We start from the raw sequence: 69,546 nt of genomic DNA, 5'->3' as shown, positions 1-69,546 counted from the left end.
ATCGTGAAGTTTGGCCAGAATTTTCTTGTTATTCATTACTTTGAAATATTTTAGTTCCAATGGACAGCTATCGGGGTAATCAAGGGATACACTCATCGCACTTTTTATGGCTTGAATCATATCCGAGAATAATAAAGGTGTAGGGTGAGATGGTTTTTCGTTCGAGCGAACATAAACGTAACCATATTTCTGGTCCATCTTCAGAGCGTAGAATGATGAAAATTGAGATGTTCTAGCGTTTATATAATCACATTTACAAAATTTTAATTGGTGTATTAAAGCAAGCTCACGCAGTACTGTATGACATCATTTTGGGGGATACGGGAAAACTGTAGCATTTGTTTAGCAGCAAAAGAACACATTAACTTCTCGTTCTTTTCTTTATTGTTCGTCAATTCATTCAGTCTCTTGCCTCGCACGATATGTGTAAGGAAATACAAACAGAAAATGCCACATGATTTTGAGAACGGTGATTGGTACACAGTTTCATTATATTCAGTAACTTTTGAATTTCTACGAATAAATCGTAAGATATACACGTTTCTGCATTTCATTCCGTAACTATCAAAGTAATAACATTTTTCTTTATCAAAAAAAATAGCGATCCAATGAGAACCGGGCTTATTTTTGGGGTCTATATTTACAATATACGCTTTATGCTTCCTTTTCCTTTTTAGCGGAAGTTGATCGCAAGCAAAAACCCCTGCAAACACTGGTGATAGTAAACTATCACCGTGAGCGATTTGAAATAGATCGTTAGAATTCATATTTAGAAATCGGTGTAAATGCTTCTAGATTTATCGATTTGTATCGTTTTTGGGACTTGAGAATAAACAATCAATGTCATCGTCTCTGTTAAAGCTTCTGAAAATTTAATTTCGATAGATAGATTGGAGGTTTCAGGAGTGGAAATCCAATCACCTTCGCTTGAAAAGTCTGGAGTTAAATCCCATGCTATCAAGTAAAAACCGTTAGGATAATCTTCGTAGCTTATTGGGATATCAGTAGAACTGGAAAATTTGTTCAGGTCTGTGAATAATGACATATAATTTCTAACGTAGGATGTTGCAGAAGGAGTGTATGGGTTTGATGGATACGTCATGCCATCTTTTCTTAGACATATATAATTTATGTTCGAATGCCTGAAATTGAATGGATTTTTTCTTTCATCACCACTGAAATTTTTGTTTGGTACTAGACCGAGAATCAGTCTACTGGGAATTTCACTCAAGAAAGCATTTGATATAACATGGCTTTGCAAACCTGCAGAAAGGGTAAAGCTTCGAATCTCACTGTGTTTAATCTGAAGCTGTATATTCCCTAATTCCAATGCTTTAGCATGTCCTAGAAGAACAGATGGAGCTATTTGTACTTTTCGAACGTACAAACTAGCCTCTGTGATTAGCAGCTGTGTGTCTGTTACATCACTCATTAGAACAAACGAATTTTTAGCGCGTTCTAGCTTTATGGTAAGGTCAACTCCATTCAATAAAAGTTTTGATTGGTTGGCTAAATCAAAATGTAATGGACCTATTAAATCCATCTCTCGTGAGGCTTTGCAACGTTCATGACGTTGTTTTAGACCGGAGTTTAAAGAGTTCAGAGGGGCATGGTCATCCATTTTGCCAGCAGTGTCAATGTAAAACAGCGAACTAGTCAAATGAGTTTTTTGTGCTGCACTCGAGGTGAACAAAAGTGATTCAATATATGCCTTGTATGCATAATTAGCGTAGTTGCTTATTGGTTTATCATTCAAAAATACTTGCAACGAAGAAAAACACGTATTCAAAATATAATTTATTGGTGTAGATTTAGAAGTTTCGGGTAAATCTGTCCCATCTTGTTTCACGATTTTAGCTTTCAAATGCAAATAAATATTCGAAGGGTCTATGTATTTCTCAGTGTTACTCCCACTAACTAAAAACTCGATTGGACCTTTTTGTGAGATACTTGCGATTGGTTTTACTTCTACAAAAGTAGAATCATCCACAGCCACTTGAATGAAGGGTTTTTCAAAAATATCTAATTCTGATTTCAAACACGGACATCCTTTTTGTTCCATATTGGAAATAAATGTGATGATATTTTGTTTTAATCATCTATTTTTATAACTTAAGAAAATAAATCTTTTCGCTTTTTCTTGGTTAATTTTTTTTTTGTGATTCTGCGTCGTTTTCGACCTGAACCTTTTTGGATCTTATCAATAACATCACTGGTTATTGAATCACGCATTTGCGTCAATCTGGATTTAGCAGCTGTTTTAAAATCCTGACCACTTATTACATCATTTGCAACGTTAGCAGATGTTTTCAAAATCTGTCGACCCAAATATCGACCACCTTTGGCTAGAAATGGAGTAACATATCTAAATATATTAGAAAAAAAACCATTTCCTCGTTGAATTAACCTGCCTTGAAAATATGGTAAGCCTCCTCCTGTTTGCTGATTGATATAGTAATTGCAACAAGCTCGCGCGCACAACATAGTCACAATACTAGATGCTTGTCACTATAATAAGAATCTGAAGAAAAAGGTAGTCTCTTTTATATCTCCATGAAAGATAAGACTAAAAAAACTTTTCCTGAGTGGAAACGAATTTTCGAACCAGATGAATCACGCAAAACAACCTCAATCGATTCGATAAAATTCCTCGATACGGAGCAATATAATGGACTTGGAAAGCTTAGTATAACCTGTTCATTATCTTTTTCTTTTAAGACAGGTATAATTTTAAGTAGTGGGGCCATGGTATTACCAATTAACTGACTGGAAATGATGTCTGTATAGATAAATATTTCTGAAACCCCAGCAAACAACTCGATTTCATGTTTTGAATGATATATACCATGTGGATAGTTTAGTTTTTCATACCCCAGAATATCTGCTAGTTCCTTAGAAAGATTTAACTCATGGTTCTGTGGTACAATTATTCTCGACATACCTTTTTTTAGCATTTGAAAATTAATTTTTTCAAAATGAGGTGTTAGTTGTTCACCTTTCGCATACAAACCAGGAGGCAGAGAAAAATTTTCGGTTTTTTGAACATCTATTTTACGTTTGAATGCCACTTCAGCTATTTCAAAAAAATCTGAATCATTGACATTTACAGAGTTTTTATCATAAACACTTGCTGTGACACCGTGAGAAAATTTTGTAACTTCTCTTTTCAGATTCATCATAGCTGAAAAAGATGCAGCATCCTTTTTATTGATAATCAATTCAAAACCTTCAGAGACTCTAATTTGAACGTATTTCTCAGTTTTATCGAGTGAAAATTCAACTGCATTTCTACCTGTAATCAACTTGATATTCTCATTTAAACCCGAAAAAAATGATAAATGAGAAAACTCATCTTTGACTGGTTTAACTGGAATCATATAGTTCGGGATATCAAAACTTCGTTTATCTACTAGTGTAAAGTATTGTTTACTTAAGTCCCTTTTACTAGGTGACCATGAAAACGTATTGTGTGTTGTCGAAGTTAGAACTTTATCCTCCTGAGGTAAACCCAAAATAGCCATCAACTCAGATGCGTTTCTATCAAATTTAATTTCGTATTCAGTAGGAATAATAATTGTTACTTCTTTTTTTTTCTTTTTCACATTAAATGATATCATATTAGTATTAGCGGTGTGTAATATATTTTTATTAATATTCTCACTAAGTGTAGCAGTGTCATCTCCGGATAAAAATATTTTATATTCTCTAATGCCTGTATCATCAATCTGTTCAAAAAATGTTACTTGATATTTGGAGTTATCATCAGTAATGTTATACCATGTTTTAGGAATTATAATGTCTGTTAATGCGCATTTCCAATTTCCCTCAAGAAGCAACGGATTGAATAATTTTGTGATGAAATGACTCTGCGTATTTTCTGGAAACAAATCATTATTAGCGTTACTCGCGAGCGTTACGAAAAACTGATTCTTCATGTTTTTAAATCCGGTTCCCGTATCCATTCATTAAATTTCGAGCTGTACCCTAAAAATTTCACGTAGAATTCTTTGTTTTTACCAACTTTACGGGTTTTCAATATCTTTTCAATCTTCCAATATGCACTATCAAGCGGTTTTATAACCTTTTGTAATTCGAATTCGTTAAAGCGTCCAATAAGCGGTTCTTTTTTCAAATCAATCAAATCATAAGTTGGTGGTTGAGTTTTATACCGTGCTTTGATGAGAAAAATTTCTTGTGTCCAATTAGGTAGATAAGATTTATGGAAGACTTTCCTGGTTTTTGAAATTCTTACTTGGTCGTTTATTTTGAACTTGAATCTGACATTGTGGCTAGAGCCGTATAGTCTTTCGAAAATTTCTGAATGGTGAATTTTCTTAATTTTTGATGGGGCAAAACCAGTACTACGGTTAACCGAATCGTTGATTGATCTAACTAGCGCAGGTAAAAAGTGAATGTATTTATATTTCGAGGTGTGAGTGAATAGCCTATATATCTTGTCTTTAATTTGACGGATTTTTCGTTCAGCTAGCGCAGCTTTAAAAACTGATTGTGTTGAGTAATGTTCGATATTATTATCCCGAAAGAAAGTCTGTAGTTTTCTGTTGAAAAACTCGGAACCGCGATCGGTATGGAGTTTTTTACACTTTTCTTGTTTGAAAAGCGCTTTGAAAGCATGCAAAACTTGGTCCTGTGATTTGTTTTTGAGGGGGTGAACGAAAAGTTTCCTTCGAAACACATCAACAACAACTAACAAATATTTTATCCCTTTATTGTATCGTGAATATTTCTTCATGTCCATCAAATCGGCTTGCCACAACTCATTAGGCCCTAAAGCTATTGTGGGTCGAGTTGGAAATTTGTATCTGACAGGTTTATGAAGCGTATAAGTGTCCTGACGCATTAGCCAATCTTTCGCTAACCGCTCAGAAATATTCGCTTTTTTTGCTAACTTCTTCACACCACCAAAAGAAGCAGGATTTTCCAAATCGTAGTAAATATCCCCTAATAATTCAGCCATTGAGCACCAGGTTCGTGCGTTCTACTTCGTTTACGTGCACTTCTCTTAGGTTCTTTTTTTTTAAATGGTACTCGCACTGGAGTGAAGTAGCCTTCAGGTAAATTCACCGAACTTATATTGCGTTCATCCGGAGAACTTTTCTTCTTTGGTGTTAGCAGACTTTCCTGGGCCAGTGAAGGAGAGTCTTGTGCAAAAGTTCTTTTAACCATATCATTTTGTATCCATTCGAATGGTATTCCAGTTTTAATCAATTTCATAAAAAACAATGGAAAAGCACTGGGGATTTCAGTAGATTTTCTATTTCTGAGTATAAAACTGAATATATCGATGATATGTGTTCCTGGCAAAGATTTCCCGTCTATTAATAATTGTCCTTGTTCATTCCAGGATAGGTTAGCTTGCATCATTTTATCTATAAGTGGAAGAACATACTTCCTTGTTGTTTGTGGAATTGAAAGATATATCTGCTTAATTATCGGATCTTCGTCCACTTTTTTAGGTGATTCGATAACTGTTTCAGTTACATCAATCGATTCCTCAGGTTTTTGGATTGAAACTCTGACAGGGTCGTACGGAGTATGAACCAGTTTTTTGTATTTAGAAACGAGATTATTAAGTATTTTCACTTTGACGTCATCAGACATGTTGTTGGTATTCAAAAGATTTCCGATCTCATTTTCGGTTTGTGACTCCTCAGATATTCTCATTCGCCGAGGTAACAAATATTCTTCTGGAACTAAGGCCATTTTTTTAGCCATTTTTAACGCTGGAAAAGACTGCCTATTGCGCTGATCACAGAAGGAATAAGATATGGTAGAAACGCTCCACCTGTTTGATTAGATAATATCCGTTTCTTGACGTGGTTTGAGACCTTCTTGTCTGCAAGCTTTCTAATCACTGTCTTATATTTCTTAAGTTTAGAAACATTACAGTTCAGGTCCTTGTTATGTAGGGCATTATAGCATACTTCACATATAGAATGCAATTGGGATGGACTAACATTTTTCAGAACAGCACGACGTTGAAGTGGGGTTGCTTTTTGTAAGAAAGCAAGCATATGGTAATTTTTACGTATTGACTTCATTTTGTTGGAACAAAAACACAGTAGACACCTTCTGCGTCCGAGAAACACGAATCTCTCAAACGAAGCGCTTTGTTGCTTAACGGATGACAATCAACCAGCAAATAAGCATACGGTTTCTCAGTGCTTTTTTTATAAGCATCGATGAAGTATTTCGACTGACCCGGGAACATCTGACGAGCCAAACACTGAATTTGACTGCAATCCCTGTTGTTCCCAAATAAAATAAGATAATGAGTATTAAGGGAAATATTTCGAAAAATTTTATTTTTAGGAAACAGATTTTGAGTTAAAAGTATAACACTTTTATTGCCGTGATGAGATGTTACTGTAAATAAACGTGATACTTCATCATTTAAAGATTCTAATAAATCATCAAGAACCACGACATCATAAAAATCATCAAATGCTTCAGGTATGCCTTGGTAAAAATCTATTTTTGATTCTTCTATAAACCATGGCTGGAACATTGAATAACACCATAAGATATTGTTAATATCTCTCCCATAAAGATTACACTTTAATAACTTTCTGACTAAAGTTGTTTTGCCACTTAATGTGGGTCCAACAACTAGTGTAGTGGATGGGAAACGAAAATGATAAAGATCATTCATCACTACATCTTGACTGGCAAAGTTTTGAGAATTCATCTCTATTCAACTGCACACCGACAAAATATGGAGCTAGCTTCCCTTGATTGTTTTTAAAGAAATGTCTGATATCAAAAACACTTTTATTATCCTTTAAGCAAACATGAAAAAAGTAACTTCTTCCAAGATAAACCGATTCAAAACAAGATGAATTAGTGAGATTGGGCGTTAAAGCTTCTTTATCATGATTAGTGGTAAACAATATCAAGAGGAAAAAAAATAGCAGGCAAATAATGCTTATTACATAAAAAGAAATAAATCTTGTATGCCGGTTTTGAAAAGAGAGCATCGTTTTAAATAGCAACCTTGAATGCCGCGTGACAAGCTTACAATTGCGTTATCTTAAAGAAAAGTTTTCTTTTTATTCAGGTTAACAACAAAGCAGGTATATTATAATGAGATACGGAAAAACAACCTTGAGAGGGAGAGATTTTAAGTAATCGGACTTGCGATTTTTGGGTGTGGGGGTTTTCGTGTTTTATTTGAAGCCAGAACGGGACAATTTTTGTGAGGGTGCAGCCAGAACGGGACAATTTTTGTGAGGGTGCAGCCAGAACGGGACAATTTTTGGTGCGGTGCAGCCAGAACGACCCAAAACACCACTACTACACGGATAGAGAAGAGCTTAAAACATGAAATTAAAATTTCTATACATGGTTAATCCCCGTTCGGATAATCGAGGTTCTACTGTATGTATAAAAGTACGCCATCTATATACGTCTTTTAAGAATTTCATCTTGTAAAACTTGAAAAACTTGACTAAGAAAAACTTGTAATCATCTCTGTATACGGTTACCAACCGTCCTCCTTTTTGATGTCGTTTCAAACGTCTCCTCCGTTTCGGAAAAATCGCACTTTTCTCATCCTTTTCAGGTTTTCGGAATTATTTTTATTTTGAAACATATATTTTTTCATTGGTAGAGTGTTTTTTGTGGGGTTTTTTTTCCCACTAATAGCCATTGAAATGCCCAGAATTTTTTTCTGTTTTTGCTTTTTCTTAGTGGTTCTGTTTTGGAATTGGGAAAAATTATTGTTATGGCCGGTTTTATCGGTCGGAATAGTGGTGGCACCTATTGTGAAAATTGGGAAAAGTGCTGTTACTAAGGATGCACGAGGCGTCCTCCTTTCTCAGTTTTCAAATCTGGTAACCCTATACTCAAAAAATCGTCAACGAATACGCAAATACCAGGAAATACTAAAAAATTCGTAATGCATTTCGACATGGGTGTCGTCTTCAGAAGATAAGAGTATCACGCTGACCGAGTTTCCCACTTGGATTGAGTACCAAATCTTCAATAACGGTTGCTCAGCGGAACGATTGAAGAAGGTCAACGTCAGTAACGATGGTATAAGTGGTCCTCAACCAGACTTGGTAAAATTAATTTCAATAAAACTTAATTATAACTGAATGAAAAATTATTCAACCTTTGTGATTGATCCATACGAGCTCAAATGAAAATTATGCCTTCATACTTGGGCTCAATATACATCATCGGGCCACGAATTGCGATCCAATTGGATGTGATAAATACGGGGCGTCACTAAATTTAGTCAAGATGCAATTTTTACAAATTTCTGAATGGGGCCAATGAAAGACTGTTACAAATCACAGTAAAAAAATGTATTTTGCGGGGAAAAATATTCAAATTATCAAGTGAGCATATTTAATTAAGAAAAATATGTAAAACTCGGATCTCAAATAGAGTAAAATGTGGGATATCTCCAATTTTCTTCAAAAATGCTGCCAGAAATGGGCACAAGTTGTTATCAAAATTGCTAAAAAATTTTCTGTTGAAAGTCGAACTTGAAAAATATATCAGATGAATATTTATTGTCATGATTATCATAATATAAATTATATAAATATTAAGAAAACGCTATATATTCATGACCTTAGTAGGCCTAAATATTACAAATTCAATATTTATTGTATAAAAAAATCTTAACAACCATAAATAAAGAAATGTCCTGCAATACGGGACACAAGTGGTCGGTCAATTTATTTCAACCATACTAACACAAAACATTTTTTTTGGATTTCATGATCATTTCAGTGCTGCCATCTATTGGGTTGGAACCAAAACAAAATCAAAATCAAATCTTATCGACCTTCACACATGCGCTTTTAAATCAGATCTTACCAGACGGCTACGGTGGTTATTAAAAGTCGTGCCGCGGGACCGGCAAATCAAGCACTATTCAGCTCAGCTCAGGCTGCGGTGGGTTCATTGCGAAAATAACAGCGGGGACCCTTAGCCCCGATTTTTTTATTCTGTGAGAGGGGATCGAAAATATTCAGAAAATGAAAATCATGAAAATTCATAATAAATACAAGAAATAATTCCATAATTGATGAAAATTTATAATAAATACAAGAAATATTTTCAGAATTGATGAAAATTCAGAATCCCAGAATTGATGAAAGTTGAGAATCTCAGAATTGATGAAAGTTCGGAATTACCAAAATTAATGGAAGTTCAGAATTCGAGAATTGATGAAAATTTAGGAATTTATTAAAAAAGCATGGTAGAAATTTAGAATTTATGAAAAAATAATAATTTCAGAATTATTTCTTTTTAGGCGAAAATGCAGATTTGCAGAATTATTTCTTTCTTGATGAAAATGAAAATTTACAGAATTGAGGAAAATTCAGATTTACAGAATTGATGAAAATGCAGAATTTATGAAGGAAATTATTACCATAAATGCGGGGCCCGGTGTGTGACAGGTGCGGTCGTACATCCCTAAGGGCGGCTCTGTTCACTAAATCTGTTATTCATTATAACCGATATACCATAGATACTCGTTGTTTAATGAGAGAAATCGACTTAAAGCAGCGTTTCTCACCCAATTGTTTGCGATGATGGAACAGGTGGTCCTCAGAACAGAATTGAAAATTTAATTATAATTAAAATAAAAGTTATTCACGTATGTCACAAATATTAACAATATCCATGTAGGTTTGACACCATATACGAATAGACCTACTGCAAGTCAGAAAGTTCCCAAAGTGTGCGTCATGGTGACTAGGGGCGTCACCAACCCATGTAAGAGCCGAGCGAGCGATATTGTTGGGTGCTTGTTCAGTGTTTTGAAGTGGTTCTTTATTAGACTATTTCGGGCAGCCACGAGTAAACGTTGGCTTAGGCAGGGAAGCTGGCAGTGATGAAAGTTTAAGAATCACGACTGTAAGTGGTTGAATTTGTACAGACATTTAATGGTAGTAGAGTTCGCAAAGACTGAGAAAAGCCGAGAGATAAAAGAAATTACGGGCATGCCAATCCCTTCCAGCGGTTCTGGGCATGGTCCCCACATCCTGTAGCGGGGCCCCTAGGCTAGAATCTTTTAACGGGCCCCTTCTGTAGTTAATTTATAGCATGAAAAAGCAAAAAAAATGATGATAATCGTCCCGGGCCCCAGGGCTAGAGCCGTGTCAGCCCCCCCCCCCATGTGGGGGCCATGGTTCTGGGTATCTACAGCTAGAGGTTATATCCATAGCTACAGATAGAGATGACAAGACGTACTATAACCTTTCTCGGAATGATATAATCATATAGTAGTACATAATTCAGATTCGGACTTTCTTCCTGAAACTGAACTCCTAATTTTCTGGAACTTGATCCAAAGAAAAAAAAAACACTTTCTTGCCAAAAATATTTCGTTATATCCAATATCCATAAATATGACAATTCATTATAAGCGATATTTTTAACATTATTTTGGTGTTGCAAGTTGACTGGGACGAAAAGAAAATCGTTATAACTGGCACTTCGCAGTATCCGATTTCTTTATAAGCGGGCTCAAATGTATATGTAATTTTCTAACATTTCGGAGAGGAGGGCTCCCTGGTCCATTGGCGAATACAGAAGAAGGGCCATGGACGATCGTCCCCGTTCAATGAAAAAATTGAATTAGTAGCATAAGCGGGGGGAGGGGGCGGAGATGGAACATCCCTTCCTTTTACTGTACACACCCTCCGTGAACCCCCCACCCCGTCGCTATGGTCTTGTACCGTTCATTAACTTTTTAGGGCTGCCGGGTGTTTTCGGCGAATTAAAAATTACAAAAGCTATGCTACTTCTCTGCTACAAAGAAATGATGCAGGAGCATTTATAGACTTTAGTAAGGAATTTGACTGTATATGCGGTACCTCGTACGAAAAATGAGAGAAAAGGGCTGTTGGTCAAATATAATTATACTATATATTTCAGTATCCATATCCATCTTTTAGAACTTTTCGAATCAAGAAAACAGGTTTCGTTTCAAGAAAAAAAACACATAACCACAGTAATAAATCTAGAACTCCAATTTGTGGCCGATAATACACTATAAACATGCATGATACAAAGTTGTATAACAACGAACCCAGTCCGTTCGAGGATTGCCCCATGTATTTCACGCCATGCCTCTACCAATCGCGCTAGCGTAGCAGTCTATAGACAATTACGTTATATATAGTAGTCTATATACTACTACTACTACGTATATATAGATACTGTCTATAACGATAAACCAGCCTATAAAGATAATTTCTTTGCTCCTAGCGGAATTCCTAATCAATAGGAAGTAGCGTAGATGCTCGAACTGTCTACAACGATAACCTGTCTCTAACAATATTTTTTGAAGGTCCCTACAGTTTCACTGTAGATAAAACTTGAAAATTAAATTTTATCTCATGGTGGATTTTTGTGCTAAAAACATTCTGCCTCATATGCTTGCTAGGATAAATGATATCCCCTCTTCTTATTAGCGTAATCATTCGAGATCTCAAATTATGAATAATTTTTTCAATTTTTAAAAAAAAGAGTAAATATATTGACTTTCTACAATTTTTGTTTCTTATATAGTGAAATATATGGGCATCTTTTTTCCTCAGCCACCTCATTGGTTATTTTGCCTGTTGTGGCTTTGTATTTGTATTTGTATTGACAATTGAATGCTCAGTGTTTTATCCAGCTAATAATTTTTTTCATAGTTGATGACACGTATAGAAAGCCAGAAAAAATTATCTGTAACCGTACTGCTTATACAGGGCCATAGAGTTGCCGTATAGAGCTTCAAAAATTGCCCATAAAATAGATGTATTGAAGTAATATATAACATTCCCAATATATAAATACCTTCTTCATGACTCAACCTGTAATAAGAAAAGAAATCGGGTTACTAACTTCACAAGGTAAAAAAAAAAAATTTAAACAAAACATTTTAACAAGTTATCGAAATCACAGCCGCAAATGTTCCGCAACAAAGAGTTGTTGTCATTAATTGGGGCATCTACCAGCCAATTCAAATTATAAATGGAAAGAAAATTACCTCAGCTTATGTGCAAAGTTGATTCTGAATTTTATCTTCAAACTGTGTGTGTGTGTGGCTCCAGTAATGGACGTCTATAAAACCCTTTGCATACATGCAAAGCTACGCATTTAAGGGTTAAAAAGGATTGATGAATGAAACTATGTATTACGCGCAGCAGTTGGGCGCAGCAGTTTTGATCGATAAGATATGCCCCTAATCCACCAATTTTCATGATTACGAAATCAGCTCATTCCTGGTCAGGATCCAGGCCCGTCATTCGGGGAAGGGGGGTCAGGGGGAGCCGTTGCCCCTCCCCGGCTTTTGAAAATACGCTAAAAATTGTATATATCTATATATAAAATATATACAATATATATAAAATTATAAATACATTGAGTACATGTTCTATGCCCCTACCGGAAAAAGTTGAAATGACGGCCCTGTGTCAGGATCCTTCGGATTGCGATCGACTGCTATGGGCCTACTGTACCGTATAGCGTAGGGGTCTCCAACCTTTCAGACATCGCGGGAAAAATTAGAACTTTCCATGATGCCCGTGGGCCACCAGGTCATGCCGTGGAATTCCTCGTTTTTTTCAACAGGGTTCTCCAAATTATTAAACACTCCTATATTTACTTTGAAATGACTCAGGAATTCTCTCTGCGATAATTTTCTTTCAGTAATTCAGTAACTATTTTTCCATTAATTTTAAATTTTGATCAATTATGAAATTACTGTTTCCAATAATTATGTGATTACTTTTTTTAATAATTATGAAATTGTTTTTTCTAATAATTCTAAAATTACTGTATTTTTTTCATTAAGGTGTTTTTCAGCATTTCTGTAAGTTCTTTAATTATGTATGTGTGTGCCTTTTGTATGCCCAATTTTGCCTTTCGAAATACTCTATATGCAATCAGAGGTATTAAAAAGTATTTTGCCCACCGCAGTTCATTACGGCCCTTTTAATGTATCAAATGCACAGCATTAGAATTGCATCTAGAAAATATCTCACTGTTCTAAATACAGCAGTACATATTTCAGTGGCTAGCGCTCTTTTCAACGAATTTATTTTACTTCTTTTTTTTCGTCCCCTATGTGAAGTAGCTATTTTCTCAAAATTGTCGGCGGGCCACTGCAAAAAGCTCCGAGGGTCACATTTGACCTGTGGAACTGGGTTGAAGACGCGTGGCATAGGGTGACAACAGTCTGATCATTCACTCGAGTCTTCAAATTGTTAAGTCTTCAAGAGTTTAGTGAAATCCATCAGAAAACACCTCTGAATGTGACACCTCGCTGATTTAAAACAGCTTTTCTCAACCTTTCTAAACGCAAGGACCAACCTTTCTGAACGTAGAAAATATCTGAAATGATTCGACGGACCCCTATAACTTACAGCATGAGTTGTGACCATATGTTCCGTATTTTACGGGACATTTCTGTATTTCCCGTATTTTCCCCAATAAAAATGGTCCCCAGTCATGATAAATGCTTTTTCATGAAATACATTTCAATTTCTGCGATTTGCTGCATTCCTTTATTTTCCCACTCTTCAGCAAATTTGTCGTAAACTCCATTTTTTTAGCTGTAATGTACTCCATATTTAGTATTGCAATTTACAGTATTTTCCTCGATTAGATATGGTTACCGTAAGTATGAAAGTCAAATTTTTATTTGAACCCATAAGAATACTACTAATGTACATAAAAACATTTTTCATTCAATTAGAATTAAAATTATGAAATGTGCATGCAGTACCATCGTCGCGGATCATTTTTGGTTCGTGGACCATTGGCTGAGAAAAAAACGCTGGTTTAAAATAATAACTTAATTCAATTCTCTCAAGCAACGCTCGACTCATTGAAATAGGAGATAAGCAACTGAAATAACAATGACGTCGTTACAAAGAGATACAAGAACAGAGAAGAGACACCCATGGCAGTCAACGTGACGCCCGCCAAAGACAGTAGCTTTTAAAATCAACGGTTTCTTTACCGTCTAGGAGTTGACACACCAGCCTCGGTTCAACAGGTCTTGGTATGAATCCCGGCACGGGCATGAATGTATTCGTTTAAACACCATCAGTGGGTTTTGAATTGTAAGCCCAAGTCTAGTTAGTTTATAGCCGCGATTATTTACTAGTTTCTTCTCGACACTATTTTAACGGTACAATACGCTGTAATTTATTGCACGTATAATACGATCCGTAAGTTTTTATATTTTTAAAATTTTTTGTGACACATTTGCTTAATACGTCTTACATTGACATTGCATAATATTTCTAGGTTTCCGGTTATCTTTTTCACACTGTATACAGGGTGATTCCATTATTCCCCTTGCCGCATTTTACTAGCCAACCGTTGATTCTAGAGGCATACTTAGAGAAGGTATTCGCAGTTAGAGAAGGTATTCAAATAATGTGTAGAGCTCAGATACGTCATTCATGTTGCAAGGAATTGTATAGTTATTAAATTATAAAAATTAACTTTTTTTATATGGACACACCTTGTCCCCAAAATTCAATTAAAAACTTGCTACCCTGTCGAATCCAAAAGGTCTTTTCAGTCGTAAGTCATTGGGAAATGTAATCTGCTAACCAAGGAAAAAAACAGTATTGCATAGTGCTTAATACTCTAATGATCGCTAGATTTTGGGATGAAGAATTTGAGAACCACTGTGTAACACACTGCCGACACTGTGTTTTGAGTTTTAAAATCTCTTAAAAAGTATCTTTATAGAGGGATTTATCGCAGTAAAGGATATCGCTGTTGAAAAGAGACTAATTTAGATTTTTTAATAAAAATTTATGAATTTAACATTAGAGTAAAGACAATCCCACAAACAAGCTGTGGAAATGCATTGCCTTCCTAACTGATTTTATTTTCTCTCGATTTCCATGCTATCTCTTCTAACCCATTTCGACAAGCCTTCAGATGAATAACTATGGCTGCAGAGAACTCAGAACAGGTAAAACTTTAATTATAGCCATCTTGTGCTTAAACTAAAAAAATATTTTTTTTTGTAAAATTTCATTTTAAAAAATTTTAAATTTAGCTTTTGCTAATCAGAAGAGGCCGAAGCTTTTCTTCAATTGCTTTTGTTCACGAATAAAAACAATGCTTATCTTTCTGTTAACTTGGGTGTGAATCCATCATTCTTTTCTCTTTCCCCATCTGTTGGCACATTTTGGTGGGCTCGGCTGGTAAAACAAAGCACAGCTCGGTAAAACAAAGAAGTTTCACTACAATTGAAAATTTCTTCCGGATTGCACACTCTAAGAATCGGATTGAGCTTTCGGAAGCTATTAATTAAAAATTGTGCTGTCCACTGAACCTGATTCTCCCTGCAATGTCTCGATGCTTTTTCACTGCCAACTATACAACCATCATTTAGATTTCGGAAGCTGGAAAAAAAAATGTTCAATATTTTAAAAATTACTACGGTTTCAGTAAATAGACCTTTTTTCTGGGTGTATTGCCGAGGTGAAGTCGGAAAGAAAAGTCATTTGGTCTACATGTATGCAATACATCAAGGAAGGTAAGTAAAAGGTCTATTTTCTTAATTTATTGGGCTGAGAAAACTCACTATTTCCCTATCGTCCCACCTCGGAGCCATTTATTGAAGTTAAGGGAGGGTAATGCCTCTACTTCGGCGCCTCACGCCATAGTGCGGGAAATAAGGAAGACAGGGTCGTGTCTCGAGTAGTGTGTATGGTAGCGCACTTGTCCGGTTTGCAAGTGGACATGGATTTGATTCCCGGTGACTTTTTTTTTACTGTCCCACCTGGGAGTCATTTGTTATAAAGTTAAAAGAAGCTGCTAATGCCTCACGTCACAATGCGTGAAATAAGGAAGGCAGGGTCGTGTCTTCAGTAGTGTACAGTGGAACTTGGTAAATTTGAATTTTGGATAATTCGAACTTTTGCAAACTTCTCTTGGGTATTATAATTTAAAATTCAAATTCTTCATTTAATACGAATTTTTTCGAATATTTTTGAATAATTTAAAGTTAAAAAAATCATCACTTCACACAGTATGAGCAAAGATAAACAGTTTGAGAAAATTCACGATTGTTTGGCGACTCAATTCGAAAAATATTTCAGATTTTGATGATCGGAAATCAGCAAAACCACATGATATAAATTCCTAAAAAGATTATCCGTGCTGAATTAATCCACCAAAATTGTTTGGATGACTACTGAGCAATTTCAAAAACGACTGCCCTTTATAAGAGAGAATTCAAAATTGCTAATTTGTAAATGTTTAGCTTCTTTTTTTCTCTTCATAATTAAATTCATATTTTAACATTGAAGCATCGAAATTGTGTACCACTATACTGTATTGTGTTGTTTAACCTCTAAAAACCGACTTCTTCAGAAGAGTTTTTTCTAACAAATTCTAATGAAAATAGATTTCCCTAATTCCATACAAATGATTAGCAAAATTTGGGAAAGTGTTTCGTAACTGATGATCAGTAAGAGTTTCCGTAAATCAGATTTGAGCATGGTCACGAAATTTTACACTGATGGCGATGCCAGAACGGTGGAATAATGTAGCAACTAAGATTAATTATTAATCCTATGTGAATAATGGTGATTAAGTTGCAATTTGGAGTCATTTTACTGATCCGGTATAGATTAATTGGATAATTGGATAGTTCTAACTATCCAATTTGCCTAATCCGTTTGCTGTTCCCTTGAGCTTCGAATCAACCAAATTCGACCGTATGTGGTAGCGCACTTACCCGGTTTGCAAGAGGATATTTGATCGATTTCAGATGGAAACCAGATGATTCTTTCCTACTTCACCTCGGCAAAATATCCAGAAAAGGTCTATTTCCTTGATGGATTGGGCTGAGAAAAAAAAAACCCCCGTCGTACTCTCTCATTACTATGGGTTTCTTTTCCTCGTACAATCATGGTATCATCGATTAATGCCACTTTGAGAATGAAACAAATCCAGTAAGACTTAACCAACGTCGTCTTCTAATTAAATTTTTTCTTTTATGTCTATTCATGCTTCCGTTTTTCCGGAATTTTTCTGCAATTTTCTCAGCATTTTACTTAATGTTTTATTGCAAGATATACAGAAAACTAGATGTTGTGAAGGTATTTATTTGTTGAGATAATTGATTTTTTAAGGAAGGAAAAACTCATTTCTGCCTCTACCGGGAGTCGAACCCGGGTCCCTCGTTTGCTGGACGAGTGCTCTCGTAAATATCTTCACAACATCCAGTTTCCTGTATATCTTGCATTAACAAGTGGAGAGTGACAAGTTTATTCTTGAGTTCAAGAAATTCCATTATCCGATAAAGAAATGGAATTATTCACTTCAGCTGCGTAAGTCTACGTTGTAATCAACAGTTTAAGAATATAAATCTTTATCTGGACAGTTGAATCGGTTTGAAGGTCTCCGACTACGTTGAAAACGTCATCTTGGAAGAAAATATAGATTTTTTTAAAAAAATGAAAATCCAATTTTTGTAGTTCCGAAACAGGCCTTGTTTTCATTATATGACGCTTAGAACCGAAATTACGTCCACTTTGGTGTTGCGTTTTTGCATACAAGTAATCCGGGAATAAAAATGTTAAACGTGCTTAACGAATAATGCTATTTTTGACATTTTACTTATGTTTGAAACATGGTTTCTAAACTTCTATTCATTGCATCATTACGAAATTTTAATATGATATTTTGCTATATATTGTTAAGGTGATGGATCAAAATCTAAAAAGTCTATCATATACGTTTCTCTAATAAAAGTGTTTTATAGACGATATGAGAATGAAATTTCAAAAAATTCACACGTTCATTAAACACAGATTTATGTGTAACTTATGAGCATATCATGCAATCCTTTCAATTTTAGTTTGCTTCAACCATCCCTAGCTAAATGTACTGTGAAAATAACAAAATATTCCATTTATAGAATGTTTTGTAATTGTGTTTCGAATGTTACATGAACTTTGCTTAAAATCTGACATAAAATGACTTTTTCGTAGAAAATGACAAAGGTAGTCCGAAATTTATTATTATTTTGACCGTTTTGGGACACTTTCTATCAAAAAATTTTGTCAAGTTCACTCCAGTACCATATTACAGAAAAGTGCTCTGGAACGTAGTCGGATACCTTACACTCTGATTAAGGTGTAATATGCCAGAGAAATAAATTTTTCTACGGTGCGATAAAATTCAAAAAATGAATGAAAAAAGACTAAAATCTCGGCTCTAAAGGTACGTACAGAGAAAATTACGGGCATTTTTTTCATGTAACTCAACCTCAATACTCGCTTCAGACAGGAAAACAGTAGAACATATTTATATTTCCCATGGCGTGTTTTCATGGTTTTTTCAATGTTCAGTTGAGAAGCTAAATGTTATTTTTTTCCATCCACCCCCAACTTAACAATTCCCATCTAAGTTAGCCGCTTAATGTTTTTTTTCCCAAGAGATTTTTCCACAGTAAGTAGAAGAAGACGGTCACTTCTTTTCCCCTTATCATGCACAAAATAAATTCTTTAATAGGGAAGTTAGTAACGTTGAGAGATACGTCTGAGAAAAAAGAAATGACTATCAAAGAAGTTCCCTGTTGCAAATTTTTCCACCGTCAAAAATGTTTTCTATAATGTTTTCTTTTTTCCACGTGGGCTTCCGGACGTGGTGCGGGTCTTTATCGGGGAATGGCAGTGGCTCGCGCACAAAACCCTAGGCCAAGGCCTCAAACAGTTTCCTCTAGCAGATAGAGAGAGAGAGAGAGAGGCTCCTATTTTGCTTCCTTTGAGGCATATGATATGCCGCTTCGCGCTTTGCGAGATGACTGGAGGAAGAGGAACTGGATGTTTTCTGTTGGATTCTGGTCACCCCTCATTACCTTTCGGACGACAAACGCCATCCGAGATCTTTACTAGTATGGCACGGATGCCGCCTCTCTCGTTTTGCGTAGCTATCAGACCGTACAACCAACAACTTTCGCCATCATCACATTGCGTCACTCACTAAACAATCGCTTCTCCATTTTTCCTCGCATTTTCGGGCCGAATTTCTCTCCTGTATTCATTCCCCGCTGTCAATTTCCCAACGCTTTTTGACGTGAATACGCCATCTGACGATACTAGGTACATTCTCAAAAAGTTTCGTGATGAACATAATTAAAACGTTCATATCTCAGGAAGTATTCAGAATATATCAGTGTTTTTGATGTCTGCGGGTAGATCTCATTAATACATATCCAATGATACCACTCTAGTTTGAAAACCTCTTCCGGGTTGGGCACCAGACCAACGGCCCACATTCGTAACGAAATTGTTTACCCTATATCTCGGGAAATTCGAAACGCAAGTAAAAGCCAATGGTGTGTCGTTTTATAGATATCCTTCTAATGAAAAGTCAATGATATCGCTAGGACAAGTCCAATGATATCATATTGCTGGTTTGAAAACAGGACTTGCGGCCCTTTTTCGAAGCGAGGTTGTTTTACGCTATATTTCAGAAAGTACGCAACGCTTTGTAACGCAATTGAAGTTACTGTATCATCTAATACAACGTTTCTATACCATTCTGAACGCTAGGACCAGCTAGATGTCTGAAACGATTCAACGGACCACTAACAATTGGATTTTTTTCTCGAATCTATTTTTGGGAAGAAACTGGCATCTAAAATTACATAAAAGAGTATAAAACCGAATGCGCAGGAATGTGCTGAAAAATATGGTATGAAAATTAAATTAACATGATGCGAATTTGAAATTAATGAAAGAAGAGCATAATTCTAGAATAAATGAAAGAAGAGCATAATTCTAGAATAAATGAAAGAAGAGCATAATTCTAGAATAAATGAAAGAAGAGCATAATTCTAGAATAAATGAAAGAAGAGCATAATTCTAGAATAAATGAAAGAAGAGCATAATTCTAGAATAAATGAAAGAAGAGCATAATTCTAGAATAAATGAAAGAAGAGCATAATTCTAGAATAAATGAAAGAAGAGCATAATTCTAGAATAAATGAAAGAAGAGCATAATTCTAGAATAAATGAAAGAAGAGCATAATTCTAGAATAAATGAAAGAAGAGCATAAATAAATGAAAAATGATTCAAGAATTTATAAAAAAATTATTCCAAAATTAAAAAAACCGATTCCAGAATTTATGAAATAAATAATTTCATAAATTTCAGAAGTAATGAAAACTTTCAATAACTTCGAGCCCCGTTTTATTCGTAGCTTTGGGCTCAGGCCCCGTTGGCCAACTTATTAAGACACCTTGAACTGGTTTCACTAATTCCAAAATTAAAAATTTTGTCAATGAGAAATGTTTAATAACTTTTTAATGGAAAATAAACCAATGGGTTGCGAAGTTGACCACGTTGTTGATTTTGGGTCACGGCTGAAAAAGGTTAAAAACCCCTGGATTAGAATGTGTACTGTAGTTATTCAATATCGATAGGTCGGAATAGTAGCTTCTCAAATCCCAAAAGGGTAGTTGAAAAGTGTTTGTTTACGGTAGTGAATTTTTATTATTATTTTTACTGATTTTTACCCTTTTTGTGTTTTTTTTTCAAACCGAAAACGCAATCCCCTACGTAAAAAATTGCAAAATAACTCTTGCCTCTAATTACATAGTACATTTTGACATACTTATTATTCTCTGTCTACTTATCCTCTTAGTATAGTAGCATATTTTTTTCTGATTTAAAACTATTTCCGCACTTTTGCCGTTGTTTTACTAAATTAACATTTTAAACTATAGAGCAAACGAAAAAAAATTCTTCTATTTTCAAGGTAAATTAATTATTTTCACTTTTAAAACAGTCCTTTTCATTAGCGTTCTGGTACATATGCGAGACATACCACGCATTCCACACCTTTTTTTAGCTACACTTTAACAACTTATGAATTATTAAGCCTGAAAAAAAATCGTTAAAAAATGCAAAACTATTCGAGGAACGAGAGTCGGTTATTTTTTCAGGAATATTTACTTTTTTACTGCTGCCAGAAAAATAACTTTTTTTGTAAAAATTTCTGACTTGGCACCTTTCTGAAGTCTGATATGCATCCGCGTAAGAAAGAATTCAAAAATAAATCTATTAATCATTACGCAAAGTATACGTATAAAATAATGTAATTTTCTGAATTGAATAAAAGTGGATGCTAAAATTTAGAGTATAATTGTAATATGATTTGATGTCCCGTAATTTATGGTAAATAAGCCGATGGGATGTATAAGCCGCATGTAATTTGTAATCAAGAACTAAAAACGAATGTCATCGAAATAAAATTAAATGCGTGTTTAACTTTTCTTCGAGAGTATTTTCTAATATTACGCAACATTAAACATTATTCTATAGTGAACATTTTTGAACTGTACTGAAAGAAAAGAAATACATCTGAGAGAAAACTCACATAAGAAATAATTAGAATCCCGTAAGTTCAGAACGTCAGACAAAATGCTACAGTATTAGAGATAGGCTAGGGCAGTGGTTCCTAAACTTTTTACGGCGTGGAGCACTTTTCAGAAGAAAACTTCATCACGGATCACTAATTTTGACAAGTTACTGCCATGAAAATGTTACGGTAAATGTGAAGAATCTGGTGATTACGCATAATAACCGATATAAATCTGGCGGTTATGCTTAATCAGTGATTCATTATATTTACCGTAACATATACAAGTTGTTCCACGAAAAGTGTTCGAAAGGGATGAAATTCTGTGGTCCGTTTCTGATTCGAAGTTCCATATGGGAAATTACTGGGTTAAATTCAATTATGATGTACATATTTTTTCACTATAATGATTGGGGGAACATAAAAATAAAAGTTTTTACGCAAGAAGCATTCGAATCACCTTGGGATCACATGGTCCATAATTTCATGAACATTTATTGATGTGAGATAGATGGCTTTTTTTTTCTGAGCCCGAGATATCAAGGAGACAGTTATTTTTCGGATATTTGCTGAGGTGAACTCGGAAAGAAAAGTCACCACGTCTCCGCCGGGACTCGAACCCAGGCCCTCTTGCATACCGGGCAAGCATGCTACCATCTACACCACTGGAGACATGGCCCGGTCTGTTATTTCGCGCACTGTGGCGTGACATCTATCTCACTCTAAACCGTCCCACCCGGGGGGCCATTTCCTGAAGTTAAGAGAGGATACTACTGCCTCTACTTCAGCGCCTCACGACACAGTGCGTGAAATAAGGAAGGCAGGGCCATATCTCCAGTGGTGTAGATGGTAGCATGCTTGCCCGGTATTGAAGAGGCCCAGGGTTCGAGTCCCGGCGGAGAAGTGATGACTTTTCTTTCCGAGTTCGCCTCAGCAAATATCCGGAAAATAACTGTTTCCTTGATTTATTGATGTACTTGTTTAAAAAAAAAATTACGTAGGTACTTAAGAAGGATCCACATTATTGGAAAAACAAAACTAGACCACAACTGCTCAGAAAATGTTTGAAAAGACTAGATTAGACTCTTAGAGGAGATATAGGAGCATAGGAAACATATATATAGGAACCTTTTTTTTTTCTATACCTCGTCTAAGACTAGGAAAACTACACTAGCGTTTAACCCGTCCAATGTTTCTGACGTAACATTACGTCGGAAGTTCTATGGAAGAAATACAAACACATCAAGCTCATGTGCCGGATACAAGTATACGCCTACTATAATCCGGCATTATATCGTTCGCTAGCAGTTTATTTGGCGTTATATACTATCTGTTCATTATATAATACCCATTAGCTCTTTTTTGATAACATATTACGCTTGAGAATTAATTTCTAATTTTTTATTTGGTATATCAAATGCTGGTGACGCCCCTAAGAGCAGCGACGCTCCCACTACATTCGAGGGAATGCAACCAATAGGCTGATTGATTGCTTTTTTCAAGTTTTGTAAAATATCTTTCATCAAACATTTATAGTGCAATCCCAGTCTTTGGCCTGGATTACATTATAAAAGTTCTTTTATAAAACTTGACAAGTTCAATAAAGAAGTTATCGATTACATTCGAAAAAATGCAAACGATTACCTTATTGGTTGCATTTTTAAAGTTTTATAAATGAACTTTTATGAAAATTTTATAGTGTAATCCCGGCCTAAGACCTATGGGTTCTCATTTTTTAATTTGGTGAAAAAATTCTATTTATAAATCCCTTCTGGATATGCTCGGCATGTTACGGCAAAATACCATGGTTGGTCATAAATTCATAGCACCCTCGACTCCGATGCCACAGTTACACCCAGGGCCACAACTAGATGCTCGGTCAGCCGTGGCAAGCACGTGTTTTGGCCACCCCTTTCCTTGTAATGTTGAGGAAGAGGTTAAACGGTGAAATTTGTGCCCCTTCTGGTCCGGCGTCCTGGACATCAGACCCACCTACTCCCCCTTAGTTGTGGCCCTAGTTATACCTACAAAGGTATATAAATAGTCCCTATTACGTATCAGGAATCGTAATGAATATTTAATTATACTGATCTTTGGTTTTAATTTTAAAACCACTCGTTTAAAAGGAAAAAAGAACATGACGCTTGTTTTAGAACGAGGAACGAATGAGAACACAAAACTCTCTTGCTCGTTCTTCGGCCGAAAATTCCTCCTACTCTAATTACGAATATCCAATCATATGCATCCCCCATCTCCATTTAGCAAACCAAGAATATATTTAAAAAAAAACAACCATATAATTAGTATAATTTTTTTTCCTCTGCTTCCGCGATGATCGTGCATTTTCCAATTTTGGTGAATATTTGCTGGGGAAGGAAAAATGAAAGTTGAAGACTGAATGAAAATTTCACTGAAAGAAGGGGAAGATAAAGAAACATATATATATATATATATATACACACACACACATATACACACATATATTCTCTCTCTCTCCCTCTTCTATATATAGGAGTTATATACAGGGTGATTATAAAAAAACTATCCCGACATATGGGCCCCTAACTATCATACCATTCACAGAAACTGAATGAAATTTTGGCATAAGGTATTTTGATGTATGCGCTCAAGAATGATATGGAAAACAACAGTGTCACTCTAACAGTTACGGTTACAGTGAGAAAATTTCGAAAATATCAAATGGCAACACCAAGTTTTTTGTATTGGAATGTGATCTCCATTGTGAAAAACCCTAAATAGCGTTCGAACGGCAACTGTAGCATGAAAATCACCGGCGGTAGATAGACTCAAAGTGAGGACAACCAATAAGGACAGAGAAGCAGCATAAAATAAAGCATTTTATTGTGTTTCACAAATTTTCCACATGACCTTGTGGAGGACTAATCAGGCTGGGATCTCAAACGGTGTGACGAATGAAAAGAACATTAATGCTCTGGTGCACGGCAAAGTCCTTTTTACTTTTTCCTTGCCTAGCTCCGGGAATTTTCGTGCTACAGGTGCCATTCCAATGCTATTTAATGTTTTTCAGTATGGAGATCGCATTCCAATACAAAAAACTTGGTGTTGCCATTTGATATTTTCGAAATTTTCTCACTGTAACCGTAACTGTTAGAGTGACACTGTTGTTTTCCATATCATTCTTGAGCGCATACCTCAAAATACCTTATGCCAAAATTTCATTCAGTTTCTGTGAATGGTATGATAGTTAGGGGCCCATATGTCGGAATAGTTTTTTTATAATAACCCCGTATATATATAAATGGTTGTGTATTTTCTCAAGTAAATAGCTCTGCAAGTGACACTTGTGAACTGGTATTACGAATTGCAACTTGGATGAAAGAGTCCGGTGAATACAGCATGTTGGAGAAGATCAGCAGAAACTTTAGTTCATGAAAAATTGAAATGTTTCAAACCGGGAGGCTACGGTCACCCACGACAGTCGCGGCCCGTCTCCGTTCCGAGGAACCTTATCAGACAGAACCCTTGTTTTCCATATTACTTTGGCTCATTATACAATTATATGATGAGTAGAAAAATGGTTTGCTATTTGCAACTGCTTGAAAACAAAAGCGAAAAAATTCCAACGATAACACCTCGCGTTCTTTCTGCTTGTAAATTGAGTGTTAGCTTCAGAAGTAAAATTTTCTTGACTGCTGCAGCTGGGATGGGGGCGGATGAGGGGGAGGCATAGGTGGTGGAACAATAAGGATTCAGGTCCCTTGAGCTCCTTTGAATTTCTATGAAGCATGCCCTCAATAATTCATCGACATGCAACGCAATTCACGTACCCATCTTGACGTGCTTTATATTGAATCCCTTATGTCCCAGAGATGTCTGGCATCCCTTGTAACCCTTCATTTCTTTGCCTCATTGGAACCCCTGAGTATCGGTGTGTCACTAAGCTGTCGTCGAACAACTTACATTCCAAAATGTTTAAATCAATGAATAATATGCAACATAAATTATAAAAATGTCAGCATAAGATGTTTTCACGGGGTTGGAACCATAGGTGCCCCCCCCCCGTGTCTCCCAAAACCCCCATATGACAATAGTTTAAGACAGGCAACCCTAATTCTTATGAGACTTGTTTTAATCCAAAATAAATCCTTATCTACTGCTGTATCATGTATTTTTACAATTAGCGGTCAAAAGGACCGCTCCGGTAGTTCTAGGGTTATGGACATTTCGATAGTTCTAGTGTTAAAACGCTCTAGAATGCGTTCAGTAGAGGGTAGGAAAAAATTCAAAAATACACTAATGCTAATTAAGAAATTCTTTTAAAAATGTGAAAATACGTTCACAAAACTGAAAATGGAAGTAATAAAAATTATAGGATGCTTAGCACACCAACAAGTGTTTTAAGTGAATAACCGACCGCTGTGGTGGTCGAGTGGTTATAGTGCGGACTCGTGATGCGAGGATCCGGGTTCGAACCCCACAGTGGTGGTCGGCTGAAGTTGGTTTTCTGTGGTTCCCAACTTCAAGGCGCAAATGCGAGCCGATCTCCCGTTAAAAAGTCTCGCCACAGAGAGCAACAGTCCTACAACGGTAAATCATTCAACCATAACACTTCACTCATAGTTAGAAAAACTGGGGGCAGATGACAGCACTACACATAACAAGCATTACACAGAAACAAAAAAAACTTAACGTCAGGTTGCACTACACGTACACGCACATTCCCGCATGTACCGATTCGTTGGGGGGTTCCGCGGGGGGGGGTGTGCATTTGGGGTGTAGCAGTAGTAGGTAGGGCCTCCAAAAAAAAAAATATAGTTCGTATTCGCTGTGTGCTCCATTTAATCACATCGAGGTGTAAAAGAAATAGTTCTGGCATCACAGTTTGGGAACCCCGGGGATAGTGCTTTGAATTAGTCGCAAGAGCTAAAAATTAATTTTAAAAACTTTACAACCAACGGCTTTACTACGGGAAATTACGGTGATTGATCGGTGTCAATCGGATTTTAACGGTGAATTTAGGGTGTTTGGAAAATTTTGTGGCTTTATTATATTCATATTAAAAATGATAATTCAAGTATCGCAATTACCTGGACCAATTCATAGAATGCTGTTTATGGCTGTAAAGTTCCCAGTCGATGCATTTTTTCCCTTCTGAGGAAAAAAAAAACGCTTCCCATATAGTAACGACCTGGTCAAACTCTTTTCAGTTCAGTTCAACATATATATATTTTTTTTAATGTAGTCCTTGACTTTGCCGAAATTCATACCGAGACAATGTCTCTCCAAACATTTCAGGTAGGCGTTTTTAGCTGTTCTCCTGCTTCACTGTGACTATTTGGATGATTCCTTTCTTCTCCACGGTGTTATTTTATATATTTTTGGATACTCTCCATGGTAGTTCATGCCATCATTCTATTTCTGTGGCATTAATTGTTCATCCGCTGTGATTAATGCATACTTGCTCACACCTGCGTAAAAAAGTCTTTATTGTATTCCATTTTCAAATAACTGTCTTTGTGTTCATCGCTCAAAAATCAGAAGAAGCTTATACCTACGCTAATGTTTGATTGTCTTCTTTTAAATTTTTCATATTTTTGAAACATACATAGTCCTGGAATCTCAATGATGAGCACTCATTACGTCTTTCGTATATATTTCTGTCTGAGAATTGCTATAATTATTTCTTTTGCAAAACACGCGAAAGAATAAATAGAAGTCATAAGAGATTATAAAACCATTAAAATGTCATTGAGACGACGAAACAGGCAGATATGTTTAGCTTGATGTGCCATTCAAAATCGTGAAAATATGTACTGAGAATTTATATAATCTCATTATTCCCTGTATTTAATGATTTAAATTATGCTAACAATTTGTTCATATCACGAATAACACTACCTACCTCTTCGGTGGGAAAACATAGCAATCAAATCACACATCTTCGTATCTGTGTATAATAGATGCATTTATGCGATACCTAAATGATTTCTGGAGCTAATAATGCGAGAATGTCTCCACATGCTGATAACATTGGTCAAATTTGATTTCAGATGCTCCGAGATTCAACGCTAAGCATACGTACAGATTGCTTTCATAGATAGAGTCAGAACCGTAATTAGGATTTTTGCCGCCCCCATAACTTTAAAATTCGATAATTTTACAACGATGCTCTTTGTTCCGGCCCTTGTCAGAGCATTCATATACAGTGCTATACTCTGACATATCTCATCTGTCAAAATCATTGAGCTCCCGATGAGTTTGCACACATCCATTACTTTTGCATTCTCATATAGCTTACTGATCATCCACCTAGCAACGATAGCTGAATGTGCAAATAAGTCAATCGTATATCGTAAGTGTGAGGACAATTATTGACTCTTAAATGCATTTTCATTTTATATTGATTATTGTTTTAACTCAAGGATAGAGAAACTCAACTCTAAAACTAACCCGCTTATAGCGTTCCCATTTAGAACGTTTTCTCGCTTGAAACGATTCATTTCCGTGGTCCCAACTCATACTAATTCTCATTGAGATTTCCCGTTTAAAGCGTTTACAGCGTTTTTTAACGACGGTTTTTCGAAAAACGTTATATAAACGAGATTTATTGTAATAAAATACATAAATATGTAAGTGCTATGCAAAATTATTAGTTTCTAGCATTTTTTTCCTAAATTAGAAATATTCCGTTAACTCATACGAGTTCGCGTAAATCGGAGTAGCATAAGTCGGGGAATTACTATACAATAAATATAATTCACTTATTTAAAATGCATAAAAAACGTACGAAAGCCAAACATACTATATTTCATAGACTCTGTTTATATATGTACGTAACTTTACCCATCAATACGTACTATATCAGTAATACGAGTTCAAAAAAATGTTTCGCACATTGCTACGTATTGATGGGTAAAGTTACGTACATATATAAACAGAGTTTATGAAATATAGTATGTTTGGCTTTCGTACGTTTTTATGCATTTTAAAAATAAGTGAATTATATATATTGCATGGTAATTCCCCGACTTATGCTACCCCGATTTACGCGAACTCGAATTTATGCGATGTTTTTAGAAAACTGCACGTCTCAAATAATTACAGGAGAATTACTAAATTGGTAGTGATTATTAGATTATAATCAAGTGTGAATTGTGTGGTCGATTGGAACAGCAGTGTTGATTTTTGAGAAGCAAAAAGCAAAAATTAGTGTTTTTCCTAAATTTTGGCCCCAAGCAACTAATGTCTGAATTTTAGTCAATTAATCAATGGCGAATCATTGTCTTTGTATGTAAGATAGTACCCCGGGTATTACTGTACTTCGTTTTCTTTATCGTCTTTATGCTCATCGCTCAAAGTTCAGAAGAAGCTTGTCTTTAAACCAATGTTTGATCTTCTTTTAAATTTTTCATATTTTTATAACAAACATCGTAGGCTATACATAGTATGCATACTATTTTTCTATATTACCCCTCGCTTTAAGATTTTTGCTTTTACTATTATTTTTAAAAAGAAACTCGAACCGTTTTTTGCAATTTCGCAAAAACGTCATTTTACTCATGTTTTCGAAACCATAAATTTCTTGAGAAATATGAATAAATACTTAACCCGAAACATCTCATTTTGGATGAAGTAATCGCTGTTTTTTATCATTTTTTTTACGTTCCAAGGCAACGTTTAAGTTAGTTTTTAAAAGCGGGAGGGGCTAAAATTTCTTTCTCGTCCATTAAAAAGAGAGAAAACGAAGATCACGTGTGAGAAATCTCCGCCCCCGAGGAAAGTTTGGCTCCACCTCCAGCATCCCAACATCACGTTTTGCTCTACATCTTCTTCTCCTAAGAGATCATCTATACCTTACCTAAATATAAGAAAATCGTGAAAATCATCTCGTGGACGTTGTTATCGATTAAAAATTCGTCGATTTGTGCAAATGACGTTTTTCTGTTTCGTTTCTTATTCTCTTTATCGATTTATATTAAAGGAGATCATTTAAGGTAAGTAAACGTATCACATAATTAGTTTAAGAAAGTACGAAATTTTTGTGAACGTTTGCTACGAGCATTTAACATTAGAATTACCGTAATTTCCATACCTCCAAGAATTACCGGAGTGGTTAAAATAACTGCTATTGTAAAAATACATGATATCAGCTGTAAATGTTGATTTATTTTAGGACTAAAATAAGTACAGTAAGAACTAGGGTTGCCTGTCTTAAAATATTGTCATATTGGGGTTTTTGAGGACATGGGAACCTAATCCCATGAAGAAATATTATTTTTGTACATTTATATTGCGTATTATTCATTGTTTTTAGAATTTTGGAATGTAAGTTGCTACACGACAACCAAGTGACACCCCCGTCCTACTCGCAACTTTTACTCTCACTTAATCCACCCTTTGACACATCAGCCTGGGCCTGCGGCGGCAAAATGTATGGTTAAAAGTGAAATGTGATTTTCCTTTTACCTTTACCCTCAAGGAAAAAAAAAGGGGCACATTTTTTATTTTATTTTCCATCAAGTACTTGTAAGACAAAAAAAAAATTATTCAAAAGCATTCTACCACCTTTTACAAATTAGCCCATCTTGTTTTGAAACATCCTGTATGTTTGCTTACGCCTGAAATGTAACAAAACATATACAATTCTATACCCTATTTTTCATAGAGAAAATGGATAATTTTATTTTTTTTTTTAAATGCATGCATTAATAGTTTGTTTAAAATCTGGTTGAGCTACGCAATTTTCAAATGTGGTCAAAATGACTGTGGTCAGTAATTTTAGGTAAAAGTATTTTTCAAAAATTTGACACGGAATGACTTAGAAAACTTTTTTTGTGCCAAAAGATTCCTTTTGACAAATTCGGAAAAGTCAGGGAGCGAAATTGTCAAATTTTGAAAAATAAAGATGTAGTGAGCGATCAAAGTTTAAAAAGTGGTCAGAATGACCGCTCGGTAATTCTACTGTTAAAGTATAATTTATATAGTTTGTTTTTTATTTAATAAAATACCTATATACAGAGAAAATAGACAACCCTAGAAATTTATAAGTATAATTCATGAAATGATTTAGTTCTAAAGCGGAATTTTACTGTGATTGGAATTTGTGTTTTATAGTGTTCTCCAGAGTTCGTCTTAGATAAGATAAGATTTTATTTGCACAACAATACACACATTAAGTGCAGACTTCAGCAGATTCATAGTAAATATTTTCATAAATTAGATTGAATTACATCTTCTAAATGTCAAAATATTTTGTTCACGTTCGTTAGAACATCTGAACTGAAACGGTTTGTTGCGTCAATATTTCTATGCGAATAAACATTACTTTTTTCAAATAAGTGTTGTACTTCTTCTCTGATTCTGTATGCAAACAGTGATACCGTCAATTCTAAAAGTTCTGGTACAAATAGAGCAGTGTTTCTCTACTGTCGGGCCCTAACATCATTCATACCGGGCCGCGAGTGGTTCGCAGTTTCTTTTTTTTCCCATTCGTTTACCGTTTGTCGTGTGCATGATCGGACCTTCCACTTACAAAAATAAATAAAACCTGGCTGCGGGCGTCCAAAGTTTGAGAACCAATGAAATGCAGGGCACATTCGTACAAAGATAAGATTTAGTGTGCTAGTACTTCACTTAGCATATGAAAATACTTTCCTGATATTGTTGGAATACTACTATGGCTTCCTTTGGCTTTGATTATGGATTTTATTATTCAAGTCATTGACTCATGTCTTTCCTATATCTGTTATGAACCTCGACCATGGCTTCCGTGGTAGCCGTTGCAAAGTCAACACTAGCTGTCTAGTTTCTCTTTTTGACACCAATGAATGAATGAATGCCAGAACTATGCCACTGGACTTACCCCGTGGCTGAGATTTCCAGCCCACTTCATGGCGTCCGGAACACTATAATTTGAGTCAAAAATAAAAAAAAGTAACAAACATAGAAATTTTTTTAGCATGACACCACAATGTGTATGTATGATTAATATCAAATATCACGAATCCACATGAACATTGATGAAGCTTTATTGGCATAGCTGAATCCTCGATTGAAACTTCATTTTACATCCCCAAACACAGTTTTCAACTGCTGTAATCCAAAAGTAGAGACGAAATCTTAGCACCACGTTTACAACACTGCTCTGAATATTAGATGTACAGGAGTGCATTTTATTTTTTCATTTTAAAAGCTGAAGACTTATTTAACGGCAATTTCATTTGCTATTCGCTCATGAAGCTGCTATATTTCTGTTTCACATAAATAGAATCTTGATGACATGCTAAATTGTTATCTCCACACTAATCTACAACTTCTAGAATCGGAAAGTAAAGAGAAACATACATCTAAAATTCAGAGTATTCCTAGAGATTTAATACACGGAACTCTTTCTGTTTCTTTTCTATCAAATTATCATATGCATAAAAATGATCTATTCTATGTAAAACGTTAGCTTTTTCAGGTTGAACGTTGGCTTTTAAAGATTGCACTGTGAAATTTTGATGAAAGTTCTTTTATAAAACTTGAAAAATGCAACCAATAAGTGTATCGGATATATTCGAGCGAATGTACCAAATAGGCTAATTCACTGTTTTTCAAGTTTTGTAAAAAAAATTTTATCAAACTTTAATAGTGTAATCAAATAACCTAAATCCTAATGTGTAATCCTAATACAAATACAAAAGCCATATCAGGCAAACTGCCCGATGAGGTAGCTGAAAAAAATTCCCATTAAAAAATATGAATGTCAAATAAGTATATCTGAAAATACGGCATTTTCAGTATTGGATACTCTAGAGAGATAGATGGCTTTTTCTCAGCCCAATATATATCAAGGAAACATTTTATTTTCTAGATATTAGGCTGAGGTGAACTCGAAAGAAAAGTCATCTTGTCTCCGCCGGGACTCGAACCCAGGCCCTCTTGCATAACGGGTATGCATATATACGCGCGTATATATGTCTGTACCATTAAGAGACGTCGTTTCGCGTACAGGTATTATTAAGCATAGATATTTTAAGTACCATTCTAAGATCAAACCTAGCCAAACACAATCAAACTGCTGCATGGTATATGGTTGCGCTAAGTCGAGAGATTTGAATATTTTAACATGTGCAGAGCTAACCATTACTATTGCACAAGGCAAGTTGTAAATTTAGAAAACATTTGATTTTATGTAGAATTTTTTTTTTTTTTTTTTGCATTTTTTGGCATAAAAGTTTAAAAGAAACTTGAAAAATTATCTTCAAATTAATCATTACACAGTAAGACACTATTCAACAATTTTCTTAGAAAATTTCTTGCGTGATGGCAGTGACAGTCGGAATTTCAGGACAAAAATAGATGCGATCGGCGAATACGTACAATTATAAAACAAACTGTTGCAAAAACTTTTATCAAAAGAATCACCACGATTATCATATCTGAAGGTCTAAATAATTGTTCCTGTTCGTATACTCAGAAAATTTTTTCCTTTAAAAAACGTGCTATCTGAATTTCAAATATCTGCAAAGATAGCTTCAGTTATAGCTTTTCACCAATTATTCGTAATTTCAAACCGTTTAAGAATATCTCTGCCAGGAATGTTAATTTCTTACGATACCTGAAACTTTCATTACACGGTAAAAGGCCGTTATAACGACATTTCATATTCACGAGGAAAACTGTAGTTGTAAGTGAATTTCCATTTTTTGCTTTGTCAATGTTATAAAATTGTAGAAAATGGCTTCTTTCTTTATCTCCATTAAAACGTGTTTTAGATCCTTTCGCTCTAATATCAACGAATGAACAGAACTTTAGTCTTGAAATTAATTTATGGTTTCACAGCTCGAAGGCAGTTTTGCATAGAATTTTTAATTATCAAAGCAATTTAGTCGACCAACTGATCAATAAAAGTCTCAATTACTTTATCACAGCTCACTACCATGGCTGTATGGACTCATCAACATTTTCGGAAAATTTCTTGGCACGATATTTCAATCATTCGGAATTGACTTTAAACTGGTCCCGTTTATTCTTAGTCATGGGAGAAACAAAAGTCGAATAAAATGATCACATAACCCATGTGTATAGTAGAGAAGCCCAAAAATAGGAGAAGAAGGGATTAAAACAATTTGACTTTTCTGTGTTCATTCTTCGTCAGAGGTACATCAATTTTTTACGAGGAGCATGTGCCATGACAAAAGTCATCATGTTCAATTTTTCAATAAAAAGAAGGAAAAACTGGGGATTTTTGAGAATTCTTTAAACGCTCTATAGGGAATGCTTCATAATTTTCAATTCGCTATAACTGAATATTTTTGTAAACTAGCTGTTAACTAATGACCATTAGATAAATAGCCATTAGCTATAGCCAGCGAGAGCTGTCAGCCATTAATTATTTGTCGCTAAATAGCAATTAACTTCGTTGAAGGGGTGCAGAGAAGAGCTACACGTGTCCTTGTTGGCATTTTTACGGGGCTTGAGTTATTTGAGAGAGATTTGATTTTTTGAATATGTTTACATTAGAAGGACGCAGGAGTCGGGGGATATGTTCGAAGTGTTCAAAATTTTCAACCGGATGGATAGGATGGACCAAGAATTATTAATACGCTGTCAATCGACTGCTTTTACACGGGGACACCGGTATCGTTTAGAAAGGGACAATTCCAGGTTGTGGTGTCGCAGGGAATTTTTCTCTAATAGGGTTGTTAATAAATGAAATAGCTTACTCCCGGGGGTAGTAAATTCTGACACAATTGACACGTTTGAAAAGAAATACGTTAAGCATGTTGAAGTGAATCGAGAAGCCATCCATACTTAGATAACACGACCATAAATATTTTTTATGGATATTGTATTGTGTGTTATATCATGTACATAGTTTTTAGTTTTTGTAATTGCATTTTTAATTGGGTTGCTGTATTTTTGAAATATATGACATCCATATTTGTTATGGGTAATTTTTTCTCAGCAACCTCATTAGGCATTTTGCCTGTTGCGGCTTTGTATTTGTATTAGCTATTTGCTGCTAAATAGCCATTGGCTATTTGACAATCACTCGGAAATCCCTCGTTATATCGAGATTCCCGTTATAAGCTGTACTCGTTATAACGGACCTTTACTATATCAAATTTTTGTTCCTTTAATTTAAAAGCGTTTCAATATTTCAAACTTTTTAAGCGAATTCGGTCTAATTTATTGTTCTGAGATGCCCTGAGGATAAGAAAACTTTTTCTTGGATTCATCGCTTGGTGTAAAATAGTTGGTCCCGCGACGGTGAACAGTTGGCTCTTGTAGCAGCTAAACATCCCGGCTTAAGAAAATGTCCCGCGGTGAGAACAGACGCTTACAACTCTCGAAGAGGGATGTTTCCTCTCCGTGATGTTTCCCACCTGTCAAACGGTTGTAGAACACGCAAACCAAGCGGGTGACAGCATCTTGCCACGGCCCTGCCCGAATGCTGTCACTTGACAACCAACAAGGAACATCATACCGCCTTGGCTTCCATCTTATTTTTTAAGAAACGGAAGAAAAGAAAAAACGATCAGCTACCGAAAATTGTTTTGTATTTCATGTCCTCAACACAAAAGGTGGAAATACGCTGACGAAAGATGAATCGAATACCAAAAATATATTCTTATTCAAACACGTCAAGAATGCTTGGTGTCATTTTACATTGAAATTACGCACCTTTAACCCATTTTTGACCACTCCTCCACTTCATGACCAAATTCCACAATTCTTTTATACATGATAAATGGCTACTAAAATAACATATTTCAGAAGTTTAAAAAAATTGGAAATTAATTTAGCATGTTTTGCTTCATTATTTATGTAAATTTCCAATTAATTAACTTTTTAAATAGTATAAATTAATTTAATTCGATTTCGGAAAACCTCATATACCGTGTGACAAAAATATTCGAGAAAAAACTTTTTTTTTCTATTTTTTTAAGAAATTGTTTCTGTTCAATGTCACGGAAAAAATTTCTAGATTGAAAATCAGGAAAAAATTTAGAAAAATTTCATTTTTTTTGAAAAGTCATAAAAAATTAAATTTCTTTGCAAACAAATTTTAAAAAATACAGTGGCACCCATTAGACCCTTTTATTTCCAAAAATATTAATTCAATATAAAAAATTTTGTATGAACATTAGTTGAAAAAAAATTGTGCAAAAGAGCGTTGCGAAAATGTCAGTCATCGTCAGTTAAAAATGGTTAATTGCATGATTTTTTGTTTGAACTGATAATTTTTTCCATAGTTACTGACAAGTATAGGAAGCCGGAAAAATCATTCAAAAAATTTATTTCGAAATGTACTGCTCATACAGGGTCTTAAAGAGACGTATAGGCCTCAAAAATTCCATAAAATAAATGTATTAAAGTAATGTTACTTTTTAAATATATAACTACCTTCTTTGTGATTCAAACTATGCAAGAAAAAAAAATTAGGCTGTAAACTTCAAGGTAAAAAAAAAGAAAAGAAATGCAAACAAAAAATTTTTAACAAATCAGCGAAATCACAGCCACACGTGCTCTGCAACAAAGAGCTGTTGCAGTGACTCAGTATTACTAAAGTGCGCCATTAAATTGTACGTTACAATTGTTAGAACGCGTTGCACGCTGGAATAACTTCACAAGCCTGGCATCCGCACTTTTCATTCACTGTGACGCAGATTTGCACATACGGTTTCTTCTTCTTCCCCATGTTATATTTGCATTCATGGTGTCCTTTTTCTAGAGATAAATTTCTACAGGAATGCCGTTTTAACGTTTGCGGAAGGCCGTTTCGAAACGTGCTAGCGCGTATGCTTTTTATGCTGGGTTGTTGTATTTGACATCCATATTTTTTATGGACATTATTTTTCAACCACCTCATTGGGCAATTTCCCTGTTGTGGCCTTCGTGTTTGCGTTTGTATTTGTATGCGCAGATACAATTTTTTCGTCAAAAAGGGTCTTGAAAGTGTCGTCAACCTTGATTGTAACAACACTCCGATTGTTGCCATAGGTGTATTTACTGGAGGGCTTAATGGGCCCAAGGTGGCAAGTTCAAAGGGACGGAAAATTTAAGAAAGAAATGATTAAGAAAATTTATAGAATTGGAGAAGAGCGGAAAAATTTGTATAGCCCAGAGATGGTAAAACCACAAATCTACCTCTGCACAGAGATCGATGGACTAGGTCAGTGAACGACCAACAAAAGAGTGACCTAGAGCGTTTGCAAAATGTGAATTTATACTCTGCGAAGCCGGGGATAATCGATAACGAGGCCAAGAAAATCACGGCTGGAAAAAGTTTGAGAACTGCCTTAGAGCATAGGTTTCCAAATAGGGTATCGTGGGAGCTTTTTTGGGGTTCCACGGAATTTACCGTCACGGAACCCTTAAAAATCCCTTAATCCAGACAGCATTAAAAAACTCGTAATACTGATATTCGTAAAGCTGTCCTCTAGCTTGAATTTTGTGAAAACGGTGACGTTTAAAAAAATCCAGATCATTTGGGTAACCAAATAACTGGGAGACAGTGATTTCAATAGTTTCTCTTCCGTCCCGTCGGTTACGGACTCGGACATATGAACCATGGAAAAAATTCAAGAAAAATATTGCGCGGAAATTTTTTTTCTTCAAATTATTCTTTTATTTAACGTTAAAAGCAAGAAAAGTTTTCCACGAATGACCATCATTGCATTTGAGTGAGCACAATGAAAGATCTGAGACTCCGCACGCAGGTATTTTTTCACTGTCTATAATCAGCATTTGTCAGGTACCGGTCAAGTACCCGAAGATGTGTGTGTGTGATGTGACACTTCACTATTCATACGAAGGTTTCAACAGCTGGCTTATGCGAAAATGGATTCAGGAAAGAAAATTCAACCGTCTCTGCGGGGAATCGAACTCACGTACTTTCATTAGCCGGGTGATTGCGCTAGACCACTACTCTACAAAGACTACAAACCTCTTTTTTTAAAGCTAATGTGTGCTGAACGGGAGCGCACATGGACAGTCCGGCTAACTCAGGCCAAGCAAAGGAAAGAGGCTCATTGCCTTTGTAGCGTAGAGATCAAACGCGCTCACCCGGTAAGTGAAAGAACGTGGATTCGATTCCCCGGATAGGCAGTAGAATTTTCTTTCCTGAATTCAACTTCACTTCAGCCAGCTGTTGAAAGCTTCGTATTATAGGTAAAAATACAGTCGACACCCGCTTTTACGAACACGTTCTTTTTTACGAACTGGCCCCGTGTCCCGAACAGCATGTCATAGAGCTAATGTTAAAATCCGCTCTATTTTACGAACTCTCATTTCTATCGACTCTCTGTTTTACGAACTTGGTTTTTTTCAGCTATTTTTTCGTTATTTTATTCTATCAGCCGCCTACGAGTTCGTTGTAATCAAAAGTGAACTTCAATTCGGACGTTCTACTTTGTCTGAAAGATTCAATCACAAACGTACATGTGTTTTGCAAACACATGCCAAGAAGGAGGGTGCGATTGTTGGAGAGGGGTGACCATGAATTGAAGATGCGTTGACAACGTAATTGACTTTTTGTGCATTATGATTGGACAAACTGGTGATTTCAGAAATGGTATGATGCATTGCGTTATTGATATGAAATTTCTAAGTCGCGAGTCGGTAGGACTATATTTCAGCCAACTACTGTTTGTTCATTTTCCTTTTTTGCATTGTCAACAAAACGGCTTGGCAGTGAATGAAAAAAAAAAATATTTGAAAGAAATTAAAATGTGCGAACTATTACAAAGAAAGAAATTGCCAAAAAGTACGGGATTCAAAAAAGTACACTGAGCACTCTAACCAAACTATCAGCAAAAGATCGTTTCTACGGCAAATGGTTACAGTGGCGTTCCACTACCCTGAAAATATTTCAAAGAAGCGAGATTAGCTTGAAATGTTATCCTACATCAATTCTATGGAATCTTACATTTACCAAAATGCTGCAATGAAACAAACAAAAATAAGTTATTTTTATTGAAATCATCAAAAAAATGTGAATGACTACCTTATTTTTTAATTTCCCACAATTTTCATCGTCTCTCCCATTTCGAACTTTCGATTTTACGAACTAATTATCAAGTCCACGCGTACGGATTCGTAAAACGAGCGGCACTGTGGCAGTCTCCGGAGAATTATGTGCTTTAATTTTATGTATTAATCAAAGATTATCTTAAAACTAACCGTCTTATAAAATGTTGGAGTTTTTCATATTGAATTTTCGAATCAGAGAAGCTGGTTACAACTCTTTACGACGGATAAGACGTCTACAATGTTATTTTCTGTTTTATCTGAAAAATTAAGTCGTGAAAAAGAGAAGGGGGTTAAAACATTCTATTCGCTAGGAATGAGGATTTCTGAACCACAGAATTTAAAATTTCAGATTTTTAGATCTTACTTGCTCGAGCCTGTTGACCATTGTTCTACACAGTTGCTCAAATTTTTCTTATCATATCTACAACGTTGACGCAAATTAATAAAAAATAAAAAATTATAAAAAATTTCCCAGTTAACTAATTATTCGAAAAACTTATATCAAACATCGTTTATTGTGTATCTTGCACCACCATTATTTTTTTTCGAGATGGTTATAAAGAATAACTTTGTTTTAAAAAGCACTTAAAATTTCAGTTCAGATTAAAATTTTTAAAATACACACTTGCGAGTTGGATCTTGAGAACAGATTTGAAACCTTAAACTAACAAGTGAGCCAGAACTAACTACTGTGTATAACTGAACATTAGGATAGATATGTGATACCGGAAAACATCTGCATGTATGAAACTAAATGATCATTACAAGTACACTCTCTTCGCAAGGTTTTCTCCCTTTAACACAGCTAGTACATATTTTTTTACTTGCGTTTAAAAAGGCGCGAAAGAGGTCTCATCAGAAAACATAAGTGTTCCATGAAACTGTGCAGGTTTTTTCTCTTTCTGATATGAGAGCGTAGTTTTTCTCGCAGTAGAAGCACTTGACACGAGTTTAAAATCCACCAACCTCTGTGGTCAAGACAGACACCAGATCCGGATTTCTCAAAAAAATGTAGGCGGAAGTCTCGAAAAGACGTATCTTTGCTTACCCAAGACATCTGCGAATCAAGGACGTTTACCAACCCAAGTGATTCCCTAAGAGATATTAATAAATGTATAGTTTTGTATTCCATCTGTGAGTATAAAGTTGATGGTATCATTATCTTGTAGCATCATTTCAGGTAAATAAATATTTCATAAGTAAACAAAATGAATACAGTCAAGTGTCCATGCTCGGGACAATTTTGAACTTTGCACTGAAAAATCAACCCCCTCAATGGAACGTTAAAATTAAAAAAAATATCCACATAACTTAATAATAATGCCGATAAGAAAAGATTGAACCGGCATTCTATAGGGAAGACCTTACCTAACATTGCCCTAAATCACGGAAACCCCCATGTCTAAACGTAACTGTGGTGCGAACCTTAGTAGTTCACTAAAAAACTTACCGATTTTCGGAAAACACATGAAAAAATTTTTTCTTAACCGAAACACGTTCTACGCTACAGAAACTAATAATGAAACGTCAACGTAACAACAAACAACAGTGATGACCTGCTTTTAAACGTAACCTGCAACAACCGTCCGGGCTACGAACATATTGAAACAAAAAGTCCCAAATTGTCCTAAGCACATGCACAATTAGATACTGAAACATTAACGTTGTGTGCCGCAATAATTAGATTTCAATTTCAAATTTTAAGCATTTCATTATGTGTTCATGATTATTAATCAAATACAATTAAACAAAAGTTTTAAACGGATAATTCAATTGGTATTTTGCGCCAAGCATTTCATTAAATCAATTAAAACATTTTTAAACAGATATTTGATGCGCCGAGAATTTCATTAAATCAATTAATTAACAAAACAAATGATTCGGAAATACAAAAGATTATAGTAATGCCACACAGCAAAAATAAATGGGACTTGCCAAGGTACTGCTCATCTCCACTGGTTCTTTGCGGCCAAGGGACGGCCAACGGGCACTGTTAATTCTGTACTGCATTTTCAATATTTTAAGGGGGTCCCCTTCTCAATTATCATGAGCACTCCAGGGAATTACGTAATATGCGAACCTACACGTAAAGCGGCCGCAAAAAAAGTGAGTGTAACTAGGAGATATCACTACGGTTACACAAAAAACTCTAATTTGATTGGTTAATTGAAGCGTGGGAATTTAATGATATATCTACATTTATGTTTCAACGTCTGGACGCCATCAGTGTAAACCATAGTTTCCCAAACTTTTTGTTCCATCGCCCCCTTTTTCCGAAATTTCTTTTCTCTCATCGCCCCCCGACTCATGCCATCCCATAGTATCCTATGTTATACTCGTAGCTTCTATAACTCCCCAGGCCCATTCCACCATCGCCCATCGGGGGGCAATATTGTCCACTTTGGGAAGCACTGGTGTGAACTAAAATCGTCGAGAACCAGTTTTAATCATGTAAATGAAAAGTGGTAAGCAAGAGATGATGTGAAAGCAAAGAAAAGTGTGTTTCTCTATGATTAAAATGAGAATAATTCTCTCTATGCAATTTCAGAAGTTGAAATATTTTAAAGGAGAAAATGGCGATCACGGTAATGAATATCAATAAATGATTCTATATTGAACTGATAAATGGTACTAATCATTATGCTCCTGGGATATCGTAATATATATGTTACGGCAAATGTGATAAATCGGTTAATTTGAACAATAACCGGTTATTATGTATAGTCAACAATCGTCCCGGTAAGTTTGATAAATTTATCATTTTTTTACCGGCGATTTTGCATATTTACCCAAGCGTAGTTGGTAGATTTGATGAATACAAAAAAAATTATCACCAAATTATTACCAAAGTGCCGTTCGTAAATTTGATAAATGCTAAAAAATTATCATACCGAGGCATGATCGTAAAATTTGTTAAAAGTGGAGTTCGTCATATCGAGGTACGATTGTAGAATTCTTCGAATAGGAGTTAATTACATCAAAGTCCGATTGCAGAATTCGTCAAATAGGAGTTATTTCGGGAATGTTGAAAAGATTCATTAAAACAAAGTTCATTATATCCGGTTCAGACTCTCCATAGACTTCATAAATATTTTCGCAAACATTTTAGCAGCGTTATGTCATTTTAATGAAAATTATACAAGTGTCTAAAACGCAACTTTCGATATGCCCTAAGAATATTTCCAGATTGGACAGTGGACATCTCAGTGAAATTTCAACTTTTGCGTTGTCACAAAATGTTTACTTGAATTCGATAAAAGACACATCAGAAGCCGTATCGCGCGTGAGAGCATTTTCCAAGAAGTATTTTTTGATATTTTAAATTTATTTTAATGAATCATAGAATTCAACACTTCTTTTTTCTCTCTCTCTCTCTCTCTCTTGCCGATCTCTTTTGCCTGTTTCCTTAAAAATAATTTTAAGTTCTATATATCAAACCGGTGTGTTTTCACTCTACGATTGCAGTAAAATTATAAACATGCATTCTTCCATCTGGTTCCCACACTTCTAAAAAATTCCAATCAATCTCATTATCATATTTAGCCAATTAAAAGGAGGAACCGCTTAATCAAAGTTCTTAGAATCTAGGTGTATCACATGCATCTTGGTGTGAAAGTTTAGCATGGAGAAGTCCAAATCGATCTGAATTCTTTCGAAATTCAATTCAAAATGAGCGTGAAATAAAACGAGTTTTCTGCCGGGGTGCTTTCAAGGGCAGAGGATAGAGGGTAAGTGTTTAATATTTTGAGTGGCTTTTGATTAGGCTATTTTGGTTGGTTTTTCTTTTGCAGAGTTTTCTTTTCCTACCAGGTTTGACGTTCGTCTAGTGTGCGTTGCTTGGGTCGCGATAAAATACAGTAGCTCTTGCTTATAAAAATCACGTATAATTTCATTTGCTAGCTTATGAGTTTTTATAAATGTGGAAGATGGTTTTTATTTTCAAACTTATATGAATTGATCACGGCCGATGAAGTTTAACTGCTCATTAAAAATTGTGTAATTATAAGTCTGTGTTAATTGCTGAAAGAGATAAGTAACTGATTAAAGTTCAGATGCGACTCACAACGTCATTGTCTCATAGTGTTTTCAGTGTGTAAAGTTTATTTTATTTATATACCATCACAGCTTCATATGTTCATAGCTCAAACATACGCCTGCAAAAAGTGATCAGAATATTCTGGACGGCCCAATAACACTGTATCAGCCCATAACTCGTTGAAATCAATGATGAATTTCCTGTCTTCCCTCTTTTAACAGCTATTTTATCCGTTAATATCCGTGCATTTACATAGGTATAGTTTTTTCCCCATTAGCGTAAGACGATAACATTATGGGGATATATGAAACTAAAATTATAACATATTCGACTTTATATCCTAGCAAAAGGATTGTTCTTATAAAATTATAAAAATACTTCAATTTTTCTTCATCCGAATACAAAACGTCTATTAGGATACTGAGCCGTCAGAAAATAAAGCATGATTTTTTTTAGGACATGGTATCTTGAAATTTTGAAAATGTAATAAATTGAAGAATTAATACGGATAGTTAATTCCAATGCCTTCATTAATGTGTTTTATTTTTTTATTTTTTCAGGCTTTGGTCATAAACGATGGATGACAGTAATTATTCAAATCAACCGAACGACACTTTTGCGAACAAACGACTGCTTCGTACACCAAAATGCAGTAGATGCAAAAATCATGGCGTTGTGTCATGCTTGAAAGGACATAAAAGATTTTGCCGCTGGAAAGATTGTCAATGTCCACAATGCTTACTTGTGGCAGAGAGACAAAAATGGATGGCTGCTCAAGTCGCCTTGCGCAGGTAAATACTCATGAAATAGTCTCTCGATAATAACGGATGCAATTGAACCATAAAAAAAACACTAGTGTGTGAACAAGTAATGCACAATCAATAGCATGTAAAAATTATAGGGTTAACATAAACATTGCTCAAGGGATTGTACAAAAGTGAACCAATTCATTTATACCAGCATTCAAAAAACTTCACCAGCTGATAGCCTATCCCCAGATCCATGAAAAATACAACTCGTTGTTGATTTCCTTTACTGCAATTTCTTGTAAAAGGTATAATGTTGCTGTCGAGCAAAAACAATTATGACCCTTATCATGTGAATTTTTTACAATAGTGGTATCTCTCTGAACTGTTCCAATCACCGAATATTTTACTTACGATAATATAATACCAATATTAACATATTGCAAGCGGAGGACTGAGATCTCAGTCCAACTTTGTCTGACTGAAATATAAAACTCGTTTTCAGCTGCAGAAAATTACCGGGTGTAGAATCTTTTGTTACATTATTAAAACGAGGGGGAAAAATGGTGCTCCATCTTTTTTTTTCCTTCTCTATGCTACACTCCCGCGCCACTTGGTCACTTCACCATGTGCGCTGCCTTAGTCTGCTCAATTGAAAGTTGACAACTGCAACTAGAGCAATTTTTAATGGGAAATCCGAGAGAACTAATCAACTGTAATACCACGGAATCTATATACAAATGGCTTTTACCAGTTCAATAAAATAATGGGGGACATGATAGTGAACGGAATATATTCAATTTCGGAGTGTATTGAGATTCTGCCGTACACCAAAAATGTATGGTAACTGAAGATCTATTCTTTTCACAGCATAACCGTCCACAATGTTTAAAAGAAATCATGAAACTAAAAGAAGTGAGGAAAAGTGAAACACACAAGACCAAAAAATAGTTATCATCATCCTCAGAATAAATGGCTTCTCGGTTTTTTAACCATGAATATCATATTCCTGATTAAACGTATATATTTTGATATAATTTACAACAGATAGGGTAAGACATTCCATGTCCTTTATCCACAACCCTGTTAGAAAAAAAAAAGAAAAAACTCTTTGCGACAAAACCACAACCTGGATTTATCACTAACAAGTGAATACAAGTACGAATTATTTTTGCCAGAATTCTAGCCACTTAAACACTTTGAAGGCGAGATTTTCATTTTTTATTTCATTTTTCCCCTTTACTTCACGCATTTCATGCTGGCTCATTAGAGATGGGCAAAACTGGGCACCTCCTTCGCCTGCGATCTCCAACATTTCTAGTTTCTCGAAAACGGGACACTAGTCGGAAGATTGTTGTCTTATTGGGCACAGCAACATTTGAAAATTCATTTTTGAACGACTCAATAACGGTCTCAAATTAATGAGTTGAAAAAATATTGTTCTGTCAAAAATATTCTTTGCTTCTGGCAAAAAAAAAAATCTTGATCATACAACAAACCAAGAGCTATTGAGAGTATCAGTGAGCATGGAAATTGAAAAAAAAAAAGACTTTGCATCATGAACAGTATAGTATTGCCGTCTATTAAAAAAATTTGCGTTAGCAATCAGTAAAATTTGTGAAATAAAATACTTTTATAACTGGTTACATGACTTTTGGGTCCCTCTGCATACAGTTTTAATCAACTTTAAGAGTCGTCTAAAACAATTCGTTCTCTTGAAAATTGAATTTCATTAATGAAAACGGTTAGCGGTACGCATAGAAAAGTAAATAATAAGCTTATGTCAATCGAATTTTTCATGAAATGTGTGAAAGCCATAATTAAGAAACTGTCGGGGTTTTTAAACTCAGCATACTGAAAATGCCTCGATGACCTCGATGATTTAATGAAGCATTTTTAATTTTCCTTCAAGAGACAACGCCACAAAACGAGAAGCGTGCGGTGGCCCATCGAGCATCTGGCAATTATAAATCTCACTCGAGTACGATGATATGGTTCTCTTGCACCGGCAAGGAATGTCGGTTTCCCGCGGCGGACATTAACACGAACATGCGCATGCGTCGCACTCTAGCCGAAAGCAAACGTGAATGGTTACGGTGAAGAAAAAAAAAGACCGTAATTAAAACAATATTTTCCCATAATAACAATGCGGACTCGAAAATTAAACGAAAATTTCAAGCCCTTGAGATCTGATGTGTAACAATTGAAATGCAATGGTCTTCTCCTTCATACAAACTCGAAAGCCAATTTTAAATTCCGATATTTCGTTCTAAAAGTCATGTAAAAATGTTCTATCATGAAGGTTAGGGCCTGAACTCTATGCTAAATTTATTAGATATAGTTTCATTGCGTTTATTATTTTCTAAGGCCTGGGTTACACTATAAAAGTTTCCTGAAAGTCATTTTATAAAACTTGAAAAATTCAACCAATAAGCTTATCGGTAGCATTTGTTCGAATGTAACCTATGAAATTTATTGGTGGACTTTTAAGTTTTATAAAATATAATCAAACTTTTATAGTGTAATACCGGCCAAATGGGAATTTTTAAAACGTTTATGATGGGAAATCTAAGGGGACGTATGCCACGAGCATGTTGGACACCAAGACCCAGTTTATTTTATCTTCCACAGAGCTTGGCCTGGTTCAGTTGGTCGATTTTTCGACCAAAGGAGAACATTTTTTTGGACCTCTTGTTCTCCACTGATCCCTCAATGGTGTATGACCTATTCGCCCTTCCTCCTTTTTGTAACAGTGGTAACCCTCCATACTTACCCCTTTTATTCTCGTTGCACATCGCAAGAATGTGAAATAAGAAAAAACTTCATGCATGGTGTCAATATAGGAACCATATAGGAAGTCAATATAGATATCCATAGCCTATTATAGGACTGTCGCTGCGACATACTCAAGGTACGTTCCGGAGAAAAAGAGAATAAACACCTCTCTAACCTTTGCAGCAAGCACGATCGTAGAGACATCCGCCGTAAACTCCGAGTGTCTCACGATATTCCAACATTGCTTTTGAATAATTCACAGATTACAGATAATTACGAGAAAGCCAACATCTTTGCAGATATATTCTCTCACTCATATGGCCCTGGCGGACATGGTTGTGATCAACGCAGTCCTTGCTTTATGATTGACCATCCATTCTTTACAGACATGTTTAGCATTTAGTCAATAAAGTCCGTTATAGATTATCTTTCTACAGGTACATCTCCGAGGCCAGACGGGATACCCAGATACTACTACAAACGACTTTCAGATCCGATAGCTCCTCTTCTCAGCTCTATTTTCTCATTTTTTACAACTACAGCACCTTGCCACGCTCTTGGAATTCCGCGGTCGTCTGTCCGATTTATAAGAAAAAAGATTCTAGACCCGACCCGAATAACTATCGTTCTATTTCTTTAACTGATATCGCCTGTAAAATCTTCGAAAAGTGCATTGTTAACCGGCTGCTGCCTTTTGCTGCTGAGATGGGTCTTAATCCCTCGACACAATTTGGCTTTATTTCAGGACGCTCGCTGCTGATTCAGCAATTACTCTGCCATGATATCTGGATCAGCGCTATCGAGTCGGGTCACGAGATTGACGTTTATATAGATTTCCAAAAGGCCTTTGATAGGGTGGACAGGCTGCTTATTCTAAGAAAGTTAGCTGGATTGTGAATTCCTGACAAGGTGGTCAGAACATTCCAGGGTCTACTGTCAGATAGGGTTCACCGTGTGCGAGCATTACCTACAGCGAAAGGCAGGTTCCTAGTGGAGTGGTTCAGAGTTCGGTGCTGGGTCCGATTCTGTTTACCCTGTTCACACACAATATTACCCATGCGGTTTGACCAATGCCCACATTACAATATGCAGATGATGTAAAGCTGTTTGCCTCAGATGAAAATACACACAGTCGGGTAAAGGGCTTATATCCCTCAAGGGACAGAGTCCGGGTCTTGTCTGGTACTTCAGATGAAAATACAATGGGCTTACAAAATGCATGCCATCGGAGCTTTTAAAACAATCTACCTATCTCTACTTCAAAGTGTGGATCTGGGCAGACAAGCTGGCCGTGGCCACTTTTGGATAGGAAATGAACCTTTACAGCAATTTGATATCTGCTCAGATTTCGACATTAAAGAACGGTTCTCTGGATTTTGCCGATCATTATCGGGAAATGGTTTGCAGGGCTAATAGAACTGCATACTTACTACGTACGGCCTACCCCGTAAATGTGGTTCATTCACCCTAGTATATGCTTTCTGTATATATGTCCGGCCTACCCTTGAGTTTTGCTCACAGGTCTGGAGCTCATATAAGATTAAAGACATAATGCTCTGAGAAAAGCCCCAAAGATTTTTTGCAAAACGATTGCCAGGCCTGGGTGGACTGTCCTACTCTGAGAGGCTTGGAGTTCTTGGTCTACATTCCCTAGAGTGACGCAGAATTGTTTCCGACTTCAAAATGTGTTACAAAATGGTCCATAACATGGTATATGTACCATCGGGTGTCCCATTTTTTGTCATCACTGACCGCCAGGTTAACCTGCGGAGACACCCATATCAAATACAGATCCCGATGGCCAGAAAAGACTGCTTCTTCCACGGCTTCAGATACAGATCATTTGAGCCGCATCACGGTCACTTTATGCACACGAGGGCTAATTAGACCGGGACCTACAATTTATTGCCGATTCCGAACGGCAGGCTTATTTTTTATACTCATCGAGAGGTTGGTACGCTAACCCCTCGACGGGGGACTCCTTGCGGTAGCAATTTTTTCTGCGGTCATGTCGCCGTTTTTGTTGTACCCCTGTCTCAGGAAATTTTTCTGACAAGGACGAACCTGGTATCGGACTCACGACACCTCTAAACATCCTTTGGTACTTTAGGCGGGTATCTTATCGATCTGGGCTACCGCGCCCCTCAGATACAGATCAGCCAGAATAGACTACCATCAGATGCTAACTTTGACCTTGCTCCGTTTTCAAAGTGCTTGCCCTTCTAAATTTTTCTTTTTTGTATGGTTTTTTTTTCACTCATTCCCAAGGGATCAGCATGATCCGTCCAGGGAATTTGTTAGTGTTATATTAGTAGACATCCATGCCCGAACCGGGATTCGAACCCAGACCTGCACAGTGAGAAGCTAACCACTCGACTATTTTTATTATCGACTATTATATCTGTTTGTATCCAGTGTAAGCTCTTTATATGCCTTCTGGTGCTTTACTAAATAAAATAAAACATAAGAGGCGAAATAAGTTTTGTTTATATACAGTGTGAATCAGTTTATTAGAATTTTTGGGAAAATTGGGATATTACGAATTCGTATTTAATTTATTTAAGTTACTGGTAAAGTTATATATAGTTCAGTTTTTAGTTAGTTCTGTTTAGTTCAATTTTCTCTCGAATGTTTTGGATAATTAGAAGTTGATGAAAAATTGAATCTTAGGTTTAGTATATGAGCGAACATGGGAAGTTCGAAAAAATCCTGCAAGATATGTCAGGCTTTGCCCCAACTGACGAAAATTAATCTAAAAAAAATAATGGAAATAATAATAGTATGAAATTGCTGCTGTTTTTTGTCGAAATCGGCATCTGGCTTGACCAGACGTGCTATCAGTTGTCCTCTGAAGCTATCGTTGTTTTAACCTTTCAGACTCGAGCAATTGATTTTTTGGAACTTTCACAATGATTTTGCAGTTTTGATGTTCAAAAAAATGCATTAAAAACATCATCATCATCAATAATTTTCAAGCCAATGTTGGATGAAGGTCTCCTCTAAATTTTTCCATTTTACTCTGTCTGATGCTTTAGCCATCCAGTTGACTCAAGCCACTTTTCGGATCTCGTCGATCCATCTTGGGTGGGGACGCCTTCTCGGACGTTTAACACCTCGGGGGTACCAATCTAAAATACTTGTGGTCCATCTGTCGTCCTGTCTTTTTGCAATGTGTCCAGTCCATTTCCATTTTGAACGTATAAGGGGGTTGGTGCCGGTAAATTTTCCAAAAAAAATTCTAATTTTTCAATTTTTAAATACTGTGAAATTTTCTGCGTCTAACTGTGTTTTTGTTCTACCTGTACTAAAAATATTTTAATATAAAATACTGGCAGTCATTACATATGCTAATGTTTTTCCTCTCACTAAAATGCTTTTTTTCCTCGAAACTAAGTTTTTTGTTAGATAAGGAAAATTTTTTCGCACACCCCTCATTCAAATGTCTTGAAACTTAGCGTGTCTCTCAACACTGGTGTTATATACTTTAAAGCGAGCTTTTATATAGGATTTCAATTGTTGGTTATTTTTTTATCGAATTTCAATTCCCACAACATGCATCCTTTTCAAAAATCACCAAATTTTACCCATATTTTGTGCCATAAAAATTTTGTTTTAAAAATTTTAATAAAAAATCCTCGTGTTAAAGCATGTAACACCATAGTGTTGAGAGACACAAAGTTTCAAGACATTTGAATGAGTGGTGTTTGAAAAAATGTTCCTTATCTAACAGAAAATTTAGTTTTGAGAAAAAAAGTATTTTAGAGTGAAAATCATTAGCAAGTGTATAATGCCTGCCAACAGTTCATATTGAAATATTTTAAAAATATTTTTATATAGTACAGCTAGAACAAAAACTTTAACACAGTTAGACGTAGAAAATTTCATAGTATTTAGAAATTGAAAAATTGGAAAATTTGCATGCATCGACTCCCCTTAATTCTTCCTATGATATCATATACCTTTGTGTGTGGCTTCTTATCCAAGTGATTCGTTTTCTGTCTCTCCTTGTAATGCCTAACATACATCTTTCCATGCTCCTTTGTGTTGTCTGTAGCCTTTGCACCGTCTTGCTTGTATGTTTCCATGTTTCAGCTCCTTAAGTCAGTGCTGGTTGCACACACTGGTTAAATACCATTCTTCTCAGGCATAGTGACATGTGGCTTTTCAGAATTACAAAGTTTTTGTCAAAAGTGCTCCATCCGATCCTGATTCTTCTGTTTATCTCATTTATGATTCTGCTGTCTATGGTAATTTATTAAAAACACAAATGCCAGCAAATTTTTATTTCTTATTCAAATTTGTAATTTATTCATTTATTTTTGTAAAGAAGTAATTCATTTCGTTCAATTTTTTCAAGCCAAGATGATGCAAGGTATATATTCATCTTTACATACAATTTTTTCCAGAATTTTATTGCAAAATTTTAAGCAACAAATCACACTTTTCCCGGAGGCACTTTCTCCTGAAAGCCATCTTAAGAAACCCCTAAAAAAGTTCAACTTTAAATCTTGCCCTCTGCCGAGAGCTCCCTTCCAAAGTTCATATTAATCGATTAGATGAACTTAATTTTTTTAACTCAAAACTTACACAATCCTTCAAAACAGGGCTTAACTCTCTAAAATCAAAGGACAAAAATTTACAGAGAGAAAAAGCAACCAACATATTTTTGGCACCAGAGTCTTAAAGGGTTGAAGTTATAGGAATCTATATGGCCCAGGGCTCTCGCTGCCCGGGGCCATTGTCGTGTCTCTCATCTTGGTACCGTTTTTCTATATGGCTGTCGTATCTGGAACAGAGATTTCCTCACGATCAGTATACACACACTTTTCCATAAAATCATTTCCATGACAACTGATACCGAGAATAGACTGATATTGATTGTGACAGGAACTGAGAGACACACCACTACCTCCTATATACATGTAGGAGATAGTAGAGACCAGGCTCTGTCACACATGGTGATTTGTCCCTGGGGAGTTGAGTGCCTCTGGGGAACCTAACCATTTATTAAGCTAGCCATTGCCATTATGCACATCGCCTGTAATCAAGTACAAAATTTGTGATCTAAAAATGGTGATTGAGGTAAATGAACTACAATTCTAAATCACAGGTTATAAATCACATAATCGTCATAATCGAGAATAGCTGTTGATAAAATGCATTACGCGCGGGACGAAATTTAAAAACTAATATTGGAAATAAACTACTATTTATAGCTATCGTGGTTTTACCCTTTCAGACCCGAGCATTAATTTTTTGGAACTTTCAAAATATTTTTTTGCAGTTTTGATGCTCAAAAAATGCATTAAAAACATAAATGTCAGCAAATCTTTATTTTTATTGAATATACAGTACTACTGAGAATATACTGCATTACGAACGAAAGACGCGTTTTCATTAATCTTTTCGTTACATTTTTTATTGTAGTAGGCTCATTTCATACACTCGGAGACCCCCAATTTAGTTCTAAAGCCGATATCAAAAGGCTATGCTTCCATGCCTCTCAACAAGATTCAAATCCAGATATGTACGGAACTGTAAGTTTACTCTGATGCGTGTTAACTACTCAAATACTAGACTGCTCCTAAAATCTGTATTGGGATCTCAATATTTATTCAAAAGTGTTGCCATATTTTTTGAACACAAAGACCAAGTTCGTTGTCGGTTGTATTCTGATGAAAGTTTAGCATTTCACATTCGGATACCAAAGCCAAAGATGGTCACAGAGCATGCATTCTTGAAATATCATCAATCATTTTCTCATGCTGTAGGCATGATGCAAACGTAGTTTTCAATTGTAAAAATATCCTCTTTTTGTACCCATGATAGAAGATTGAAATGATTGATACACAAGACTAAAACATGATACACAAGATTGAAATGATTCAGCTTCACATACATAAACAAGAAAGATGCGAAACACCTATTGCATCGAATTGATGTCCATTTGCATAAAAATATTAATGTAATAATTGGTTTTATTAAGAGGTTTTAATTTTTTTAAACAAGTTTCAGGATGTTCAAATGTCTTGAAACCAAAAGGGGAAAAGTATTTCGACATTTAAAGTTGCATTCATTTCAATTTATTGGTTAATTCATTCCCCAATATCAGCTATTTTTAACACGTTACACTCCAGAAAAACCTCTCAGAAGAGGGGAAATGCAAATTAAAAATAGACAGTAAATTGTGCTTTCCAATGTGAGCATTTTATGAACTGTGCTCACGATTTTCTGGGATGTTCTAATTTTTTGAAACAAACGTGTAATCGAGGTAGAAGAGGACACAAAATATAAAAAATAAAAATTATTTACCAATAATACTAATCCCTTACTACTATCAACTAAACGAGAATAATACTTGGTAATGATTTTAGAAGATATTGTTGGTATGATTCTACCATATTTTCTGCGGGAAAATCATTAGAACTTTCCGTACATCCATTTTCTCTTGATTAATTTATGGTTTCGAGCGTATTAAAACAATTTTTTATGCCGATTTTGCATTCATATACGTATGACTGAACAAGTTTGGGGGAACTCTGTGTACCTCAGAACATCCTTTAGTACATTATATCACATCAATATCATTTACCGCATACCACTACGTAAGTTTTCACGACCGAACATTTTTAAAGCTGTAATTCTTCCTAATTAGACCTCGTGTGCTAAGAATAATTGTCGTGGTGTGAAAAAAAAAATTATATGTGCTTTGTGCTGTTTTCAAGGTCCCGTATTCTCGTTTATTATAAAACAAAGACTGTATTTATGTTCTATTTTGGATCAGCTAGGTACTTTTTGAAATTTATTACTTGAGAAATGTTTTTAAATTGGACTTTCGGCACTTTAGTATAACAGGGTACAGTTCTATATTTATTCATTTTTTTCATGCCATCACGAAAGCATTTTAAACAAAAATTTGTTTTTTTTGTCACTTCGTGCGGTCTCGTCACCTTTGCATCACAGAAATTCAACGGGGAAGAAATTTTAAGAATGTAGAATGCAGTATAAACAGTTAAGCATTACAATAACAGTGGCATTTCATTGTTAGCAAAAAAGAAAAGAATTTTCATTCACACATAAACCGGCATTTCAAAGAGATTTTCTTTTTCCGACTAGTCCTTTTGTGAAGCTTGTTTTATCATTTCCAGTTTATGCCATCAAACTAAATACCTATGAAAATATGAAAAAATGCACACATATCTAAAAAGATATGGAATGCTACGAACAATTAGTGTTTTTCAACACTTGAATGAAATGTCACAAAGGAAAACTTATACTAGTATTTCTTTTTTTTTATTTTTATTATTATTGTATATGGAAGGGACATTGTTAGCACAAAAGCATTCTTTAAATTTCGAGAAAGAATAGGTGAGAATTTGTTTGTGCAACCGCTTTTTAACAATATTTTATTGTTTTTTTGTCTTTAAAATGTTTTGGTGAGTATTTTATCACACTTATTCATTCTTTTGCATTCCTATTTAAATTGTGAACAGTACAAACTCTGTTTTTAAAATTTTCTCAGTAATTTACATTGATTAATGATTTTTAATTAAGTAAAGTAGTTTGTGTTTGAAAATACATGAAATAGTTTTATTTTAAGATTACTTCATGTTGGTTTATATGTGTCAGTTACATATGCATTATAACATTTGTGCATTGATCCAACGTATTGATTTCTATAAGAATTTAAATATATCTATAAAAATATAAATATTTTGGTTATATTTGACATCCATATATTTTTTATGGGCATAATTTTTCTCCACCACTGTGTAACACTTTGTTTTGCGTTTTAAAATCTCTTAGAACGGTGTTTCTCAACCTATGGTCCGCAGGCAGATGTGGTAAAATTATTCACCCGTTCTAATTGATATTAATAACATCTATATATTTGGGTTAAAATAAAATTATACCTTCATACTTAGGTTCACCATACATCATCGAAAATAATGCAGGAAATAGCGATCCTAAAAACGAGATGTCACTAAATTTTGCAAAAAAATCGCAATTCATTGCTTTAAATATAATTTGCTAATTACTACTAAAATTGCTTAATGGTGTGGAAATAAAGGGTTGCTACAAATGTCAGTGAACAAAAATGTATTTCTTGCTTTCACGAAAAAAATACTCAAATGATATGATGACCATATTTCATTGAGAAAAATTTTGGTTAACTGGCATCATAGGTGCCGGAACCAAAGGGCTGAGGCCATTTGAGATCCCTCAGCCAATAATTTCTGAAAAAAAAACAATGCAATACACCTTCCTTCTACTGCTCAGGCGCTTGAGTCCCGTATATACGGGATGACCAGCAACATTCAGCCCTTCCCCCCCCCCAATGTTTTCTTCATGTCGACGCCTCTCACTGGGATTTTAAATAGCAATCCGTAAAATATGGGATTCATCAAAAACAAAAAAAAAAGTAGGCACAATCACCAATCGTAATTAAAATTCCAAAAAATTGTGGACATAACATTAAACCTGACAAATAAGTGAAGTGAATATTTATAATTTTTCGCCATAATTACCATAATATCATTTATATTATGAACACGCTGTGTATTCACTACATAAGATATCACAAATTCAAATAAGTATCGTTGAAAAAACGGGACAAATGTATAACGTAATATAAATATCGAAACAACGAAATTTACAGGAATGTCCCGTAATACGGGACACAAGTGGTACGTAGACTTGCATAGTGTAATTTATTGGTCCGTCAAAATAGTTCCAGACATTTCATTGGTCATTGGGGTGAGAAACATTGTTATAGGAGATGAAACTGCAGCAGCTTTCATATTGTGCACTTTTTTTGTACCGGGTTATGATATCCTAAAACGCAAAGCATATCTTGATAAAGATATTTAATATAGCATATAGGGAAAAATTTTCTCACACTTATTCGTATTATAAGTTCTCAATATCTAGTGGTTGAAAAAATCGTAGTGAATCGAGAAATCATTCGTAGTACACTTAAACTGCAATCATGGGTATTCTGAGGAAACTTTACCGCTTGATCATTAGTTTTTTTTTTTCGAAATACATCGAAAGCTGAGTAAATGACGTGAATACCATTAGAATTACCTTCCGCTTTCTCAAATGTAACTGTCACCCCTCTGCTAATGTGTTCGGAAAAAGAACAGTAGCACAACTAGAACCGCAACTTGATACTTTGTCAGCCGGAGCAAGTACGCATTTTTGCCCCCTTGTAATGCAGGAGCAGTTAAATGGTGAATTCGGCGAGCTCTGTGGTCCAGCACCCGGGGCACCAGACCTGTTCCCTCTCCCAACCTTACCTTATTGGCAGCCCTGAATACAGCTACTACTTTACCGCATACCATCTCCTGTCATATCACTATATGGCAAATTTGCTACCGATGCAGTTAGGTGGGAAATGAAGGTGTCATCTATCTGTGGTCGCCCCTGGTTTGGTAGGTAAGGAACTTGTTTTCTCTTTCTATGCTCTCCCCCCACGGATCGAACCCGTTGACCCTGACGGTAACCGCCATTGTGGAAGACGAGCATCTTGCCACTGCACCTCACGGGCGAGCAAAAAGCACAGCTACTGAGATTTTAAAAAAAACTGATGTTGATAGCTGTTTACAGGTACTTTCTTTAGTTACGAACCTTTTCACACCGTTAATAACCACGTACCTGCAAAATTGTATACAGACCGTTAGGAACAGATAGTTAACTAATCTACAGCTATAATAATTTTAGGTATAGGTTGTATAAATGGCTGCTTCAACAATGATGAATGTCTCGAATCAAATATCTTTTCCAGTCACCCTGAAATTGCATTACGGTAAGAATTTTTAAAACGATAAAAAAATACTGTATTGAAGGGTATCGTGGTTTTAAGTGATTTTTCTGATGGCTCAGGCCCCTCGCCTCGTCCTAGTACCGTTAATCTGTATGGCTAATGTCTCTATTCAGAGATTCTCGCACCAATCAGTGTTTTTTTTATAAAGTTATCTCTACAGGGTAATTCAGAAAAGATGAGAAAAACTTTAAGAGGTGATGGTACACACCAATTCAAACAAATGCCATCAAAAGAATGCATGGTCTAACATGAAACGCAAACGCGCTAGCGCGTTTCGAAACGGCCGCTCCGCAAACGTTAAAACGTCATTCGTGTAGAAATTTATCGGGAGAAAAATAACACACACATCATGCATGCAAATGTAACCTGGGGAAGAAGAAGAAACCATATACAAATCTGCGTCACGGTGAATAAAAGCCGCGGACCTACATCAGACCGGGAAGCAAGAAAGGATGCCGTTTCGCAGAGCTGCCGATTAAAGCACGCAATTGTTTTCGGATTGGGCAACCGCCTGTGGGGAAAACGCTCACCGTACATTCGTGCTGCCTCCGTGGTACTTCCGTTTGCAGCTCCGTAAATAAAATGCATGTCTGCTTTTTCAGTATTACTAAAGTGCGTCATTATCCAGTACGTTACAACTTTTAGAACGGTTGCACACTGGAATAACTTCACATTGCTGGCGTGCGCACTTTTTATGCACTAAGACGCAGATTTGCATACGGTTTCTTCTTCTTCCCCAGGTTACATTTGCATGCACGGTGTTCTTTTTCTTCCGATAAATTTCTACAGAAATGACGTTTTGACGTTTGCGTAGGTACCGTTTCGAAACGCACAAGCGCGTTTGCGTTTCATGTTAGACCATGAATTCTTTAATGACAATTGTTTGCATTGTGGTGTGTACTATCACCTCTTAAAGTTTTTGCCATCTTTTCTGAATCACCCTGTATAACAACCAGTAATACGAATATACTGTACTACGAATAAAAGACGCATCTTCCATAATCTTTTGATAAAATTTTTGTTTCACCACGCATTCAATACATATACCTGAAAAACCAATTTAACGGGTGTTACGACGCCTGAAATCGATTTTTCGAAGATGACTTAAAATTGAATAAAATTCAATTGCAAATCAAATGCAAAAAAATTTCGTGTCAATCGGTTAATTGTTTATTTCAAGATTGAAGAAACATGTAATGAATTATAGGGTAAATGTGTACAAAATAATACACTTTGAACGCAATTTTCTCAGATTAGTTTTTGAGCTCATCCGTAAGATTAAAAAATGCACTGTAGCAAAAATTCTGTAATTTTGCAGAAATGTTTCTTCGACACGTGTTAGTAAAATAAACTTCCGATTTAGCAATTGACAAATGCGAAATATTTTTTTAATGTTGAATTGAGTTTTTTGAAGTTTATTTCTTTTTTTTTTCAAACTTTAAAAATTCATAAAATTTTAGCGACTAGTCAGATATAGAAGTTCGAGGTTCATTTTACTAACACATGTCGAATAAACATTTCCGCGAAATTTCAGAATTTTTGGTGCAGTTAATTATTTTTTAATCTTAGGGCTAAGCGCTCAAAAACTGCAGTGTGAGAAAGTCGCGTTCAAAGGGTTTAATCTTGTTATAGATTTACACTACAATTTATTATTTCTTTTTTTTATTTTGAAATAACCAATTAACCGATTGACACAAAAATTTTTGCATCTCATTCGCAGTTGAATGAAATTTTTTTAGTCATCTTTGAGAAATCGATTTCCAGGGGTCGTGATAACCCCTTAATTCTAAAGTTCTCGGTATCTCGTGGTTAAAGAAGTTGCATCATTAGGAGTACATTTATACTGTAATGATTGGTATTCAGAGGCCACTTCACCGCTTTCAGTTCGGTTACCGCTTTAGTTACCACTTTACCATTCGGAATTCCCCTCCGAAATACGTCCGAAGCTGAGCAAATGACGCGAATGCCATTAGAATTCCCTTTCGTCTTCTGAAATGTAACTGTCGCCGCCCTGCTAATGTGTTCGGAAAAAGGAAAAGGAAAACAGTAGCACAGCCACTGAAAGACAAGAAGCAAATCGGTTGTTGATAGCTGTTTGCAGGTATTTTCTTCAGTTACGAACTTTTCACTACCGTTAATAACCGTATACCTGTAAAATTGTATGCAGACAGTGAGGAACAGACATTAAAAACGTAGAAACAGGAGGAGGAAGACAAGAAAGACGAAGAAGATGCAGCTGAGAAAGAAAATTTAGAGTGCTTCTTATGGAATGTTTGCTTCATGCTGTCATAGATCATTTCCGGACCGACGGCCCTGGAGAACGGATTCCCTGAGATATCGGGTTCTAGCCCTCGCGTGGTATTTCACTCACCGTGAATCAAATGATTGTGCGTTCACCTACTGCTTACTTGAGATACGAACCCAGACTCATCTTTATGTGTGTCTTTCCGATGTGAGGGAAACTCTGCGCTTTTCGACTCCAGTAACCCTGCATTCCTATTCCAATCTTTTAGGCCAAAAAAATCGTTCATTCCCTCGGAAAAAAAAGTAACCTTAAACAACTTAAAATAAAAAAAAAAGAAAACATCTCGAGACATGCGTGAAAGAGAGTAGAAATATTATGATGATCCTCTGGAAAATCTTTGGCTCGGTTTATGCGGTGTGTCTAAGGTTGCCTATCCTTCTTACTCTCCTGGTAAGATGCGAGACTCCATGTGCAGCCCGAAAAGCGATAGCCTCTCTACCACCAGACACTGAATAATGACGGTAGGAGAAAAATTGCAAATGCTTCGAGAGATTGTGTTTACATTTTTCATCATGGGATTTTTTTATTTTATATTATGTAGTCTTGTGGTAGGAGGTGAGTAAGAAACACTCTGGAAAACTGTAGAACCTTTTTAACGCTTAACCCTTCGGCCGTAACGGTTGGGTGACATGTAAGCATTTCTCTAAATAACAAGAATAATCGTACGAGTTAAATATACTCTCAAACAAATGCGAAAGAGATCTGTGTAAAGATAAATGTCATTTATCAAAAAATGAATGATTGCTACAAAACCCAAAATCTATTACTGTAACATGAGAGCTGCTTGATCTTTAACTAAATTAAGAGCTTGTAAGGGAGTCTGGAGAAAAATAAATACATTAGTTTTATTCGTTGAGAATGCAAACTAAATGGCAAATACTATTTTTAATATACATAAAAAAATGAAAAAAAAATACCTCTACGCAATTTTATTGGCTTTCCAATTTCGCTTGTTAAATTATATTTTTGAAACACTCCATTGCTAGACCATCGTATCCTAACTGTTCTTTCTGCTCACATCTTGATGTGACGTGGTCCCATGTCATGTCAGAGTATTGGCCTTTAGAGATGTGTTTTAAGTTATGACTATTTACTTTTTAGTATATATATTTTTAGAAATGAAACTGAAATATTTCGATGTTGTACGGATTGTGAACGATTATTGTGGCAAATCTCTGTGAGTTATAGTCACAAGATTATAAAACTATATAGAATAAAATGTGTACAATTTTTTTCGGTAAAATGCATGGAATTTCGTTCTAAATGCATGGAGTCATGATCGCGCGTTAAAGAAATATCCACTACTATGCTCACCCTCAACACATAGGGCAATAAAGATGTCAATACGTCAAATGAATAAAAACTGCCAACCGTTATAAAGGTAAACGGAATAATGTGTTAATTATCCACAGTTACAGAGGACAGATTTGTCTTTCTTACGTCACAGGATGCTTCTTGAAGCTGCTTTTTTTTTCAAATTACCGATACTTAGCATATGACAATGTTCGTCAACACAGAGCTAAATTCATCGATGACTTCCTCGTAAGTGATGGCATTCAGATAAGGTATGCCAGATCTCTAGAATTAAACCCTACGGAGAATGACTAGGACTACCTCGCCAGGCTAACTGTTCGACGGCAGACAGTGATCACTATAAACTCTTTATGAGTTACGACATGCTTATAGACATATTTGATTAAAAATAAGTGAACAAAATCCCAGTGGACCGTATAAATAATAAGAAAATTGCCCTACCATATATCAGCTCATTTTTGCAGTATCCCGTATCACCAGATGCGGAATAATCTGTTTGTACATTGCGTAATAGCCTGCTTTCTTAGGGTGCTGCGAAGCAATTATATTTATTGAAATCAAAATTTATTGAAATCAAAATTTATTGAAATCAAAATTTATTGAAATCAAAATTTATTGAAATCAAAATTTATTGAAATCAAAATTTATTGAAATCAAAATTTATTGAAATCAAAATTGATTTGTTTAAAATTTGTCCTGATTTGTTTTAAAATTTAAAAAAACTGTGCTTGCGTGCGGGTGTATGGGAGAGAGAGAGAGAGATGTGTGTGGATAATGAGACAAACGGCTTAATGCATTTAAAAGAGAGAAGGTTTCAAAGAAGGTTTCAAGAAGGTTTTTTCTTTACTTTAGTAGTAGTGAAATGTGCATTTTTGGGCCGTAGAAGCGTCTATATGGGAGACGTCGAATTTCTCTACTACTTTCACTCATTTTACTTTCATCTTATACTTCCATTCTTTTTGACACCCATGTTACAAATAACATTGTAAGAAATGCTATATAGTCTTGACCGCCTACGCGTCACTAAAAGTGAGCATGTAGAAATTTTTTATAGTAAATATCAAAAAAAAATTAACCGTCTCTCTCTCTCACCACGTTTTGGACACACGGAGTGTCCAGAACGTGTTAAAATTCTACAGTTAATTCTGAAATTAGAATAAAGAATGAAAAATGATCATTAGAAAAGATAATTCAGCTATGATAGTGTCAGCTTCGTAAAATAATAATTTATGAAAGTAAAAAAATTAAAACTTTTATAGTCCGTAATGAGGAAAGGAAAAATTCAATTAGTAAAATTTACGCCTCTCTTTATTGCACTGAAAGATATTTACGTCGCAACATTTAGATAAAAATCCGTCGAGATATCAATGACTGAAATTCTTGATTTTTGTCATTTTTCGTAATTTTCTATATTTTAAAATTTATGAGTCTGAAATCAAGATACTTAATCAACGATATCTTGATTAATTTTCATCCAATTATTAAGTGATAAATTTTCGTTCAGTACAATATAGGCGCAAAATTCACAAATTCACATTTTTCAGATTGAGGACGATAAAAATTTTAGCTTCAGTATTTCCTGCTAATAAATTTACGGACGAGCCGCTAACAAAGCTTCTCCTGGGGTTTTTCTGATTATTTTCCGTATTTTAATTTTAGTCCCAAATGTAGAATCTTCGTTACTTCGATATTCTTCATGAGAGAAAAATACCCTCTATATCTTATTCTAAAACAATTTACTATCCCCTTTCTCATCGCTAATTATTGGAGAAATTTGGGTTATTAAAATACGTGTAGTCATTGACAGGCCCTGTTGACTTGCTCTTATGAAAACCAAAGTACCAGACTATCGACACAATTTTCAGGAATCAATAAAATTATTTCCATATACATTTTTTGCTATGAATATATATATATATACTTTATATATTCATTAATTTCTTCTCCTGATCTCTATGTGAATTTGTACATCTTGTACATAGTTTTAATGTAGTTTTTTACTTTCAGACATCAGACTTCTGATGAGAAAGCATCAAAAGAGAAAGTACATAAAGCTCAAGCGATCCTGGAACAAAAGAAAGTGTATCAAAGGCACTTGCGAAATTTACAACGAAGCGCATATTCCAGAGAACTTCTACAAAGTGAGTATATTTTTTAAAAACTCGTGAATTTAAAAAATAGTTATAAATTATTCGTACATTTTGTACAATAATTTTCAGGATAGAAACTATTCTTTTGCTCTTTATTTAATAACATCATGGTTAGATATAAAATCGAGTTAGCCCGGGATTACACTATAAAAATTTCATAATAAGTTTATTTATCAAACTTGAAAACGCAACCAATAAGGTTATTCGGGTGCTCGAATGTAACCATAACCTTATTGGATGGATTTTTCAAGTTTTATAAATGAAATTTTATGAAATTTTCATAGCGTAATCCCGACCAAACGGTTTTCGGGCTGTTTGACCATGGTCTAAGGCCGAGATTAAAAGTTTATAAAAGTTTTAGAAAAGTTCGTTTATAAAACTTAAAAAATGAAACCAATAAGCGTTTCGGTTACATTCGAGCGAATGCAACAAGTAGTCTTATTGTTTGTTTCTTTCAAAGATTTGTAAAAGAACTTTTCTACAACTTTTATAGCGTAATGCTTGGTCTTAGGCATTTTGTTCCATTGGTTGAGGAAGAAAATTTTTTAAGGCCGAAACATACGTTTATTATTCTGTTTACTACACGTTTAAATTCTGTGACGTGGAATTCCCTCATCATAGAATTTCCACGAATCATAATTCACAACATGTGTCTGACATGACGTGATATCACGTCACGTCAGTGTAGTGTGTTTCGGCCTTTAGACCATGGCCTAACAGCCCGGAAACCGTTTGTAACTCATTGAATGCCGACCATGTTACAATACTTCAAATATGAGATTAATACCAGGGCCATCTTAATGGGTTCAGGACAAAAACATTTTTGGACCAAATTTAATTTTCAATTTTCCACTTGGCATTCCAAGTTTAAAAAAAAATAGAGAGGGGAAGTGTCAACACATCAAGAACAGTCATATTCATATAATTACAGACCGCTATAAAATACCGAAACAAAAATATCAACGCACTGAAGAAAAATTATTGAAAATGCAGAAATAATTTCAAAGGTGTTCAATATCCAGAACTATTGAAAGAAATAATTTCAGAATCAACTAAAATTCAGATTTATTTAAAGAAATAATTAAAGAATTATTGAAAATTTTTGAAATGATTTGAAATTCAGAATTAAAATGACTCGAAGTTCGGAATTATTGAGAATTCAGAAATGAAAAAAGAAATATTTTCAAAATTGATGCAAACTGAGAATAAATGAAAAAGAAATATTTTCAAAATTGATGCAAACTGAGAATAAATGAAAAAGAAATATTTTTAGAATTGATTAAGGAAATATTTTTTATATAGAATTATATTGAAATTTCAAAATAAACTAATTTCAGGATTAATGAAAGGAAAAATTCCGGAACTGATGAAAAATCATAATCATTTATTTTGTAGAAGTAACCAAAATTGATGAATACACCATTTGTTGAATGACCCAAAATTGGGATGGGAGAGGGTGCCATTTGACTCGAAGCTCGGTTGGTCCACCTGTTAAGATGCCACTGGTAAATAATTAATTTGATGCGATATATCATATATTAATCAAGTTTTCCCTTGCGTTTTTAAGCACGGAGATTGCAACAAAAGCTGTCCAGTGTTGTCCTGATGCCTTCAGTGAGTGAGCGACTGCGTAAGAGGAAATGTTTCGCAGATAAAGAGTTGGACTGTATGATGCTGGAAGCATGCGCTTTCTTGGATGCCAAGCAGACAGCAACACACACAACAGCTGATTCCTGGTCACAGATTCCCAAGCTTTCGGGGCATGGATGCTGCTTGAATACTAAAACTACACATCAAGAAAGTCCTCACCCTAATTCGTGTCTGGATTGTAGTAAGAGAGTTTTCCCAGAGTTTTCTACTTGGGAACCGTCTCTATATTGTCAATCGGCAATTTATGAAGCGACTAACCGGATAAGGAACTTGGCATTGCTCGACTGTGGACAATCGGCCTTCCGGAAAGTCGGAGTTGATTTAACTGAGAACAGAACTAATAATAAAAGAAAGCAGTCGATATCTTTCTCGGTTGAATCCATCATTGGCAAAAAATAATTTACTACTTAGATGTAATAATTTATTATGTGTGTGATATAATAATTACTATAAAGACATATATATATTTGTTTTTACATTTGAAGAAATAAAAAGAAATGTACATTCGTTATATATATACGCACATCTCAACTTTATTTCAGTCTAGAAATACACCAATTGACGATACGACTTATGAAAAGATGCTCCATTGTACTTGTTCATGTCCATTAAGCTATATTTATTCCTTTCATACATAATGATTTTTATAAAGTTTAAATACAGGGTGGTTATAAATAAACTGGCACTACTCAGATGTACCGAGGCGGATTGCTGCCAGTGGGCTACACGAATTTTGCGGCCCTTCTCCCATTCTAATCTAATTTTCTTTACCACTTATTTCTCGAATTAGCCGCCCTGTGTCTCACACCACGACTGTAAATACGTCTGTGTCTCCAAGTCACACTTTTAATCACTCACATGCTTGCGTACTCTTTTGGTGTATCCCATGCTCACTCACTATATAAGTCAATATTTTTGTCATTCACATGCGTGCACACGCTCAAGGTCACTCTTCCGATCATTCGAGTGGGTGTACACGCTCTGGGTCAAACTTTTGGTCAGTTCCATGCTCACACACTTTTATAATCACTATTTTGGTCATTCACATTCTTGCACGTGGTCAGGATCACGGTTTTGGGCTCTCAGTGACCTGGTCCATTGTTTTCTAAGTCATTCTTTTGATCACTCCCATGCTAACACGCTCTCAAAGTCACTTTTTTGGTAATTCACATACGTGTACACGTTTTAGGTCGCTCATGTGGTCTCTTACTGACCCGGTCCCTCACTTTGTAGGTCACTCTTTTACTCATCCACATGCTTGCACGCGCTCTATATGCCACTCTTTTGCTCATTCATTTTATTGAACACAGTCTTTTTTTCATTTACATGCCTGCAAACTGTCTAGGCCAATTTAACTACCTTTCGTGGCTCCCCTTTCACCTGATTCTCATTCATGTCCCGCTTAGAATATCCTAGGACCACAAATGAGCCATATGGCCTTAGGTTGAGAACCACTATTCTAAGTCGCCTGGCAATTCTGGGTGCATCCGCAGAAAGTTGCGTAATGAAATTCTTTAAACGCTCGTATCTCAGGAAGTATTTAAAATCTATCATCTGCGGGTTAATCTCGTTAACTTTTTCGAGACAAGGTAAAAATCATTAAACCCTGAAATATATTTTTGTAACTCTTTCCGGGGTTGCACAAATTTCATTGACTTGCGTTATAACTGGCACAGTGGAAATAACTAAACCGGGGGTTTTAAGGAGGCAAATATATCTTAATTGCCGCTGACAAGGTTAAAACAATCACTTCAAAATTTTACATCATTTTCCAATGAAGTAAGCTTTCTTCCAATTTTCAGCAGATGCAAAGTAAGGGGTATAGGGAAAAAGTGTTGCATTGGGAAAGCCACTTAACAAAATATCTGGGCTTATCAATGTCCAAATAAGAGGCTTTTGAGGAGGCGTGATATCTCGACATTGCCGCCTCCCATTATCAAAACAAATTGATCGTTTGATAATGGGAGGCGGCTCATTATCAAAACCCATTGATGGTTTAAAACAGGGTTTATTTCCCTTTTTCGTAAATTGTTTTACGCTGTATCTCAGAGAGTGCGCAACGCTTCGTTACGCAATAGAAGCTAATGTATCATCTAATACAGTGTTTCTCTACCATTTTGAACGCTAGGACCAGTTAAATGTCTGAAACAATTCGACGGACCACTGACATTTTTTTTTTAATGTAAGTGAATGCTACGAATATTGGGACATATAATTGATTACTTCTCATTTAATTAGAAATTAATTTTCGAGTGTGCTTGTGGACAAGACCACCGCAGACCATAGGTTGCGAAACGCTGATCTAACATATCGCTGAGACAAATGCGATGATACTCTACTGGGGATGTATTACCTATTTCGATCCTGACGCGTCTTACGGCCTTTTTTTCGTAAGTTTTTTTCTACGCCAGTGATTCCCAACGCAACGTGGGCGTTAATGCTCCCTGGGGGCCGTTGGAATGTTCCAGGGGGAGGAAGAAACTACGGGTATAACATAGGATCCTATGGGTTAGATTGCGTTCGGGGCGATGGGAGAAAACAATTTCTGAAGAAGGGGCGATGGGGGACAAAAAGGTTGGGAAACAAATAAGTTAGGACAAAGGGTTGGATGTTCTACGCTGTATCTCAGAGAGTGCGAAACGCAAATAGATGTAAAGGGCATCACGAAATAGATCTTGTTGAGACGAATTCGGTGATACCTTACTGCAGTGGTTTTCAAACTTTTATCAATCGCGGCTCCTGTGCTCTAGTCAAAGTTTACAAGCGAATGCGAGCCGGTCTCCCATTTCGAAAAGAAGCCTACCTGCAAAGAGCAGGCAGACCTTCATCACGATATTTACATAACATAAAAAAAATTCAAGCATTCCCCATTTTCACTTGAAAGTATAGGGGACAGATGCCAGCACTAGAACACGAAACAAGCATAACTCTGATACATAATACGTTCAATAACATAAATACGTTCGTGCCACGCATACACAAAACGTTCCTGCATTTATCCAATTCGTTAAAAATTCCTCGGAGAAATGTTTACGAGGTGCAGGTATGGTTGATTAGTGGTCAAAGCTTATATTTGCGGCTCCCCAGAATAGCCTAACAATGAACTGTTTCATAGCACGCCACTGGCACACACCAATATAACTAGATCAACACGATGCACACTTTAAGAACTACTGCAATGTTTCTGTTGAGCATATAAATTGGAAAGAGAAAAAATTTATAGCTAGGTAAGGGCTTCAGAAACATTTCTTTGTTCGGGAGCCCATGTACTCTTAAAAGACAGCCCTACCAGTCAAACAAGCTATTTTAAAATACTGTATTAAATTTCCGATTCGGTAAAAAATGCTGACAGGTCTATGACAGGAGCTCTGTTTATTTGTTCATATCAGAACGGAAAGATCTCAAAGACGTTCCAATGCAGATAGAGCAGGAAATTTATAACCTGACAGAGTAAAAAGTGGGAATGCGCTTGTAATGAGAAGTACGTTATAACGGAAATATTTCTCGTGGTGGTGAACTGTCATTATAACGGAATTTTGTTGCATTATGAGCAATATCAATTTGAAAAATTATGTAAAAATGTGGTTGATCTTCCACAAAACTTAAAAATACACACGTATTCAGAAAACTTCAATTTTATGCTGTTATATATTAATGCTAAGAAAAGTTCAAATATATAAATATCCGGGCTCTAATCGTAACAAATTTACAGCTAGTGCAAAAAGTCAAAAATTGAAAGGTCGATTCCCCGTCCGCCGCTGGGTGGTTTTCATTAAATTAAGTTGTACAAATAACCGAAAATGGCCACTAAATGAATAAAGGGCAAATAGTCAGCCGATCAAGAAGGTTTGTCGTTGAGTGGAGATACCTACCTGTGGATATTGTACTGCATCTAGTTTAAATACAATGAACCCCCCCCCCCCCACATACGTCTCCCTATTACGTTTCTAACCTTACCCATTTGTACGACGTTTTTCTTCAGTTGCGAGTCACCCCTATACGTATCCCTGTATACAGGGCCTAATTTCTGCATGGGCAAGTGAAGCATTTGTTCAGGGCCCTTATATCATTGAGGCCCTGAAATTGAAAAAACATACTGTTCCGGATGATGTCCCCCACATGCACACGAGATGGCAAGGCACGAAGCAATTTGAAGGACAGCTCAGACTATTTTACAGAACAGCTATGATCACTTATTCACAAGCAGTGATTTGAGAATACACGGTAAACAAAAAGACTCGTGAAAGCGGCTTCTCTCACATACAAGAGATCTCGTATTCCAAAACTCAACAAACTGCTCATAGTTCCACTGTGGCGGCGCTTTTATACAGCGAGAGAAAAGTCAGGAACTTTCTGGAAAGATCTTTTGGCGTCATGACATTGCCAAATTATCGGAGCTGTTGCCAGACTTGCCAAGTTTGTCGTTAATTTGGAGAGATTTGCAGAAAAATGCATTAATGACTATTTACAGGTGAAAATGAAATAATAAATGATAAATAAGGACTATTTACATCATTTTCGTAACATTTCTCCCTGCTTTAGAATTGTTCGTTCCAGCAATTCAGTCCTCAAGTCGGTGGGTCCCACTTTGCCACTCACTATGGTAAGGAGGCTTGTTGAAATGTACCACCTTCCACTTTGATAATAGTGTTCTTTGAATCAAAACTACGACATCGTTTAGTTTCTTCACAACTCTGTAGGGTCCTTCCCAGGACTTCAGGAGTTTCGGGCACAGTACTCTCCGGAGCTTAGGGCTCTAGAAATAAATGAGGTCTCCTTCCTTGAAGTCATGAGACGTGGCCTTCGCCTCGTAGCGGTGCTTCATCTTCTCGGAGCCGATGTTGATCCTGTCTCTGGCGATTCGATGCACATCCTCGAGGCTCTCCTGGAGTCCCACGACGTATTGTTCCGGTGGAAGAGGAGCATCTGGCGGTCCCCCAAACAGCAGTGTGACGTAGAAATTTCCAATTTTTCAGACTAGACGAATTCTAATTTTGCAAGCCAAAAATTTCGAGTTATCCAGTTATTTAATATAGAATAACTATATTTTCACAAAAAATCAAAAATCCTCAATTAAAAATGTATTGAATGGTATCATTTATTATGCCTATATAAAACGTAAACCGATCACGAAAACTATTTCATTTGTATAAATTAGTGATTTTAATTTTTTTTAATTTTTTGCTCTTAAATATTGCACAAAATCTTCAACTTGATTTGAAAATGAAAGATCGAGCTTCAACACAGCGTATTTTTTTCTAACATATCCGTAGCCACTGCAAGTGTTGGAGTAGGGACCTCTGTTGCTTGCTTATGTTCGTTTTCGTCCTCCTCATGAGAATGGTCAACATGACATTATTCCCTACTCCACACCCAATGCCCACATAAACGAGTGCCCACCACAGTTTTTTTTCTATTAACCTAGGTGAACTATATAGTTATCACAATGAAAAATATTGCTGAGGTACATTGATATTCCAAAATCAATGAATAATAATGCTAGAGAGACATCAATCTCGAACACATTTTACCAGATAAGTGACTGGGATTTCAAAAGTTCAGCATTCAAAAACATTCCATTTGTATAAAGATCACCACTCTCTCACACACACACGAGCTTTCGTATTTCCTGAATTACGTAGCTTTTGCATCTGCTCTTGGCAGGTGGTAATCCAAGAACCGATAAAACTCCAACTGCCCACGAAAATACAAAAGCTAGAGTGTGGAACTGGTAACGAAAAAATTGTTCCTTATATTGCTAAGAGCCACATCAAAAAAATTCAGATTTTGTTAATTATAATTTTTTCAATGATGGCTACATGTTATGGTATATTGTGGGAAACATCAGTAAACCGTGGATTAAAGAAAAGAATGGCCAAAATTTAGCTAGAAATTATGAGAAAATATACATTATGCAAATGGCATATCTGAATCAAACTTCGAATTATCCAAAACGTGGCGAAATAAAATCGAATCAAACAGGTTATTTTAACATGAAATCCAATATCAAACTCAAAGGAAAGTGCTAAAATTCGAATTAGCCAAGTTCACCTGTATTTAAATATTTTTTATACCACTTCTGTTTGCTACCTGTTGGGCTTTTGTGTCCCACTTTTGTAAAACAGTCCATTCCCGGAGAAAGAAGGTTGTTTTACTTCTACTGTTAATTTAGTAATTTTATGGAAATGTGTGTGTTCTCTTTTGAAAATAAGTGTTATTCTTTGTTGTATAGTGGCAAAATCTGTTTCGTAAACATATATGCTTAGTTAAGTGGCATTACTAAGGGGGGGGCGCGAAGGCGTCCTCATTTCCAAGTCTCAGAATCTTGTAAAAATAAATAATGATGGCATTAAAATTC

At 35.6% G+C, this 69,546-nt stretch overlaps 1 protein-coding gene and 1 non-coding gene across 3 annotated transcripts; one reads left to right on the top strand and one right to left on the bottom strand.

Moving 5' to 3' along the window:
• Positions 1 to 14,076: 14,076 nt before the first annotated feature.
• On the top strand, positions 14,077 to 63,701 carry LOC149085170 (uncharacterized). 2 transcript variants are annotated; one of them, XM_089233930.1, is made up of 4 exons: positions 14,077 to 14,210; positions 42,983 to 43,213; positions 61,396 to 61,529; positions 63,106 to 63,618. In XM_089233930.1, the coding sequence occupies exons 2-4, from the start codon at positions 42,999 to 43,001 to the stop codon at positions 63,585 to 63,587; spliced, it is 831 nt and encodes a 276-aa protein (XP_089090056.1). In that variant the 5' UTR covers positions 14,077 to 14,210; positions 42,983 to 42,998; the 3' UTR covers positions 63,588 to 63,618. The 2 variants fall into 2 exon arrangements, with proteins under 2 accessions (XP_089090056.1, XP_089090055.1); XM_089233929.1 differs by lacking the exon at positions 14,077 to 14,210 and adding an exon at positions 29,202 to 29,358 and having other exon boundaries at positions 63,106 to 63,701.
• On the bottom strand, positions 21,982 to 22,055 carry TRNAT-GGU (transfer RNA threonine (anticodon GGU)). Its single transcript has one exon. It is a non-coding gene; the product is annotated as a tRNA-Thr (tRNA).
• Positions 63,702 to 69,546: the final 5,845 nt, after the last annotated feature.

This window comes from Pholcus phalangioides, unplaced genomic scaffold (assembly GCF_987345545.1).
Source record: "Pholcus phalangioides strain wild (caught in Gottingen) unplaced genomic scaffold, Ppha-v1.0 ptg000007l_1, whole genome shotgun sequence".
NCBI classification, from domain to species: domain Eukaryota; kingdom Metazoa; phylum Arthropoda; class Arachnida; order Araneae; family Pholcidae; genus Pholcus; species Pholcus phalangioides.
Note: the sequence above shows the minus strand (reverse complement) of the source record. Positions and strands in the feature narration are given on the sequence as shown.

Coding starts and splice junctions, on each gene's coding strand:
- LOC149085170 (XM_089233929.1), top strand. CDS start 42,999: ATGGATGACAGTAATTATTCAAATCAACCGAACGACACTTTTGCGAAC. Junction 43,214..61,395: donor GCTCAAGTCGCCTTGCGCAG/GTAAATACTCAT, acceptor TTTTACTTTCAG/ACATCAGACTTCTGATGAGA. Junction 61,530..63,105: donor TTCCAGAGAACTTCTACAAA/GTGAGTATATTT, acceptor TGCGTTTTTAAG/CACGGAGATTGCAACAAAAG.